Genomic DNA, 72,089 nt, shown 5'->3' on the forward strand with positions numbered 1-72,089 from the left:
CAGTTAGTTCATCTTTAGCAATCCTGCATTCTATCTTTAATTTTTCAAACTCAACAAATTGAGTCTCTAACACATTATTTCTTTCACTCAAAAACAAATTGTTCTCTTTAAGTTTGGTGTTTTCTTTAGTGAGAGACCTGAGTGTAACACGCAGATGGTATAATTCAGTAGATATGTCATTTATGGCATCATTACACTCAGCTTTAGATAAATGTGCTAGATTAGTGGTGATTACCTAATTACTGGATGAACTGACTTCTGTTTCATCTGATTTGGCCATAAGTGCTAGATTGACATAGCTTGTATCATCATCATCTTCTAGTCCATCTACAACCCAGTCATTTTTCAGTGTGATGAAAGCCCTTTCCTTTTTCTTGAGTAACTCAAAGTATTTCTGTTTATAATCAACAGGCTCAAACTTCTTTCTGCCAGAATCATGCTTCCTGCATTCGTTAGCAAAATGACCTGCTAAGCCACACTTGAAACACTTGAATTTAGACTTAACAACCATGTTTCTGTTTGACTTAGCTGTTCATCTCCTGGATAGAAAAGCAAGATGCTCATCTATGTCATCCATGTCATCTTGACTAAGATTGTCTTCATGTTCAGCTACTAGCCCTTTTCCCTTACCTTCACAAACTCTATGGTTTGGTGCAGATTCAACAACTTCAACCTTTGTCTCCTTCTCCTTTTCTTGCTCAACAACCAATATAATGGATCCTCCCTTCTTTCTTCCTTTCTCCATCTTCTCATCTTGCTCTATTTAAAGCTCATAACTCTTTAGAATCCCATATAGTCTATCCAATAAGGTGAATTCCTTGTAATCTTGAGAATTTCTCAATGAGACTATCATAGGCTTCCATTCCTTTGGAAGAGATCTAAGAAATTTGAGGTTTGAATCTTTTGTTTGATAGATCCTTCCATGCAATTTTAGAGCATTCAGTAATTTTTAAAATCTACTGAAAATGTCAGTGAGTGACTCACTTTCTTCACTGTGGAAATGCTCATATTGCTGAATCAAGAGTTGTATTTTGTTTTTCCTTACCTGCTCGGTTCCATCACATATAACTTGTATTATATCCCAGACAACCTTAGCAGTTTTGCAGTTTATGATGTTATCAAACATGTCACCATCAACACCATTGAACAAGATGTTCATGGCCTTTTTATCCTTATTAACTTGTTCAATACTAGGATCAGACCATTCTGCTCTAAGCTTTGGGACATATGGTTCATTTCCTGTAGCAGCTCTCATAGGGACATGTGGACCTTTCTCAATGCAGTCCATATATGCTTCATCTTTAGATAGGAGATGCATGTGTATCTTCACCTTCCAATGGTGATAATTGTCTTTGTCCAGAAATGGAATCTTTACTCCAACATCTTTTCTACTCATCTTGTTAGTGTTGGGTTCCGAAGGCATAAAACGCAGCAGATAAACGTAAATAAAACAAAAATTTCGAAACCCAAAACAGGATCCATGTATAATTATGGGCAGATTATGGAGATAACGAATCATACCTTTCAAGAGATTAACTTTCACGAACTCAACGGAGATCCTAGCTATCACGCTTTGTGTCTACCTCTCGGAGAAACACCACTATGGTATCCACACGAGCACCTTCAAGAACGTCTCATGAACTTGACTACGGAATGGATGTACTAGCCTCCTTCTTGACGATCTGAATGGCCTCTGCCTCTCTTTGCTGCTAGGGTTTTCTTAAAAAACGTAAAAGCCTCTTTAACCTCTCATTATCTATTTATAATGATTGATTAAAAAGGCCCATAATAGCAAAGCCCAATCCTAGTAGGTATTGGATTAAATAATAAAAACGAATTTCTATTATTTAATTAATAACTAAGTCATACTTAATTATTATGGGTAAACACATTCCTTTTAATTTGAATTTATATTATCTCAATTAAGTCTTACTTAATTATAATAAAATTCAAATAATCATCAATTAATTTAAATCCATAATTTAAATTAACTATTCCATTAAGTGCTCTATTTGTGCGACCCTATAGGCTATTATTTAATTGGCAATAATTTTATTCTCTAATAAAATTATAAACAATGAGCGGTTTCTAGTAATACATCATTGTTACCCATTTAAACAATAATTAAATCGTGATTAGATAAAACCTTTCGTGATTAATGTTTTTCGTGTAATATAATCCCTTTAACCATACATATTATAGATTAAACTCGAGGCATGTATTTAGTCATCCTCTTCAACATTTAATCCGGGTTTACTTGATCCATGAGTAGATTATCGAGACAAATCTTTATTTGAGCCTGGCCATGCTTTTATAATCTCACTCAATGAAGAGGCCAATAATATCTCTCCTAATTATAGGAGGGTTAAATCCTTTATCTATCATTCATATTTCTCATACGACTCATGATATACCTGATGTCCACTTTTATCATCACCTAATCAAAAGTAACTTTTAATATAGTCAAAGTATATTAATCCTCGTATAGAAATATAATAATTTCAAGTCAAAGGATCGTTACACCATTATCACTGTGAGTCTTTCTTATGACTTTATTAAACATGAAAAATCTCACTGTGGGTCTGTCCAGTACCATGTACTCTCACATGTACCTATGTATTGACTTTAGTATCCCCATACTTATAACCAATGAGATGTGGTTATCTTGTCAAACAACATACTAGTCTATCTATGTATTATTATTGTCCTATATAATAATACTCGACTAGGGACCTTTAAGAATATGATATATTATATAACATATTATATTAGAAATTAAATTAAATGAAGAGAAGCTATAAATTAAATTAGATGAAGAGAAACTAGTGTTTCGGTTGATAAAGATGAAGACAACAACACCAGTGTGACAAAAGCTTTCAAGGAAAAAAAGATAAAGAGGAGCCAGGACAAAATTGTTGCCCGACAAAAAAGTAGTCTATACTTGTTTTATTGGTAAATTCTATGTTATTAAGTTCATTCTTTGATGATAGATGATGGGATATTCCCTATTTAAATTTTGTAAGAAGTTTTGTTTTAATTATAGTGCTGGTAGTTTTAATTATAGTGTATGTTACTAAATTTGTAGGAAGTTTAGTCTATTAAATTTTATTATTTAGCAAAAAAGAACTTTTTATAAAATATAAAATTTGAATCATGTACCCAAATGAAATAGTAGTGATAAACAAAATATTAAGAAGACTTCTTCATTTTAGTAAAGGAATTTTTATATCCTCACCGCAAGTATATATACAAACTTTATACGAAAATAATGTTATGAACAAATTTTATTAGATTTAAAAGAGTAAAATATTATTTTACAATGATACTATTTTTTAATTTAATAATAAATTTTGAAATTTAGTAACTTACTAAATAATTAAAAAATAAATTAAAGATTTTAAATAATTTTTTTTATTAAATTTGAAATACATGTTAAATACTATAAAAATTAACCTTACTTCTAACCCTTCATCCAAACAGACAAAGGTTCAACCCCTCCATCTCTAACCCCTCTATCCAAACAAGGTAGAGGTTCAACCCAAACGGACCCGGCCTAACCCACCCCCACCCAACCTAACCCAACCCAACCTCTCCATTCATAACCCCCAATCCAAACAAAGCCTTAAGCTTTCCAGGTATATCCACTGTGTTCTTTTTTGTTTTCTAAATATGTGCTTTAATTTTATGTCTCATTTAAATCTTCTGCACTTTATATTTTTATTTTCATACCTGAGTTTGCTCTTTTCTGCATTTTCTAGATGGCAGACAACAAAATAGCTCATTTGGCCAAAATGAATGTAGCCAGTAAGTCAAGCGAGTTTCCCATTCAATCAAGGTATTCCTCCTTGATCGATATGATCAATACTCGGGGGATGAGTATCCATCCAATGCACATTTCGACGCGTTTGACCACGTCAACACGTTTTATGATACGAAGGAGCTAGAGAAAATGAGGCTCAGGTTCAGGGTCAAAGAGCCCTACAAGCTTGTTCTTGCAGGTCCAACAGATAGGGCTAGCCACAGGAAGAAAGATGGTTTGTGCATTTTCAGGTTCCCCTTTCACCATTTTATTCCTGTTTTATTGGAAGATGTCGGGATCAATCCTTGTCAACTTCCTCCGAATGCTTGGAGGTTGATTCTTTGTTTTTTTTACAATGTGCCCCCAACAGATGTTGTCTTCAAAAAGATTTTTCAGTTTAAAAATAGCCCTGATAAGAATCCAGGATGGGTCAGTCTGAATCAACACCCTACAATCTCTCATATAGTTAATGGGAAGTCCATCCCGGGAAAAAAAAGTTTTTGTACTTGGTCTGGGAAGGTGGCGATTGGGGCACACTCTTTCGTTCGTCCTTCGGGCAAGTGGTCGATGGGAGCCCCAACAATATTCTATTTTCTGAAGAAGAGACGACGACATTCAATCTCCTTACCCAGGATAACGAGACATCTCACTCCTGGGACCTTATCAAGGAAACGGTTCTGGTCGAGCGTGGGCTTTCTCCCGTTCCTATGAAATGTAATTTCTAACAATAACTTTCTTGTTTTTGATAATTAGCTTGGCATTTTTCTGGTTTCAACTGATTTTTAACCCTTCATGCAGTGGCTGAAAAGATAGTAGAGGTGACCAATCCTAAGGACCTGGAAATCACGAAAATGAAGAGGGCGGAGAAAGTTTTCAATGACCCGCGCCTAAGTGATCGCTTCCCTGAGTTGTTAGGAATATGTTGTGAACTTGATGATAAGTTAAATAAAACACCTTAGTAGATTTAACTTAGTGTTTTTGTAGCTCTCTACGGATGTTCTAATATTGTCCCGAAGGATGATCTTTATAGTCCCGACGGATGACAACTGAACATGCATTGAGAGTGTAGCTTATGTAATAATAAGTATTGCAGCACATTTCTGTAAACAACAATGTTTTTAGTCTAGTAGATTCTGTAGGATTCTCTAAGTCATGTTGACTATTAGATTGATATACAAAATAGGTTGGCTAATTGTAAATATGAGATGTCTTGTAATTCTGTATATGTGAAATGGAGCCAAGTGACAGAAAGGCTTCCAACAGATGATCTACAAAGACTACCGACGGATAATCAACAAGGCTCCCACCGGATGATCAACATAATCTCGATGGATGATAATATTCAAATTAGCAGTTGAAAGTGACAACATGGTCACATGCATCGGGTGTTTACAAATGGAATGTGGCAGCCTAATTACAGGTTTTAGAGAACAAAGAAGCATTACCATTTCCATGCAAATATGTAGATATTCAAAGATGTTGGAATAGAGTAGTGAAATAGGATGGAGTTAGACTAGATATAGTTTGTCTTATTATCTTGTCTTATTGTCATGTAACTTGGTAATATATAAACGAAGTGTAGCAAGTAGAACAAATAACTGAGTAGACATTATTTTTGGAGAGATAGAAAAAGCTGTATTCGTTAAAAATTTCTCTGTAAGTTTGTAAGTTCTCTTGTAAGCAGCTGTGTGCTATTCAAGCATCACAGAGTTCTCATACTAATATATATCTCTGGTGGATAAGTTCAAATCCACCAGAAAGTTTTAAAGCTTAGTGTTTTATTACTTAGTGTTTTGATTTTAATTCAAGTTTCATTCCGCACTTTTTGCAAAATCAAACACTGTTATATATTAAGTAAAAACAGTCTTAAAATTCAAAAAGGAGCCAGAATTACATTCAAACCCCCTTCTGTAATTCTTGTTACATTGCTTGGGAATAACAATTGGTTGCAGAGCAAGCTTTTGAAGTACAAAGAGTGTAAAGATCACAACAATCAACAAGATGAATAAAAAGGATGTTGGAGTGAAAATTCCATTTCTGGACAAAGACAACTATCAACACTGGAAGGTGAAGATGCACCTACATCTTCTCTCCCAAAATGAAGCTTATGTGGACTCCATTGAAAGAGGTCCTCATGTCCCTATGAGAGCTGCAACAGGGAATGAACCATCAGTTCCAAAGCCTAGGCATGAATGGTCTGATCCAGACTTTGAGCAAGTCAGGAAAGATAAAAAGGCCATAAATATACTGTTTAATGGTGTTGATTGTGATATGTTTGACAACATCATAAACTATAAAACAGCTAAAGAGGTTTGGAACACAATTCAAATTATCTGTGATGGTACTGAGCAAGTCAGGGAGAACAAGTTGCAACTCTTGATTCAGCAATATGAGCATTTTTACTGTGAACAAAGTGAATCTTTCACTGACATTTTCAGTAGATTTTAAAAACTACTGATTGCTCTCAAGTTGCATGGAAATGTCTACCAAACCAAAGAGTCAAACCTCAAGTTCCTTAGATCTCTTCCCAAGGAATGGAAGCCAATGACAGTCTCATTAATAAATTTTCAAGATTACAAGGAGTTCACCTTGAAGAGACTCTATGGTATCCTGAAAACCTATGAGCTTGAAATAGAGCAAGATGAAAGGATGGAGAAATGAAGGAAGAAAGGGGGATCCACTGCACTTGTTAGTGAGCAAGAGAAGGAAAAGGAGATGAAGGTTTAAGCTGCGGAATCTACATCAAACTCAAGGGTCTGTGAGAGCAAGGGTAAAGGGCTGGTAGCTGAAAATGAAGAACAGTTGAGCCAAGATGACATGGATGATATAGATGAGCATCTAGAATTCTTATCCAGAAGATTTTCCAAGCTGAAATTCAGGAAGAATTTTGGAGCAGCTAAGCCAAACAGAAACATGGTGGACAAGTCCAAATTTAAGTGTTTCAAATGTGGCTTAGTAGGTCATTTTTCTAGTGAGTGTAGAAAGTCTGATTCTAGAAAGAAGAAGTTTGAGCATGTTGATTATAAGTAGAAATACTTTGAGTTTCTCAAGCAAAAGGAAAGGGCTTTCATTACATAAGAAAATGACCGGGCTGCAGATGAATTAGATGAAGATTAGGAAACAAATTATGTCAATCTAGCCCTAATGGCCAAATCAGATGAAACAGAGACCAGTTCATCAAACAATCAGGTAATCATAACTAACCTAGCACATTTATCTAAAGCTGAGTGTAATGATGCAATAAATGATATGTCTACTGAACTATATCACCTGCGTGTTACTCTTAAGTCTCTCACCAAAGAAAACAGTAAAATTAAGGAGAATAATGTGTTTTTAAGTGAGAGGAATAATGTGCTAAAGACTCAATTCATTGAGTTTGAAAAATTGAAATTAGAATGTAAGGTTGCTAAGGATAAACTAACAGAATCCTTAAAGAAAGAGGAGATTTTAAGAAAGCAACTTGAACGAGAACAGGAAGTAATTAAGGCATGGAAATCATCTAGAGATGTCCATGCTCAAATCACTAAGGTTCAAGGTATAGAGTCTTTTTGTGATGCAACCTGGAAAAAGAATAAAGTGAAGCTTGATTCCAACTTGCTTGAAGGACTTTCAACAGATGTGGACTCGACGGATGATGAAAATTATCCGTCGTATAATCAAAAGGATTATCTGTCGAAAGACAATGAGCCACATCCGTCGAATGTCAGTAAGCCAGTTAGCAAAGCTAAGCTAGCTAAGTTAAATGATAAATATGGATCAGTTTCTAAAAACTTTGTTCCAGGAGAATCAAGTCAAGCGAGGAAATAAAAGAGAGTTAATGTTGGGAATCTGTCCATCAAGCAATTGAATGACAGATTAGAAATGATTGAGGTTAAAATAGAATCAAAAAGGAAAAACAATAGAAATAGGAAGGTAGGGATTAACAAACATAACAACTACACACCTGATAAATATCCTCCAAGAAAAATATATGTTAAGTGTGGTAGTGTTAATCATTTATCTGTTAATTACAAACTTGCTATGCCTACTCTCATGTGTGCACCTTCTTCTTTTCCCAACATGACTGCCATGTCTGTAATGCCTATGAATGTTTTGCCTGCACAGAATATGAATGCATAGTTTACTAATATGCCATTTGCACCTAATCCCTATTATGCTGCATTTAGTATGCCTCAAATGCCTCTTAGCATGCCTTACTGGAATAACATGTTTGCAAACAACATGCCTTTACATGTAAACCAAAATGTGCATGATAACTCTGCTTCAATGAACAGTTTCAAAGATCCAACTCAAATGACAAAGGATGAATCTGAAATACCTAATTTAAATGAGGTCAAACCTAAGAAACCAAAGAAAAAGGCTAATAAGGCAAGACCCAAGGAAACTTGGGTACCAAAATCAACTTGATTTGATTTTGATGTGTGCAGGGAAATAGAAAGAATCTTTGGTATTTGGATAGTGGGTGCTCAAGGCACATGACTGGAGATTCTACCCTCCTCACTGGGTTCAAGGAAAGAGGTGGCCCAAGAATCACTTTTAGAGATGACAGCAAGGGTTATACTATGGGATATGGCTTGATTTCAAAAGATAATGTCATCATTGAAGAGGTTGCCCTAGTGGATGGACTCAAGCGTAATCTGTTGAGTATCAGCCAATTTTGTGATAAGGGCAACTCAGTCACTTTCAATTCTGAAGCATGTGTTGTGACCAACAAGAAGAGCAACAAAGTGGTTCTCACTGGAGTGAGAAAAGGAAATGTGTACCTAGCTAATTTCAACTCATCAAATACAAAATCAGTAACTTGTCTTCTCACCAAGGCAAGTCAAGATGAAAGTTGGCTATGGCACAAAAAAACTGTCCTATCTAAACTTCAAGACCATGAATGAGCTAGTCAAGAAAGATTTGGTTAGAGGTATATCTCAAGTATAGTTTTTAAAGGATGGATTATGTGATGCCTGCCAAAAAGATAAGTAGATTAAAGCATCATTCAGAAAGAAGCTTGATTCAACAATTGAAGAACCTTTGCAATTATTACACATGGATTTGTTTGGACCAGTCAATGTTTTGTCCATTTCAAAGAAAAAATATTGCCTAGTAATTGTAGATGATTTCTCAAAGTTCTCTTGGACATATTTCCTAAAGTCCAAAGATGAAGCTAGTGAAATCATCATCAATCACATAAGGCAAGTCAACAATCATCCTGATTTCAAAGTAAAAAGAATCAGGAGTGACAATGGAACTGAGTTCAAGAATTCTATGATGATATTGTTTTATGAAGAGAATGGGATCATGCATGAGTTTTCTGCAGCTAGAACTCGATAACAAAATGGAGTGGTGGAAAGAAAGAGTATGTCTCTTATTGAAGCTGCAAGAACAATGCTGGAAGAATCAAAGTTACCAACATATTTTTGGGCTGAAGTAGTAAATACTGCATGCTACACTTAGAATATTTCTTTGGTAAATCAATCTAAATGTATGACTCCCTACCAATTGTTCAAGAACAGGAAGCCAACATTAAACTTTCTACATGTCTTTGGCTGAAAATGCTATCACTACAAGAATAATGTCAATAGACATCACACATTAGACATCGGTTAACTTTGCCACTGATGTTAAAAAAAGTATTGACATCACCCCGTGTTTTTGTGATGTCTTTGTTCTTTGTAGACATTGGTTATAATTAAACCGATGTCTAAAATTCACCAAAAAAAATAAAATTCGCGCCCACCTTTTCTTTCCCCTGTTAGTGAAATTTTCATTCAGATTTTAGTTCTACATTCCCCCCAATCCCAAAATTCTCCCCCTTCTACATTCCCCCCAATCCCAAAATTCTCACCTTCTCCCATCTCTCTCTCCCATCCCTCTCTCTCCCCTTCTCTCTCTCATGAATTTGAATAGATATATAGGTGGTGAAATGGCGCTGGTTTCATCGAATTCAAAAGATTCATCTTCACTTCCTTCTGGATCCAGAGAATCCAATTACTACCACAAACAGAAATCTCTTGGTCTCTTATACTCAAAGTAATCTCTCTCCCACCTCCCTTTGTATACACAACATCCTTAATTTAATTCTATATGCATCTGTTTTTTTAAATTTTATTATAGTTTCTTGATGATGCTATTGCACGTCTAGGTATTCTTCCTGATACCCCATTTCTTTATTTTATTTCTCGATTTAATTTTTATTAAATTAATTTAGAATAATTTTTTTGATTTTTTACTTTAATTGGAGAGGTCTTGTGTGTTGAATTGTGCAATTCTTGTTTATATGTGAATTGTAATGAATATCGTGTTGATTTTTTTTGTAATTGGTTTAATTTTAGGTGTTGAGAAGCGAAGGTCTATGGTATTATTAATGTTCTTGAAAGCATTGGTTTAAGATATATAGTTCCTCGCCTTTTCTTCTATTTATATTATTTGGTGTAGGGGAATTTTCTGATTTTCATATTGATATGCAGCTTCTTACCAACAAGACCAAAAATCGTTATTCATGGAAAGGGTTTGGAATCATTCCAAAAACTCTACAGCTGCTTAAGGTGTTTACTTTATCCAACTTGTGCTTTTATAAAGAACTTGATTATTAAACTTGGTCGAATATCCTTTGATTGTATACTTATATGTAATAACGCGGTTTGTATTTTAGGCGGATGAAGTCTCCAACCCAACCAAAGAGCAACTGGTTGATGTAGTTCAGAGGCATTTCATGATGATGGTAATTTATGCATTTTCTGTAATAATCTTTTTAAATTGCGAACTTGTTAACTGTCATTATATAAATAATATAAATATTGTCCCAAAACTCTCCTCATGTTTAAGAGTGTTGAGATTTAGACCAGTCATAAGATTGTTCCGGCAACTGATATATAGTGTATGCTTGATTTTTCTAACCAAATAATAACTTGTTAGTTACTGCTACTCTTAGTATATTAGTTTTGGCTTTCTGCCTTTTAAAGTTCTAGTAATATACTACATATATGTATTGACTTTAAACAATTTATATGTTGTTGGTGAAGCAATTGGACGAGTTGCAAGTCATACCGGGGTTTGTGCACTCTGCTAAGCGATTGAAGATGGTGTGTAAATGATAACTAATATTGTCTCTTCCAGAAAAAAACTTGGGTTTGTTTACAAGATTTGAATACAGGAAGCTCCAAATATCTTGACGATAGTCCTAAAGAGATTTCAGGTAATTGTTGTCTAAGCAACAAGCGTTAAAATACTCATGTACTGATCCTTAAATCCCTTGTTCTACACGTTGAGTTTGAGGTTTAGCCATAAAGATCCAGATTTTTGTCCACCAAAAAAAGCAGTTTGGTAGGTTTAGCGTGTAATATAAGCAGCTTACTATTTAAGGTGTCCTTAGTGATACCCATTGGCAATTTTTTTTTGGTAAGAGCAGTTCAACATTTTAGTTATTATCTTTATCCATGGTTTAATCAACATGGTAGCCTAAATATATTGTGAAGCCATTAAGGCTAACATTCTATTTAAATTCCCTACTAACTGGTCTAGTTGCAGAGCTATTGCTTCTTTCTGTTTAAATTTGTTGAGTTTCTCTATTCCTTAATAGTCTATTCAGAATCATGATTTTGCTTTCTTAGGAAGGAAATTATGGAAAGATAAACAAGTGTATTACTTTCCCAGAGATGTTGGATTTGATTTCGTTTATGACTGTAGCAGATGATATTACATTACCTATAGATATGCTTAATGCATCTTTCTCCGGGCATTACATTACCTACTTAATGTAAGGTCAATTTTTTTTCCAATACTGTGAATCTTTGACGCAACAGTTCTCCAATATCAGAATCAGAAACTTGTTCAGCAGTTAGACGTGCAGAAGCATAAGTTGCACAATCTTGAAGGCAGAATAAGAGAACTTAAGGACAAACAGTCCACATATGATGAAATATTAATCATAGTGAACCAACAATGGAATCAGGTTGCTTCATCTTTTGCACGTCTCATTATTCTGCTGTCACTATATAATTTATGTTATTATTATTTTAACTATTTTCCTTGCTCTTCTGATGTAGTTGGTTGATGATTTTATTTTTCTTGGCGCACATGTTGGGGCTGGAAAAAGTACAATACAGATGTTGGATCGTGCATAACGTGTGAGAGGTTTTTAACGATATCAGTTTACTTTGCATAATACTGGTGATCCCATAAATGCATTGATTAATTATATCTTATCTGTAATTTAGGTTCAGTTTCATCATGTCCTGCAGAGGAGATGTTTCTTTGTAGAATATTAGAATTGAGTTGTGGAAAGAGACAAAGATGAAAGCATAAGGCAAGTTTTGCATGGGAAGCCATCCGGAGAAGGTCGGGAAACTTGCCTATTATTAAGTAATACTATATATAAACATCGCTTATTATTATTATTCGCTAGATTATGGAACTCCTCTTGTTGCTTTCCGGCTATCTGCTCTATTATAATCTTAGATATTGTTGTTCTTTATAACCATTTAACATTGACAATGTGCTCTGTTACAATCTGGAGTATGCAGATACTGTTGTGCAGTTGTCTAAGATTGACAATATGATGAAAGAGGAGGCTAATAATCTACATGAGGTGATTGAAATTCTACATTTGAAGCATAAAGAATATGCTGAAGATATGCAAGGCAGTTGGTTCAGGATAGATGACACTGAGGTAATGCGTCTCTTCTGAATGGATCATATATTCACAGTATTGGAAAAAAAATTGATCTTATCCCTTGTTTATCATTCATGACTAACTGTTGCAATATTTTTTGATAAAAGTCGGTTATTTTCTATCTTTATACATATAAAGAACATTAATAGATTTTAAAAACATTTAATTTTTAGATTTTTTATTCACAAGTAGGTGGTTGTATCTTCTTCGTGAGTGTAAATTGGGTATAACAATGATAGCATGTCAATAGACAAGTTTATAGGAATGTTTATTAGTTGATACGAAAAGAGTGAATATTGTGAGGATTCAAATCATGTTCCATTTTTTGAACATGTAAGTTTGTGATTTTTTTCTTAATGTAGTGTACTATACATGATTATAAAAGATCATAAAGTAATGTACTTCAGAACTATATTAGAGCTCACTACAGAACAATACATTAGAAGGGTTTACTTGATATTCAATAATCATAATACTGAAATCTCAAGCTGCATAAAATTTCAGTGGTACTTTTTGTTTGGAAAGTAACTCTTAACTGTCACCCAACTCACGTCTTTTAAACTTACTGCTTTTAGGAAAATTAGATTGTAGTGCTGTAAAGTTTATAAATTTCTGTTTCCTCTTACCCTTTTGTTATCGTGCAGGTTGAATCTCCCTTTCCACCTTTTGATAAGATAGGCATCAACTCAGTACAGAGGGTGGTTGAAGATATTATTCTCGATATTTATATTACCAGGGATGACTTAGCAAACATATAACAATAGTTTGGTTTTGAACGATTCTGTAATAAAATTAGATACTTGATATTTATGTTGCTGAATATAAGTATTTAGTTAGTTCATTATTTAAATACTTTCAATGAATAAATACTGATGTCAAAAAAATAATTGTACATCACTTTTAATATATAAATATTGATGTCTCAAATGCAATTGTACATCAGTTTTAGTAAAGAAAAACTGATGTCAAAAAAGTTGATATACATTGCTTTTTCCTAAAAAACCGATGTCAAAGACTAATATGTTCAACTCTAAAAGGAACATAGACATCACTTTGTTTGGGATACAACTGATGTCTAAGTGCCAACATAGACATCACCTTTTACTAAATAAATCGATGTTTAATATCAGATTTTACATCACCTATATGAAAATATTCGATGTCTATGTGGAAAAAAACATAGCCCATTATATGTTTAATTTGTTGTAATAGGTGTAATTTAATTATTAAATTATTTATTTCTAACATTTTTTTGTAAAAAATAATGCATGGACATCACTTTTTTTCCCAGAAATGATGTCTAATTAAGTAAAGACATCGGGTTATGGCCGATATGTAGAATAGACATCACCGACATCAACATCGGTTGCCAAACAATATAGATATCGGCCAAAAACCGATGTCTATGGGCATTTTTCTTGTAGTGTATATCTTAAGGAATCAAACTGATCAACATGGAAAGTTTGATGTCAAAGCAGATGAAAGAATTTTTGTTGGATATGTAGTTGGAAAAGCATATAGAGTCTATTATATAAGAACTAACATTATTATGGAAACTGTACATGTTGTGTTTGATGATAAAAAGATTGAAGGACTGCAAGATGGAGATTTCCATGAGAGCCTCAAATTCGATAATGTGGAGATGATTTATGAAGATAGTGATGATGATAGTGATCAAGAACCAATATCCAAAGACAATGCAGAAAAATCAACAACTAATGAAGCATATAATTCAACAGGCAGAGATCAACATTCGTTGATCCCTCAACAGGAGTTGGAAGTCAAATGAGATCACAGTCAGAAAGAACCCCATCTTCAAGTCAAAGATCCATAAACTCAGGGGAGTTTCTGATAATCAAAACACTACTAATCATCAAGACAACAATGAGGCCTCTTCATCTAGAGCTAATCTAACTTGTTAGGAATATGTTATGAACTTGATGATAAATTAAACAAAACACCTTAAAAGATTTAACTTAGTGAATTTTACAGCACTCGACGGATGATCAAATATAGTCCCGACGGATGATTTAATATAGTCCCGACGGATGACAAATAAGTATTGTAGCACATTTCTGCAAACAACTTTGTGTAGACCCTGTAGGAGCATATGAATCATGTTGACTACTAGTGGATGTGCAGAATAGGTTGATTAATTGTAAATATGAGATGTCTTGTAATTCTGTATAAGTGAAATGGAGTCAAGTGACAAATTGCTACTCGACAGATGATCAACAAAGCTACCTGACGGATGATCAACAAAGCTACCCGACGGATGACAAGCATGTACCTGACAGATGATCAAATTCAAATATCTGTTGACAGTGACAACACAGTCACATGTGTTGGGTGTTTGCAAAAGGAATTTGGCAGCCTGTTAAGCAGGAATTTGAGAACAAAGAAGCATTACCATTTCCATGCTATTATGAAGATATTCAAAGATGCTGGAATAGAGTAGTGAAGCAGCATCGAGTTAGACTAGATATATTTTATTTTATTATATTGTCTTATTTTCAGGTAAACTTGGTGATATATAAACCAAGTGTAGCTAGTAGAACAATTAACTAAGCACACATATTTTCAGAGAAACATTTTCAAGTTGTATTCTGTAGCATTTCTCTGTAAGTTTAGTTGTTCTACTTGTAAGCAGTTGTGAGTTACTCAAGCTTCACAGGGTTCTCATTCGATATATATATATATATATATATATATATATATATATATTTGGTGGATACTTTCAAATCCACCAGAAAAGTTTTAAAAGCTTGTGTTTTTTATTACTTTGTGTTTTGATTTATATATATCTTCACTCTGCAAATCAAACACTTATATACTTATCGAATTAGAACTGTTTTAAAATCTTGAAAAAGTAGCCAGAATTACATTCAACCCCCCTTCTGTAATTCTTGTTGTATTGTTAGGGAATAACATACCTCAACAGAGAAAATGGACTAGAGATCACCCTTTTCAGCTCATTATTGGTGATGCATCTTCTAGAGTTCAAACAAGAAAAGCAACTCAAAAAGAATGTCTATATAGCAGCTTTCCTTCAAAGGAAGAACCAAAGAAGGTAGAAGAAGCTTTGTTGGATCCTGATTGGGTTCTAGCTATGCAAGAAGAGCTAAACCAATTTGAAAGGAACAAGGTATGAAAGCTGGTACCCAATCCTAAAGGAAATAATCCAATTGACACCAAGTGGGTATTGAGAAACAAGATGGATGGAAATGGCATAGTTGTCGAAAACAAAGCTAGATTGGTTGCGTGGAGGAAGCACATGATGTATTTGTGTATTTGTCATTATATTTTATGTTGATAGGGCCATTCTAAATGAACACGAAATTGTTTGTTGGATATACATTTTTTTATGCAATACCTTTGAAGGGGATGCATGATTTTTTTCAATATTATGTATTTTTAAAAATATAAACTAAATTGCAATTTTTAATATGTGAAATATATTTATTCAAAATTTATTATATAATGTGATTTATTATAAACTTAATTGCAACTTTCAATACATATATACATATATTTGCTAAACGATGTAACAGTCCATATTAAATTAATAATAATGGATCATAACTAACAAAAAGTTGGATAATATCTCTCTTATACATATTACATAATAAGTATATAGTTTGATTTTTTTTATTTAATGGCATTTAAATTTGAAAAAATTAATATTACTAATTAAAATATATAATATTATTGTTATTTATATGTGTGTACGAAATATAAATATTTTTTAATTCAAACAATAAGTTTTATCCAAGTTCAATAGTATACAAATCACATTTAGTTTTATCTTAAATATTTTATCCCGGGAACCATTATACTGATCAAAACCAACTAATAATATTTAGTTTGATTTTAATCTTGTTTAAACCCGAATAAATATATACTTTTGTTTAACTTGGATAAATATTATATATTATTTTATTTTAGCGGCTCGAATTTTATTTTGATTTTAATTTTATTTTACCGTGAATTAGTTCCATAATTTTTTTAGGCTAGATAAATAGTATAATTATTTTATTTTAACCCTGTGATATTATTCCGATCGACGAATTACCTGTTTCTTTTTTTACAATAACGAATTACCAGTTCAATAATATAATTTTTTAGCCGAATCAACAGTAGTTATTACTTTGTTTTAGCCCAAAATTCCGCAGTGTACACAGAATAAATTCAACTGATTATACTTAGTTTGTTTTAAATTTATTTTAACCTCGACCAATAGTATAATTTTGTGTTACTCAAGATGAATAGAATATATTATTTTTTTCTCATTACAATGTCATTACACCGACAAACATATTATGTTTATTTAATTTTTGAAAAAAGTATCATGAATAACGTAAATAAAAAAATAATCATGTGTATTATATAAACGCAAGTACTATATAAACCCAAATATGGTCGCCACTAATGACGACCATATTTTTAATTTCGGAAATACAATCCGCAAATATTTTATTTTTTATTTAACAAATATTTATTAATTTAAATTGATAAAAAAATCAAATTAAAGTTAAAACAAAAAAAATTATCGAATTTTATTTATGCTCTATCTTGAGTTCTATAATCAGATTTTGACTATTTTAGAGCTCACGTGAAACTCACGAAGTAATGTTTAATTTAGTGATGGTTTAAAAAAATCCAAAAAAATTACCCAAAATTTGACAAAAATAATATTATTTGATTCAGTTTAGGATACCTATTTCTTTTTGGTTTAAATTATTGAAAGAGTAGGATATTCTGTTAAATTTAGAATGCGTACTTATTGTTGACTAAAAAATATTTTTTATTTTAGATCCAATAGCTATGATCAATTTATTTAAGCATCTAATGGTCTAGATTAAATTGATAGTACAGGGACCATAAGTAAAAAAAATGAATAAGATATAATAAGGATATAATTAATATTGTTCATGGCTTAGGATTTGACCTTAACTATACTTTCAATTTATTGAAGTGCCCATTAATCATAAATTTGAAAGCTGTAACTTAATTTATGAACTAGTTTTTATGCTAAAAATATTTATGTTGTGATTTAAAATTATAACAAGTTTCTTTAAAAGTAATATGAACATTTAACTACAAATATGATTTAAAATGAATAAAGATGATAAGTTAATGAATGTATAAGTGTTTGGATAATTTTATTTATAAGTCAGAATTTTTTTATATAAATGAACTAAAATAAATAATTTTTAAATAAAATTATCTTAATTTTTATATTTTGAGTTATATTAATATTTAAAAATATATATTTTAAAACTAAAATTAATAAATATACTAAAAATTAAATAAGTCAGACAAAAAATAAGTTAATAGTGACCTTCAACTTATCAATACAACTTATAAGTTGGATTGCCGACCTATGTCAAAAGTCAATAAGCTGTTGTTTACTAACAAATTTTACACAGCGTCCAAGGAAGAAAACATGGTAGCTTCAAGTGCTGAACTTCTGGTTGCTGCTGTCTTCTGCAAATATCAAACGTAGATGGTGCTGTAATGTTGGATTAATATCTCAATTACTGGGCTTGTTTTTCTAAAGTTCTTACTTTGGAAGTTGCATATACAGGAAAATGCCCGACTTATGTTTTACAAAAAATATTTCTACGAGTTTATATTATCGATTTCTTTTAAACTGTGTTTGCTGTTCTTTTAAATTTCCTGAATTTTAATATGTTCGTGGCCTATCTTGATTTTAGTGAAATGGGTATGTAATAAATTAGGAGGCCAAGTGTTATTTATTTGACAGGTAAAATATTTAAGCACCTTGTATAGTTAATTCTTTCATCTCAGTAAAAAGTTTGAGACACTCACGTTCGTAGTCATTTTTCTATTTTATTTTTTATGATGATATGAACGCAAATTTCTTCTGAATAAGACACAGTTTTCAGTTAGGCAAACTTTACTCTCAATATATCATTAATCTCAATAACACAGTTTCTAGTCATTTTTCATGCATTGTATGGAGAGTGAACTTCTTAGCACATTAGCATGTGAACTTTTTCAAATCATGTTTTTTTAGATAAAACGCACTTGCATTAGATTAAATCATTAATGAGTACATCCACTACAAGAAACAAGGCTAAATTCGACCGGAAAAAACGGTCGAATTTAGCTTAATTCGACCACGCGCGGTCGAATTTACTTAATTTCGACTAATTTTGAATCGGTTGTAATAAAGGAAGTCGAATTTAGCAGTTCGGTCGTATTTAACTAAATTCGACCGATTAATTACGACCGCATAAATACAACCGCTTAAATTCGACCGGCCAAATTCAACCAAAGACGGTCGAATTTAAATTTTCAATTGAAATTTAAAAACCCCGCCCAAAAGTTTGAATTTTCTGAAAAATTTAAAAGGCCCGCCCAAAAGTTAAATTCGACCATATTTGATCAAAAATAAAATTTTAAATTCGACCGCCTACGATTGAATTAATTAAAAAAGTATTAAAAAAATCTCATCAAAAACCGGAAAATTTCCGGAATCCGATTAGTTTTCCAAGATTTTGGGCATATTCCGGCAACCCAACCCATTATTCAACTCTTATAAACTTGGACCAATTTTGATCACTAAAGTTCAAAGTTTTAAGCACCAACAAATTATTTAACTCGAATTACAAGAAAAGCTACTCACACAACACACAAATATCACAATGTAATTAAAGTGAAGCCAACCAACACTGTGAACTTGAATATACATGCGTTAGCTTTAATCTTTATTGAAGATAATAGTAAAATGAAGGACAAGTATAGCAACAATTTATACTTAGATTGCATATTTCACTAACGGTAATAACTCGCACATTAAAGCACTTTTAACACTTCACCCACAAACACTGCAAAGGTAAAGATGCCTACACAGCAATAACAAAATATCGGAAAACACCGAATTCTCGGTATGTTCACCAGCTTCTTCCACCGGAACATCAAATAAAAACTCATTCTGGCGCCGCCGATGAAGAAACCACCTTGGACCAAGACAATAGTACCATAATCACAACCACAAGCTCAGGCGGTTAACCGGGAAGCTCAAATCGGCGTGTTCGGGTGCGGCCCCCAGGGTCAAAGAACAAACCCAAGCCACCAATCACCGTAACTCGTGACACTCCCAACGCGCTGCGATCTCACGTTCTTGAAATATCGAAAAACGCCTATATAATGGAAAGTATAAGACTCTGCATCTTCTTCAACCGGCCGAGCCTTAGTTGGCGCGTTCAGCTTGTTATTAAAGTGAGATGAGCTGAGGAGAAGGTGGAGGCGGGGTTGTAAGTAGGTGGAGAGAGATAAATGTGACTCGTGAAGGGCTGAGTTGACTCGGTGCAGAAGTATGGGTCGACTCGTTGTAGTGACCATTTTTGGCTTTGTTTCGAGTTCAGGATTACGGGTGATTGAGAGGTGGTGAGGGGGTTCAGAGATATGAGTGAAGATATAGATGCAGGAGGCCCCAACTTAAAGCTTCTGTTTTTTATGGTCTTATATAGAAAATTGTAATTTGGTAGGGTTTTTCTTTTACTGGGCTGGGCCTTGACTTAATTAAGGGCTTACAAATTATAAATTTTTAAATTATTTTTATGATATTTAACTTTTGGTAAATTATTTTAATATTATTATTTTTTATAAGAATTAAAATTTTACAAAAACTTATTTTAACCATTATTTTAATAAGAAAATAGAATCGTGATTTAGATTAATTTTATAATAAATCTCGTCATTATTAGTGTATGGTGGAATTTAGTATTAAGTTTAATTAATCCAGTATTAAGTCAATTGATATATATTATTGATAGAACCAAAGTTTCTCCTCAAAATAATTTTATTTGGTTTTGCCATTTTAAAAGTCAAACATCAGCTTGACTAGTACAACTACATAGTATTTAGTCCTGAATTTATGTTTTGATTTTTTAAAAAATATTTTTCAGCGATCCAACTGTATTGATGTCAATAAATATATATATTAGTGCTATAATCCAAGTTTCAGATCAAGTTAAATTTATTTACTTTGTCATTTCAATAGTCAGACATCAGTTTCACCAGTACAACTAATTATTGTTTAGTCCTTAATTTGTGTTTCGATTTTTTTTAAAAATATTTTTCATTGATCCAACCGTATGGATGTCAATTGATATATATAATAGTGATATAACCAAAGTTTTAGATCAAAATAATTTTATTTTATTTGCCATTTTAAAAGTCAAACATCAGTTTGACTAGTACAACTAACTAGTGTTTGGTCATGAATTGGTATTTCGATTTTTTTAAAAATAATTTTCATGGTTCCAACCGTATGGATGTCAATAGATATATATATTAGTGATATAACCAAAGTTTCAGATGAATTTTTTTTTGCTTTACCTTTTGAAAAGTCAAGCATCAGTTTGACTAGTATAACTCACCAATGTTTAGTCCTGAATTGGTATTTCGATTTTTTTAAAAATATTTTTGCACCGATCCAACCGTACGAATGTCAATATATATATATATATATATAGGTTTGACATTTAAAAGTCAAGCATCAGTTTGACAAATATAACTAACTAGTGTTTAATCCTGAAATGATATTTCGATTTTTTTAAAATATTTTTCATTGATCCAACCATACGGATGTCAATAGATATATATATTAGTGATATAACGAAAATTTCAGATCAAAACAATTTTATTTGGTTTGCCATTTAAAACTCAAGCATCAGTTTGACTATTACAACTACTTAATGTTTAATCCTGAATTGATATTTCAATTTGTTTAAAAAAAATATTTTTGATCGATCCAACCGTAGGTATGTCTGTAGATATATATATATATATATATATATATATAATAGTGATATAACAAAAATTTTAGATCAAAACAATTTTACTTGGTTTGCCATTTTAAAAGTCAAGCATGAGTTTGACTACTACAACTACTATTGTTTAATCCTGAATTGGTATTTCGATTTTTAAAAAAATATTTTTCAACGATCCAACCATACGGATGTCGATAAATATATACATTAATGATATAACAAAAATTTCAAATCAAAACAATTTTATTTGGTTTGCCATTTTAAAAGTCAAGCATCAGTTTGACTTGTACAACTACTTAGTGTTTAATCCTGAATTGGTGTTTCAATTTTTTTAAAAAAATATTTTTGATCAAAATAGATATATATATTAGTGATATAACCAACGTTTCTAATCAAAATAATTTTATTTGGTTTGCCATTTTAACAGTCAAATATCGGTTTGACCAGTACAAATAACTAGTGTTTAGTTCTGAATTTGTGTTTCAATTTTTTAAAAATATTTTTTATCGATCCAACTGTACGGATGTCAATATATATATATTAGTGATATAACCAAAATTTCATATCAAACATATAACTTGTAACTACATATTTAATCTAACTATCTACATTTTTTAACGACTTAAGATTTTTTTTCAGTACCAGCTCACTAATATTTTTATCACAAAATTATAATGCATGTAATTTAAATTATAGACTTTATAATATAAAATTCAACATACTATTATCGTACACATACACATATATATAATATATATAAATATATATTTTATCAAATATATTTGTACATGAAATGAATATTATAAATGCATATTTTTCCTAATAAAGCTAAAATTAAATTAATTACTTTAAGTTTTTAAGTTTTCAAAAAAAATATTTTTTCAACCGAAAACGATCGCATTTATATTAACCGACAATGGTCATTTTTTGTATTTCACTAAATTCAACTAAATTCAGTGCAAATGAAATTTCCCCATTTTGCCCAAAATTTGAAAAAAAGAGGGAAATTACCCACCAAATCCAAAATTAATTTTTGATCGATTGCGGTCGAATTTAGTATACGAAAAAAAATTTATGGAGGGAAAATTCCCGCTCTTTTTTCCCACGTTACAAATTCGACCGAATTTATTTTTTGGTCGAATTTAACTCCTAAATACGACCGTTTTAATTTCTACCATTTTTTTTCGACCGCTACAAGTTGAATTTATCTGTAAATACGACCGATTAAATACGACCGTTTAAATTCGACCGAGGCCAGTCGAATTTAGCCGTGTCCAAAGGTTTCGACCGCCGACGGTCGAATTAAGGCGCAGTCGAATATAAATCAGTTGTATTTAACCTTGTTTTCTAGTAGTGATCGGACAGGAAGTTCGGAGCAACATCCCCTATTCCTGTAAGTCTGTCATAGAATGAGACACTTTTGCTTGCTAACACATGAGCAACTTCATTTGCTGCAGACCTATGCACAAATTGCACTAGCACCCTTTCGAAGTGCTTAAAGAACTCAACACAATCTCTTACAATAGAGTGGAAATAAGATCTTCCTGTATCACCATTACATGTATCAGCAAGGAGTTTTGAATCTGTCTCGAAAATGCATCTTGTATGTCTATGACGTTTCACCCAGGATATGACTTCCTTTAAACTTAATGCTTCTGCTTCTCTGGGTGTCCACGACCCTTCCACCTTCATGTACATAGCTCGTAAAAAGCCTCCATTATCGTCCCTGATTACTCCTCCAACACTGATAGCTGATATATTTTTGTTGAAGCCCATAGTTATGCTCTCTCTATTTAGTCCAGTAGGCCTTAAGCCCATTTATATTTTCTAATTATGTGCACATGATCCCAGGTTGATATGGGTATGTTGCTAGTTGTCTTTGTCTTGTCTTATGTTAGTAGCTGTCTTATGTTGGCAGTTAGCCTTTCAGTTAGCTCAGAGTCTAAGGACAAGTGGTCCAGGTGTTGGGTATCCTATTATAAGGGAGCCTTATCTTTTGTAATGAAATCAGGTTGAATGAAATGAAAGAGAGAGCTGTTTCCTCTAGGAAATAACTTTTAAATCATACTTGTTTTTATGGTATCAGAGCTATGGGTAGTATAGCACCCAGATATTTGCCCAGTTTCTTACTTTATTTTCTATAATCTTAATTCTATATCTAAACTCTTTATTCTTGTAGCTTCCCTTATAGTTACATAGAATAAAGATGGAAACAACACCACCTAAAACAACCATAGAGGTATCAAGTCCTTTGTACCTGCATCCCTCTGATGGAAATAACTTTATGGCCATTGATAAGCTTCAAGGCTCATCTAATTATAGATCGCGGAAGAGATCTATGGAAATTGCTCTTTCTTCAAAAAGAAAGTTAGGGTTTGTCACTGGTACCATCATTAAAGATGCTACTGACCCTATAATGAGTGAGGCATGGGATACATGTAATAACATGATTATCTCTTGGATATTGGGGTCTGATTCAGATTCTATCAAGCATTCTATTATGTTTGTGAGTGATGCTCACCAGACTTGGAATCATCTTGAACAACAATTTGCTCTTACCAATGGGTCCAGAAAGTACAAGCTCAACAAGGAGCTGTATGAATCCAAGCAACACGACAAACACTTCAGTGAGTACTACACTCACATGAGAGCACTTTGGGAGGAGTTGGAATCCTTAACATCTCTTCCAGCAATCGCTAAAACAACCACAGAAATCACAAGTATGCTCAGTGCTCTCACTACACAAAGGGAAGAACAAAAATTGGTCCAGTTCTTGAATGGATTGGATGAAAAATATGGGGCCCAAAGGAGTGAACTCCTTATGATGCCTGCTCTTCCTTCTGTCGAGACGACATGTGGTTATCTGGAACAAGAAGAAGCTCAAAGGGAGGGCCTTGGAGAAGCTAAAGATGAATTAGAGGGTTTGGTGATGTTCAGTAAAGGCATTTTGGGTGCCTTTACAAATGTTCAAACTACTCCATCAACAACATGTGGGGTTTTTGGCAAGCCTAGGCACACTTCAGATAAATGTTGGACTATTGTGGGTTATCCGGCCTGGCATGTACGATCTATGCCACAGAGCTTACCTGCTTTCACTGGTAGAGGCAATAAAGGCAGATGTAGAAGTAATCAACAGCAAAGCTGGAAAAGGGGGAGGTCCAATACTGGTTCTCGAATTGCAGCAAATGCATAGGGTCAGATGCAACATGATGCTCAGTCTGTCTCTAGCAGTACTCCCACCATCACTTCTCAGCAGCTTGAACAACTCTTGCGGATGTTACCAACCTCTTCAAAAGGGGGAGGTGACATAGATGATTAAATTTAATGCAATTATGCAGGTATGGTCTCATGCTACTTTACTGATTCTAGTAAAAATTCTGAATGGATCATAGATTTTGGTGCCTCTGACCATATGACCGGTATGTTTAATGTTCTGAAGTATACTGCTATGTGTAATAATAACTCTCAGATTAACTTACCAACTGGTGAGACATCCCAGATTACACATAGTGGAAATGTGAGTTTAAATAATAGTTTAGAACTGAAGAATGTACTTTATATCCCTACATTTAAGCATAACTTGCTATCTGTGAATAAACTATGCTTGGATGAAAAATGCAGTGTAGTGTTATATGATAAATACTGTATTATTCAGGATAGTGTATCAAACAAGGTTAGAGGAATTGGGAAAGGAGATAATGGCCTCTATTACTTGATTAATGAGCCCATCTTGGAAACTTTGAAAAATATTAGGTCTCAGGCTCTAACTATGACAGATAAGGACAAAACAAAGAAATGTGACACTAAGGTGGCTATATCTATTAATTGTGCTGAGAACTTTCCTGTTGTTGTCAAAGATGTTCCAAAACTGAGTAAGGAGACATTATGGCACCAAAGATTAGGGCACACCCCTATGGATAGAATAATGATGATTGATAAGATCAACATTATGAAGGAAAGTCAAGATATATGCTTAGCTTGTCCATTAGCAAAGTTCACTAAGCTACCTTTTACCAAAAGTGAGTCAAGAGCAAGTAAAATATTTGATCTAGTTCACATTGACACATGGGAGCCTTATAAGGTGCAGTACAGGGGAAATTCACGTACTTTCTCACCTTTGTAGATGATTTTTCGAGAGTAACTTCAGGTGCACTTAATCAAACTCAAATCTGAAGCCTTCAATGCTATTAAGAGTTTTGTAAGAATGACGAGAAACCACTTTGGACGAAAGGTGAAGACCATCAGGTCTGATAATGCTCTTGAGTTTGATGATTATAATTGCAAAGATTTCTTCGACAAACTAGGAATTATACACCAGACTTCATGTCATGACAGGCCACAACAAAATGGAAGGGCTGAAAGAAAACATAGAAATATACTTGAGATGGCTAGAGTTGTAAGATTTCAAGCTGCTTTACCACTCAAGTTTTGGGGAGATTGCATTCTTGCTGCAACACACATCACTAATAGGCTGCCTAGTGTAATTCTGAAAGGTAAAACCCCCTATGAGTTGTTGTATGGGAAACAACCAGGATATGGACATCTGAAATGCTTTGGATGCCTGGCCTTTGCTTATAATCCTAGTAGAATCAAGGATAAATTTCAAGCTAGGGGCATTCCTTGTGTGTTTTTAGGCTACTCTCCATCACAAAAATTACATAGACTGCAAAATTTGCTCATTGTTGTGAATTTCATCTCCAGAGATGTAAGGATTTATGAAGCAATCTATCATTATCATGTTTTTTCATCCACCTCTGCTAAAGGCACAAAGGCACATCAAGGAGAAGTCAGAGATACTCAAGGCATATAGGATGACACCGAGCCTCAGAATTATACAATTGAAGCTGACTCTGAGTATCAGAATCAAGAAATTACCAGCCATTATGAGTTAATATTAGAGACCGAAAACTCTGAAGATCATCCAATTAGTCGAAGGTCTAGCATAGAGCACAGAACACCCTCATGGCATAACGATTATCAGGTGACTGCAAATTGTATAAGAAAAGTCAATGAGACTCAAGTCACTTCTCAGTTTTCTTGCTTTCTGAATTCTGTTTTAAAAGCACCAGATCCAAAATACTTCAAAGAAGCAGTTGTTCACAGCCACTGGTTACAAGCTATGAATGAAGAATTAGATGCATTGGAGAGCAACAATACCTGGGAGATTACTAATTTGCCTGCTGGAAAAACTGTTATAAGAAGTAAGTGGTTGTACACCACCAAATTTGATCCACAAAGGCAAAGCACCAGATACAAGTCAAGACTGGTGATACTTGGAAACAAACAAAAATAAGGGGTTGATTATGACCAGACGTTTGCTCCTGTAGCAAAATTAACTACGGTGAGATCATTATTGGCTGTAGCTGTTATTCAAGGATGGTTTACACATCAAATGGATGTGAAAATGCTTTTTTACTTGGCACATTAGAAGAAGTGGTGTATATGAAATTCCCACCGGGATATGAAGGAGCTAGCTTTAGGTTTGATATTAAAGCTCCAGGAAAATACACTGGTCAGCCTATTCTACAATCAAAAGTTTGTAGATTGCTTAAGACACTTTATGGTCCTAAACAATCACTGAGGTTGTGGTTCGATAAGCTTAGTTCAGCTCTCCTACAGAATGGGTTTTCTCAGTCCAAGGCAAATAACACACTTTTCACTAAACAAGAAGGTGAAAAATTTACAGTTGTCTTAGCCTAGGTTGATGATTTATTAGTTACTGGCAACAATATGTGTTTTATTGAAGAAAGAAAGAAATTTCTCAGTTCTCAATTCAAGATGAAAGATTTAGGAGAGCTCGGGTACTTTTTAGGGATTGAAGTTGACAGAAGTTCTCAGGGCATATTATTATCTCAAAGGAAGTACATCAATGATATTCTTGAGGAGTTCAAAATGATTAAGTGCAAGCCATTGAAATTGCCAATGGACACACATGTGAAGCTGATTGCTACTGCAGGTGAACTTCTTCCACAACCTGATATGTATCAAAAGCTTGTCGGTAAGTTAATATACCTCACAATTACAAGACGAGATATTGCATTCACTATCCATGTTCTCAGTCAGTTTATGCACAACCCTACCTTTGTCCACTTTCAAGCTGCAAAAAGAGTACTAAGGTATTTGGCCAGCTCAAAAGAACAAGGTATCCTTCTTGCCGCCCAATCTGCAGCTGAATTGTAAGCTTATTGTGATAGTGATTAGGCAGGATGCCCAAATTCTAGAAGATCAACAACTGGGTTTTGCATCATGCTGGGCAAATCTCCTATAGCCTGGAAATCTAAAAACAATCATTGGTGGCCAAATGAACAGCAGAAGCGGAATATCAATCATTACCAATGACAGTATGTGAAGTACTTTGGGTGAAGCAGCTGTTAAAAGATTTGGGCCTTACACACTTGGGTTCTACTACTATATTTTGTGACAACAAAGCGGCCTTGGCTATTGCTGCCAACCCGGTTCATCATGAGAAGGCCCAGCACGTAGAGATCGATTATCACTTCATTAGGAAGAAGGCTATTGCAGGTCAAATTAATCTCACCTACATCTCTACCACTGAACAGGTAGCTGATGTGTTCACTAAAGTGTTAACTATAGATCAACACCAGTTCCTACTTAGCAAGCTTGGTGTACATATTCCAGCACACTCAGCTTGAGGGGGAGTGTTAAAGCTCATATTTATGCTCTCTCTATTTAGTCCAGTATGCCTTAAGCCCATTTATATTTTCTAATTATGTGAACATGATCCCAGGTTGATATGGGTATGTTGCTAGCTGTCTTTATCTTGTCTTATGTTGGTAGTTGTCTTATGTTGGCAGTTAGCCTTTCAGTTAGCTCATAGTCTAAGGACAAGTGGTCCAGGTGTTGGGTATCTTATTATAAGGGAGTCTTATCATTTGTAATGAAATCAAGTTGAATGAAATGAAAGAGAGAGTTGTTTCCTCTGGTCAATAAATTTTAAATCATACTTGTTTTTAATTTTCAAAAGTAGTCGCATTAATATTCACCTTGACCCATCCTCGTGGTACCTTCCACCTTCTCAAACTTGAGTTCATCACGGCCTTGCCCCGGGCACCTTCCGTTTGTGCTGTCTTCCAATCTGCTAATAGGTTCATTGTAGAGCTTTGAGTGCCAAGCACAGACACATCAATTTTGTTCCACACCCACTTGTTACGCCGGTTCCAGATGCTCCAACAGATCAAAGCTAATAAAACACACTGTTCCTTCGTTCCACTGGTGAATAGCCGCTTGAATAGAGCTAAACTCGTGTCTCCTGATGTAGGTTGAACCCAGTGACCCATGCTAGTAGCTTCCCATACTTTCTTCGCAAAAATACACTCAAACAAGACATGTATTGTATCTTCATCTCCCACACGACACCAAGCATATTTGCTTTCTATATTTACTCTCTTCTCAAGAAATGCTACAGAAGTTGGTAAGCATGATCTACACGTCCGCCATAAGAAAACTTTAATCTTCCAAGGTACCTTTAAGGACCATAATTTCTTCCATAAGGTTGCATCAGCCGTACTGCATTCCCCCACCAGTTTACGGTAGCAACTTTTAACTGTGAATTCCCCTTTTCTATCAAATAACCAGAACCATCAATCTTGTCTATCCGTTATCGGCACAGGGATTTTTCTAATCAGCTGGGCATCCTTACTATTTAATATATCATCTAAAACTTCATCATCCTATCGCTTTTCATGCATTTCCATTATATTAGAGACTTTTGTGTTTTCCAAATCTGGAGGCATACTTGTTGATATGGACCCATTTCCAGCACATGCACTACAAGAAAAATGTCAATAGACATCACACATTAGATATCGGTTGACGGTGCCACTGATGTTAAAAATTTTAATGACATCACCCCGTGTTTTTTTGATGTCTTTGTTATTTGAAGACATCAGTTATTATTAAACCAATGTCTAAACTTTACAAAAAAAAAAAAAAAATTCGCGCTCACCTTCATTTTCCCCTGTCAGTCAAAATCCCCTCCATATCTGTTCCAAAATTCCCCCCCCAAAATTTCCCCCTTAACCAATTTTTTGTTCCCCCCATTCCTCACTTTACAATTAAAATCTAAAAACTAAAAACAAAAATCTGTCTTTCTCTCTGCTCACTCTCTCTCAACCCATCTCTCTCTCGAACCTCTATCTCTCCGCTCACTCATAATCTCTCTAAACTCCGCTCACTATCTCTCTGTTAAGCTCTGTACTCCGGTAAGTTATCTATGTACTCAAATACTCAAATCGAACTGATCTTCTCTACATGAAGACCAGTTTTATAAATTGAGGGTTTTTGAATTCGAAACCCTAATTTTGTAAAATTGGGGGTTTTTTAATTCTAGTGATACTCCTTCAAGGTTCAGACCCAAAGGAAGCACATACAGACTTATCAGCATTCACGCATTCAAATCGCTGCATAAAGTTAAAAAGGAAAGCTGATTTCATGATTTATTCAATTGGAAATTTAAGTGACTGTTATGATTTATTTAGTGTAAGTTTCTTCTGATTAATTCCGTGATAGTCTTGTTATGAACTCTTTCTTGAGTGATTATAATGCATAAACTTGGTTTACGTGTACCTAAACTCTGTATTTCTTTTTTCTGATATCTGGGGATGAAAATATTTGGTTTTTCGGTACTATGATCTTTGTTAATGAACCTACTCAGACCTAGTGCTTATTTTCAAAACTATATTTTAATGCTTTCGAAGCTGATGTAATTTTTTCTTCAATTTTATCATGTAAAAGAGTTGGAATAGAGGTTCTAATTTTTTGTATCTTTATAACACTGTAGTGAAATTTTAGCTCATTTTGTTTTGAAGGAAAGACTGCACATCTTTGGTGTGGTTGCCATTGTTTTATGTGTAATGGGCTCTATTGGTGTTGTTATCCATGCTCCACAAGAGAGAATTATAAACATCGTGAAGCTATTGTGGCATTTAGCATTACAGCCAGGTAACCAATTGACAAGTTATAGTCTATGCATTTTTTTTATGTTTCTTGGCTATGAATTGCTGCAGATGGTTTCTCATAGATTGTTGCAGTTTGCTTTCCATTGTATGGAAAGTTGAAATTCGTGTTTACATTGCTCTGTCATCCGCAAATGCCCACCTGTAGTTAAATACTAAAAACAAGTCAATGTTTTCATTTTAGTCTGCGTGTCCAGTGCTCAATGATTCAAGAGTCTCCTCCCCATTACAACATTTCTTTTCATTTATCTGCTCTCCTAAATTTACAGCCAGGAGCAGTAAAAAATATCCATGATAGAACAAGTTGCGTTAACTATTATACGTTCATGGTTAGTTGTTTAAAATTTCATATATATTGTGTCCAACTACATTTCAGGCCTGTTACGCTAATAGGGTTTTCGCTTGGAGCACGAGTAATTTTCAAGTGTCTTGAAACTCTGGCTAAAGCTGACTGTGATGGTATCTTCAGGGACATAAACTCTTTTTCCTTTTCATTTATGCTAGCCTGAACTGTTCTAATGCAATTACAATGAATACTTACACCTCAGCTGGTTGAAAGAGTTTTTCTCCTTGGTTCACCTCTTTCTATTAAAGGTGAAAACTGGGAAGAAGCAATGAAGGTAATATCCTACTTTTTTATTTATAAACGATCTGTCTTGGTGATCCATTATGTTTCCCTTTAAATTCATAGATCAGTTCTTTTGCAGGTTTTGTCTGGAAGATTTGTGAATGCATATTCTACAAATGACTGGATGCTTGGAGTCGTCTTTCGTGCTAGGTATATACTATAGCAGCCGTGAACTTATTACTTAATGTTCACAATTCTGCTGGTTCTTCCCATCTACTGGATAATACCATTTCTCGATTTCATTTCTGATTAATTTTAAAAGTATAACATTGGTTCGCCATAACATGTGATTTTATCTTTGTGAGTTTATTCTAAAACGTTGCAACTTGATATTCTCATATATAAACAGTCTCCTCAGCAAAGGATTAGCTGGAATGCAAGAAGTTGATACCCCTGGAATTAAGAATGCAAGTATCTGCTAACCATCATTTTTTGTTGCAGTTAGCAGATATACTTATCATACTTTAATATAAATTTAACATAATTATGAGTAAATGAGTTTTTCTTGGTACAGATCGATGTAACAGAATTCGTGGAGGGTCACTAATTAATTTAAGAAAATGTCTGAAGCTGATGTGGTTTGTATATTAAGTGGCATTGCACTATGTTGCAGGAGATTGTATCATCTCAGATGATTTGTTTTATGTCCAATTCTTTATTTGAGCATTGTTCAAGAAAGATAAATTTATTGCTAGTCTGACTTTAAGTTTCTTTTTGTAGGCTTAGGAGCTCCCTTTGGCTACAATTTAAACCTTATCAGATTGCTGCCGGAGCTGCATATCTTGCTGCAAAGTCTATGAATATAGATCTCACTTCATCGCAGCATGTCTGGCAGGAGTTCCAGACACCGTCCTCTGTACTTAAAGGTATGTGTGCAGAGTGTTGAATGTGCCAATTTATTGTCCAGATATATAACATTTTATAACATGCATTGTAAATTCCATTTTATCTCAAGTTGACCAACATTATCTGTATTTTAAACCGTAATGTTCACTTTTATTATTGACACAGGTTTGGTAACACGACATACTTGCATATATCTGTGGCTTTCATTCAGATGCTTAAAGCCCTGAGTATGTGATTTGAACAAAATTTACACTTGTAAATTGCCTGTAAATTGTATCCAACTCTGTGATGGGGTGATATTTCCTGTAAATTGCCTTTTTTTACTTTTAGAAGAAAGCATTGTTCAGTTCATGAAGCTACCATGTTTCCGTTAGGTAATTTCTATATTGCAATATTTCTCACTTGCAGTTTCACATTTCTGTTTGTACCTTAATTGGTACTTCTTGGAGCAGCCTGGAATGGAAGTCTCTCAGATTAAGTTCAACTTCTGGATTTTTTTTCCAATGCCATTTGTGCGCTAGCATTGAACTTCTCAATTTTCTTAGTGATTGGTCGAACCGAAGCAGTGACCATTCAAGTTGCCGGTATTCTGAAAGATTGGATATTGATTGCTCTTTCAACTGTAATATTTCTGGAGTCTATTATTACTGGACTAAACATTACTGGCTATGCAATAGGTATATAACTTACGATCATTATACTTTTGGATAAACTTTGCTTGTATAAAGTTAATAACATGCAGTGTTTACTTTCCTTGATCATCAGATGTTGTCCAGCAGTTAATGGAGCTCTTTTAGAAGATAATATGAAAGACGAGTACAGAATAACTCAGTGGCATCTGAGTTTTATCTGTAAATGTTAGGCAACTAATCGTTCATATATATCATGTCTTACTTTTATGGTCATTAGTGTTTAGGTGTATGTATAGTAAACCTGCTATGCAGGAGAGAGTTTAAGAGATATTACTACTGATTGAAGAAATTTTCAATATACTGGCTACCCGTTTACATGGTCTTACATAAATCTTGTTTATTTCTTTTCGTGTTAGCAGTGTTTAGCACTTGACATGTATATAAGAAAAGCTGATGCCAAAAAAGATAATGTACATCACTTTAAGGTAAAACACTGATGTCAAAGAAATTCAGGTTCAAGTCTAAATGAAACATAGAAATCACTTTGTTTAAGATAAAACTGATGTCAAGTGACATTATAAGCATCACTTTTAACCAAACAAAACTGATGTCAAAAAACGTAATGTACATCAGTTTCAGACAAATAACTGATGTGAAAGACTAACATGTTCAAGTCTAAATGATACATAGACATCACTTCATTCTAGAAAAAAGTGATGTCTATACGCTAAATTAGACATCACCTTTCATTAAAGAAACAGATGTTTAATATGCCATTTTACATCACCTCTGTCAAAATTATCGATGTTTTTGTGACAAAAAATATAGCTCATGATGTGTTTAACATGTTTAATTAGGTGTAATTTAGTTATTAAATAATTTATTTATAGCATTTTATGTAAATAATCAACACATAAACATCTATTTTTTAACTAAAATCGATGTCTAATCGAGTATAGACATCGGGTATCCACCGATGTCTAGAATAGACATCACCGACATCAACATCGGTTGTGAAACAGCATAGACATCGGTCAAAAAGCGATGTCTATGGACTTTTTTCTTGTAGTGATGACAGCCAAGGGACTTTCCACACAAATGTATCTTCTCTCATACCAATACTTCTTCGGCAACCTTGTTTCACCACATCCTGAGCCGCCATAATACTTCTCCACATATAGCTTGGATTGTTTCCAAGTTTTGCATTTAAAAATATGTACCTGGAAAATATATTGCCTTCATGATGCTGGTAACAAGAGGGTTCATGTTATTTTGTAATCGCCAACTTTGCTTTTCTAACATTGCAAGATTAAACTGCTTAAGGTTTTTAAATCCCAAACCTCCCGCTTCTTTTACAATACAAAGTCTATCCCAGGCCATCCAGCGCACTCCCTTACCATTATTTCCACTTTTACACCAGAAGCCATTCATTTGGCGTTGAATCGTGTTACACACATCAGTTGGAATGAGCATTAAATTCATCCAGAAATTGGGTACGGACTGCGCTGCTGTTTTTAAAAGAAGGCATTTCCCTGCTTTTGATAGTGTTTGATTCTCCCATCCTTGCAATTTCTACCGAACTCAACCACTCAAAAAATTAAATACTTCATTCTTTCGATTACCCACTGCCATCGGTATCCCCAAATAATTTCCTGGGCTCCTACTTTCTTCAACCTCTACAATGCCATAAATGACTTCTCGATTTTGTGTAGATGTATTCGAACTAAAAGTGATCGCAGATTTGTTAAAGTTCACGGCTTGTCCAGATAACTCCTCATATCGCGGTATAATACTTCTCATCACCCTTGCTTCTGATTCAACTGATTTAAAGAAAAAGTAGCAATCATCCGCAAATAATAAGTGTGAAACAGGTGTTGCCCCTCTAGCGATAACACATCCATAAATTAGCCCTACCTCTTCGTGTCGTTTAATGATTGAACTAAGAGCTTCAGCACAAAGAATGTATAGATATGGAGAGATTGGGTCCCCTTGTCGAATCCCTCTTTGAGGTCTCACATCACCAAAAATCTGCCCATATTGAGTAAAACTGTAAGTCACAGTCTTAATACAGGTCATGATTCTATTGATTCATAATTCATGAAATCCAAACTTTATCAGCATTCCTTCAATAAAATCTCATTCAAGTCTGTCATACGCTTTGGATACATCAATCTTTAGCTCAGCCACACCATTTACCCCTTGAGTCCGCTGTTTAATATAATGATTCACTTCGAAAGCAATCAGTGCATTAGCGGTTAATAATCTTCCCTCAATAAATGCACTCTGATTAGTTGATATTAGTGTTGGTAAACACCCCTTCAATCTATTTTCCAGAACCTTAGACAAAATTCTGAATAGGACAATACACAATGAAATCGGGCGCAGTTCAGTCATTTGTTGTGGTTTTTTCACCTTCGAAATCAAGCACACTAAAGTATGGTTGAACTCCACTTGTAATTCTCGTGTTTCAAAAAAATGTTGGCAGAAAGCCACCACATCATTCTCAATTATGTTCCAATAAGCTTGATAAAATCCTGGATTTAACCCATCATACCCTGGTGCCTTTTCTGCATGCATTGAAAATACAGCCTCCTTTACTTCTTCATTGGAAATAGGCTGCAGTAGTTGTGCGTTTTGCTCTTCTGAAACCTGTTGCACCTTTTCTCTATTAGACAAGTATCCTGTTGTCAGCGGCGATGTAAACAACTCTGAGAAATAGTCTGTGATTATCCCCTCTCTCTATCCAATCTCCATTCTTATCTTTAAGCCTGGATATATGATTATTCTTTTTTCACCCTGATACATAATTATGGAAAAATCGGGTATTTTGGTCCCCTTCACGCAGCCAAAACTGTTTTGACCGTTACTTCCAGTAAATTTCTTGGCGTTCCAACAACTTTAAAATTCCCCCTGGCTTCATTATATATTTGCACACCATACTTATCTCGTCGTGAACTGAACTTTCTCATAGACCCCTACAGTTTTTAATACTCCTATGAAGTTATTTCACCTTACCTCCACCCCATTCTTCCAACTTTAAACAACAGTACTCAATTTTCTCTAAGATGCTTCCCTCATCAGGTGTGTTCCAGCTATTCTGTATTAAGTTTAGACATTCGACATCTCGAATCCATATATTTTCAAATTTAAACCTTCTGGACTTAGGCATATAAACCTGTGAATTTAACTGAAGGATTAGAGGTAAATGGTCTGAAGTAGTAACATCAAGCACCATAATCTCGGCGCTTGGGAACAACTGTCTCCATCCCTGATTTGCAAAGCCCCTATCCAATCTCTCTTGTATCCATATCGAAGTCCCTCATGATTTCTCCCATGTATACTCACTCCCATAAAAACCAAGATCCTCAAGCCCGCAGTGTGATGCCTTCAATCTCAGAGTTAGGAAATGAGGACCCACACACCTCTAATCTACTAATTAAATGAGCATATACCCCGATTGCCTACTAACAGGATCAAACAGGATAAAGTATGAGACAAGATTACAACTACCAATCATAAAATATAACTTACAACCCCAAAATAAATTCAAATATACATAGTTGATCCCGGCTTGGAACCGACAGATAACCCATTATATCTTTACAACTCTCTGGCTAAGCGCTTGCTCACTCAAAAACACTACTACCTGCTCTGGCAACCGGAAACCCTCAACACGATAGGGACCGCCAGGTACGCTCTTACGAGAAGTGCGCTTAAGCCTGGCCATCTTCTTGCTTAACTTCCATGGTTAGATTAAAACAAAACATATGAGTATAAAACTCAGCAAGTAACTATAAAGTAGTTCTACGGTATAAAACCCACAATATACTTTATCAATCTCAGGGCATTCTACTTTATCAGATCTATGTGGCAGATTTATATCTTTCAAGTTATGAAAGGGTTATGAAGGAAATTTTTAGCCTTTCAATGAACAAGGCTCAAAGCAGGGGGAAAGCCGACATTCATCACAAATCATTAAAGGATCAAAACAGATCTTTCAAATGGAAAGCGACAATCTTTTCATTATATGGAATCAATTGTATGATCAACAGAATTAAAATTAGGGTTCATGAACTATAAGTCTCACAATATCACAATCAACTCTTATCAAAGCAATATAACCATTTTCATTTTCAAAGAATCAATTACTGAGTAGGAAATTTCAATTCCTTCTTAAAATCAATACGGAACCCTTGATTGGACCACTTTATCTTTCATTTCATTATGATACGGGTGATCAGCCCGTACAGACCTCCATCCGGTCTTTAAGGTACCAAATGGCATAATTTCAGCCTTAAACTGGACTAGCCCCACTAGCCTCTTACTATGACTGGACTAGTCCCACTAGCCTCATACGTCCCAATCCAATCCATCAGGAATTCGTTTGGAAAACCTTGAGTTGGAAAAAAATAGGTTTTCTAAATTCATTTTATCATTACCAAGAATATGAAATCATTCGGACTCTTTCAAGTCAAAACTCATTCTTAGATTCAATTTCAAGAAATCAAAGTTAAGGAAATGAATCAAGGATAAGAAGGTGCAATTCTAGGGGCCTTTGAATCAATGATAATAAGGTACTTAAGTTAGAATAATCAAAATTGTTTCGAGGATCAATAGGGAATATGGTGATCAAGGAGTGTAGCATCATTACAAAGGATTTGTAAAGGTACTTATAGGGTTTATAACAGTTCATGGTATGACAAATAATTTGAACAGGAAGATAGGTTACCAAAGGATTGAATCAATAAGCTTATCAATATCAGTTTTACAAGATCAAAGACAAGGTATCTCAAGTCAATAACAGGGGTTCATTCTTTTAATAGTTCAATACTCTACATAGCATGAACAATATCCTCTCTATAACCATCTACATAAGTAATTAGAGTTACTTGCCTGAATTCGCTTTCCTGAAGGTTGAACTACTGCCACCTAGTATACCTTTCCCTTTCCTAGCCTGAATGCCCTTACGCTCCGAATCTACAATCAAAACCAAACCTTAATCAGATTCTCAACTCTCGTTCCCAGAACGTTCACTCAATACGATAGCTCGACTATACTTTTGACTCGAACTATATGAATATAGCTTATATACACACATGCACATAGCACATAACACATACTTTTCTCGTAGCCTTTATAAATACTCAATAATCAACTTATACTTGCTTTAATCTCGACTATTCTTTAAATCAAATGATTATAACTTATACGGGTACACAATTCATACACCACTACATCTTTACAACCATAACTATCACTTACAGCTTTTAAAATCAATCAACTTAATTCCCTTTTCTTTTATTCCTTACTTCGAACCACATACTATAATTAAACAATCAAATCCATAAACATTTACATATACATACCCAATCATTCTTTCGATTATCAAAAACCAAGTTTTGACTTTTAACTCTTAGGGCCTATTCGGCCTTATTGCAAATACCAACCACAAAATCAACCAAATACTCACTTAGTTCACATAAACACATAACTCATTCAAAAACCTTTAAAGAATCATTTTCCTCTAATCAACAAAATTTGAACCATAACTATACATATATGCTTACATGTAATTCAAGTTCATCTCTTAAATCAAACACTCATTTTAACCACAATTTCCGAATAACACATCAAAACATCACTTAATGATTTAAACCCTAATCAAATTTTCCTAATTAATCATGCATGCATTCACTTAGCATCAAACCAATCTCTTTTAAACTCATTTTTCATTCGGCTATAACCATAAATCACAACTCAAGAACCAAACAATGACATGCATCACTAATTCTTCTTTTAAACCAACATGCAATCTCATTTAAACATAGTTTACACCAAGATCAAGTCACAAAATCCAATTCCCTTTTTATTAGTACAAAGGCCGAACCAAAACCTCAATATGCAACCCTTAAATTTGATTTCTTTAGCATCCAAATCAATTACACAAGTCCAAATACTTTTAAAACAATCATAAAAATCCTTTTATCAATCAACAACTTATTTTCATCATAAAACCAACTTAATAAACAAGAACCATTCGTTTTTCAAGCAAAACAATACATGCAACTTCTATTTTGATTCTCTAAATCCTCAACTAGTCAAATCTTTTATTTACCACTAAGAACATGCATGAACAAGTCATTTCATCAAGAACAATCACATTTATTTTTCAAGAATAACACATGCAATAATCAAAAATGAGTTTTCTGGTATGGTAGAGCTCAGTGATTACATCATCACTCACCACCGGTTCACCGGAGTTCATCACCAGTGGCGGTAGCTTCACGGTGGTGCCCTCATTCGAGTGTATCCAACCACGAAACCTCCGATTACTTCTAAAACTATCAACAACAAACACATGCAAGACATGATCATCATAAATTCACATCATCTTGATTCTATAAAACAAGAACTCGGTACAACCGAACCTACACATACACACACATCCGCATACAAGTACCAAAACACACATGCAAGTGGATCAAAGCTTATATATAGAACAAGGATGAAGTTCTATGGAAGAATCCATAAAAATCAAGTGAAGAAGAGAGATGTACCGAGAGGAACAGAGAGAGAGAGAGAGAGAGAGAGAGAGAGAGACTTCGAGAGTGAGAGAGAGAAGAGGGAGAGAAGAATGAGAAAATGGAAAAAGAAAGAATTGGTTGGGTGGAAAAGAAAGAAAGGGGAAGAGAATGAGTTTATATATAATATGGGGGCATGGGTAATTTGGTAACTCACTAATTCCCCTTTATTTTTGATTTACCTTCTCTTTTTACTCAAATAAGATAGAAATTGAATATTGAATTTATCCCTCTCGAAAAGTAGAAAATTATTGAGAGTGAAAATTTTAAGACGTAGATCTCGAAATTAGCTTTCAAACCATTACTCATAATAAACTTTTGAGCGTACAGTTGATTTTATACGATTTTTACAAGTTTGTGCTAATAATAGCATTTTATCACATAAAAATCAATTTAAAATGCACGATCATCAAAATAAATCCATCAATCATTTTTAGAAAGTTTCTAGGACTATTTCGAAGATAACAAAACAAGTCTCATGCCTTTATCTTACTCAGATAATTTTATAAAAATGTGCGAAGGTTAAATAAACCTTATCTAAATTAAATGATTCCCTTAAATCCATAAAATATTAACAGATCACGTAATCACGCATACAGACAAGCAAGCACATATACTGACACATGACAATTCATGTCTGATCATAAAAAAAATTCCGTTTTTATCATTACTCCTCTTTTTGTGTATCGGGTCACGTTCTGCCTGACGGCCCGACGCTCAGCGTTTCAATTACGCTTCACCATATCATTATCGACCGACACGTCACTAGAACACAATACATCACTTAAACATTTATTTCACATAATAACACATATTTCACATTTTAAATACTTTAATCCCTTTTTAGGACGGGTTCCGTTATACCTGACGGCCCGACTACAGAGCTTAATTCCTAAGCTGACTCTTTAAATTGGAACACGCCTATCTACGCTCCCATATGCTAATATACAATAAGGACAATTAATCATCACATAAATCACATATTTTATAATCACATCACATAAATCATACTTTATTGACTTAATTACGTCGCAAAATTCTCGGTCGTCACACGCAGTCCATAATTGCCTTACCAAATCCTTCTAGCAGATGTTTTGGTTGCGGCCGACCTCCCCACTTCTCAAAACTAAATAGCCTATCATTGAAATCACCTAAAACACACCAAGGTAACAGAAAATTTGATGCAAGATCACGCAATAAATTCCATGATTCTTGGCGTTTGCTTCTTTCTAGGTAGCCGTAAAAGCCCGTATAACGTCATCGACCAATCTGCTCACACATGACCTCAAAATTGATATAGTTATTATACCTTCCTTTTATCTCTACTCCTCCTTTATTCTTCCACAATAGGGCTAAGCCTCCCCCATGCCCTTGAGCATCAATAACAAAACAACCAGCAAAGCTAATAGACTTACACAAAGATTCTATTTTATTTTTTTTACTAATATTTCTGTTTCTGATAGAAAAATTAAAATGGGCCTATGTTTTGAATGATCTCCTTGAGGAGTCTAACTGCTCGTGGATTGCCCATTCCACGGCAGTTCCATGCGAGTAGACTTATGGTACTAGGCGGGCCTGATCCCTAGAGCCCGCCATTTTCAAGTTTTTTGGATCCGTTGTCATTCCAATCTGACCAGTTTGTAAAAGCCCATCTGTTTGCATATCTACTAGCCCATTATCTTCTATTATTAACATTCCTTTGTCTTTGCACATTCGCTTTGGGTCGATGATAAAGTTATCCCCTCCCCTAATTTCTCCCTCAAAATCTATCTCATTTAAAATTTTACCGCCCATATCTTTCACCTCCTGATTTCGTGTTGTGATTGTGATCCTTCCGTTATCTTCCGGATTCTCAGCAACAGATTCCTTGAATTTCGCTGCACTTACTTTCATCTCATTTCCGGTCGCCAACGACCCTGACTTCCCTCTGCTTTTCTCCCAGTTACTTCCGCCTTCAACATTTCTCAGCCATCTTGATCCAGTAACATTTTTAGTATTCCTTCCTGTTGCTCGTAACCACGTACCATGTGCTCGTACCATCTCTTTCCCCGGATTTGCATACACCACATCACAATCTCTCTCTGAATGGCCTAATCTTCCACATACGAAACAAAAGGTACTAAGTCTCTCGTATTTAAAGTTTATCCAGCTCCATTCGCCTCCTTCTCGTTTGATTTTTATTCTCCTCTTTCACAGCTTACGTACATCTATTCGAACTTTGATACAATAATATTATTTCCATAGTCCGTTAAGATTTGACGTGTCAGATTTAACATAACTTCTGATGTAATTTCCAATTCTTTGAAAGATAGTTTCAGAGATGAAACCATTGGGAATATCATATACTTGTACCCATATATCAGCTTCATTCAGTGGTACCTCATTTGGATTCTCCCCTCCTATTATTTGTTTGTAGACCAACATCCCTTGTTCCAACGACCATGGGCCACCTTCGACTACCTTTTGCACATCCATGGGATGGTAGAACACAAAAGAATATCGCATCTCCCCTATATCATGAATCTCAACCCCCTCTTTTGGTCTCCATATGGATGCTAAAATATTTTGCATCGCATTGAAGTTTATGTTCTTCTCTGAAGAAACCTCCCAACTAATACAAAAGATTCTTTCTTCTGTGTAATTGCGTTATTATCAACTATAACCCCTCCTTCTTCTTCATTTTCAATCATTAAGTTTGCATATAAGTCGACCAACGAAGATTTGGAAATTACTCAAGAGAAAACAGAATGATATACTTGTCACATGAACAAGATGATACTCCCAATCAAGGAGAGAGAAAAACTCTCATTCGAGAAAAAAAGTAGAAAGATGCACTTCATAACGGCATAACTTTTTCAAATCATTTTATTAACCTTTTTCGAATCAATAAACAAAAATAATAATTATTATTATTATGGTTTATTTTTCAAGAGATCCGATAATCATATTACTATGGTTGTAGTGTGTATGTTAATGATATACTTCCTCCATCCAATTTTAGTTGTCACATTTCCTTATATAGAAGTCAAATTGACCATTTTTTGACCAAAGATTAAACATTATTCTTATATTATTTCAAAAGAATATCGAGCCTTTCTTTTTCATTATTTTTAAGATCTGTATTGTGGAGTTGCATATTATAAGGCAATGTATTTGAAGTAAACATAACTTATATAAGATGAAAAACTGCAGAGTCTTTGAGCAAAGCTCAGGGGTTTTGTATTTTAAATAAACTGAAAAGAAGAGCCACTCACACTCTACATTGATTCATACAATGCTAGTTAAATAAGTGAATACAATCTAACCTCCTGAAAGTGGTAACTAGAAAATTAAAAGAGTAACAACGTAGCATGTGCTAAATTTTTTTCATTGAATCTAAACTACTTTATTTTTCATAGGTAGCTCTAAGTTTGTTCATTGGACCTATACAATATCTTTTTCATAGGCAGCAATACTAACTTATACAATGCTTTTATTTTTGTACATATACTGGTTGAATACGGCTCGGGGCACGATTTAGTGGCTAGAGGAGAAAGCTGATTATGTATTTATCATTATATTTTACGTTGATGGAAAACTGTACTGTTATTCCTATATTAGTAACTATACTTGCTATGATTATTTAATGAACTTCATTGACCTAACGAACAGGAAATTATTTGTACCAAATATATTATGCACGACTATGATCTTGAAGTGTGCTTTCAATTTATTAAGAAAGTGCTAATTTATCATAAATCTTGAATTTTTTGTGGCTAACTAGATTAGGGAGGAAACGAGCGGGCATTTATGGGTGTGTAGGGATTGCTTTTGCACACTGCAACATCAGCTTTTTGCTGAATAACATCAAAATATCTTTTTGATAAATTTCAAAAACTGTTTTTCTACAAAGTACTTCTGGCCTAATACTGCTTTTAGATAATTAGGACGCCCCCATGCCTTTTAAAAATAGTTTTTCAGCTTTTACGGGAATCATATGCTGATTTCATCATAAAACCTCACCAGCAACATTATTTTTAAAATTTTTACATCAAAATATTTCTCGTCTAAATTTATTGTCAAGTAGTAATCTATTTTTTACAACTCTCTTTTCAAAACCTGCACTTTTTCTGACAGTAAAGCTGATTTAACACCAATTTCAAATAGATCCGAACAAAAAATCTTCTTATTTATTATTTAATGCTGCAGTTTATCAAAAGTGGCGAAGCTACAGACGATCATGGGGAATAGCCTCATATCATGTTCAATTTACTTACAAACATTTTCTTCAAAAAAAATGTTTGAATTCAAGTTCATTTTGAATCATCTCCTTCAATAGAAACGACCAAGCAGTTGGCCCCTTTTGCTTAGTCTCTTATCACCTACTATAATATTCATGATCAAATATAATGAACCAACTTTTTGTGTCTAATTACAACTCAAAATTGGTCGTAAATAATTTTACATTTTTGACCGACCTTTTGCAATCAAAATATAGGTCAGTTAGTTGGTAATATATCCAATATGATTTATGACGTATGGGGCCAATTATCAAGAAGCTCGAATGTTAGAACAACCGACTATGTTTCTCCTCAACGTCAATCATTTGCGACTGTTGGTTCAAAATTAACCCGATTTGAAACGACCTACATTAGTTGGTCGATGGTTGCTTTTGACATCATTCCAATAATCAAAGACTATTAACGACCATTTTATTCCATTATTTGGGACCCATTTTCTTGTAGTTGATGTTGTACATTTGTTTGTCTTGTCATTGCTTATGAGTTTTAACTTAAATACGCTTTGACGCTCATCCATCACTTATTTGTTTTTGGTTTTGTTGACTTAATATAACTTCTTATATCCGCTGATTTTGTATTATATGTTCAGTAGATTAAGGGGCTTCTTTGGCTAAACCAAAAAAGTTGACCTAATTTATAAAATCAAAATAGAGATCTTGTGTGATTATGATGATTGACTAATTGGAGTGGGACAAGGAATTGCTTTAAAAATACAATAATAGCCTACATTGTGCTAAATTTATATACTGGCCCATGACCTATGCATGATGTGAGTGTTTTTAACTTTTTAAAGTAATGAATTTTTATGGATAACTAGTATATAACATGTGTAATGCACTGTTATTTTTATAAATATAAATAGTTAATTATAATTTTTATATATTACTAGTCGTATTCATACCTTACACCTCCCCATTGAAAAAAAATTAGGATTATATTTTACCGTTCTCGTCAATTTGATCTAAAATATTTAATGACTTTGAATTTGAGTGACCGAACAACTACTAATAAATTTTTTAATATTTTTATCTTAATATAATACTACAGATACATATATAAAGATAGATAGATTGCTGAAATAAATTATAACAATAATACAATAGTGTGGTCACAATTCAAATTAAAGTAAAAGATATTAATTTTAATTAATTTTTAAGAAATTAATTTTTAAAATTTTCATATGAACTTTTTATATGTTTTGAGTAATTTTATATATTAATAAATTTTAGTAATATCATTATATATGCTAACATTAATAATAATAAATTAATAATTTTCTTAATATATATATATATTATTGAAGGTTATGTATATGCCATCAAAAAGATCCAAAAAATTTGATATTCGTTCGAAAACTTCGCATTCGTATCCGTAATAAAGCGGATATTATCTGTATCCGAAACAAAGCGGATATTATTCTTATCTGAATTCGATAATTACGGATACAGATACTGATATAGGCATATTCGTATCCGATAATATCGGAATCCAAATAAATATATGTTATATTTTAATATATATATATATATTACAATTTATTCTATCAAATTCATAGTGTATGTCAATAGACACCACACATTAGACATCGGTTGACGGTGCCACTGATGTTAAAAATTTTAATGACATCACCCCGTGTTTTTTTGATGTCTTTGTTATTTGAAGACATCAGTTATTATTAAACCAATGTCTAAACTTTACAAAAAAAAAAAAAAAAATTCGCGCTCACCTTCATTTTCCCCTGTCAGTCAAAATCCCCTCCATATCTATTCCAAAATTCCCCCCTCCCAAAATTTCCCCCCTTAACCAATTTTTTGTTCCCCCCATTCCTCACTTTACAATTAAAATCTAAAAACTAAAATTAAAAACTAAAAACAAAAATCTGTCTTTCTCTCTGCTCACTCTCTCTCAACCCATCTCTCTCTCGAACCTCTCTCTCTCCGCTCACTCATAATCTCTCTAAACTCCGCTCACTATCTCTCTGTTAAGCTCTGTACTCCGGTAAGTTATCTATGTACTCAAATACTCAAATCGAACTGATCTTCTCTACATGAAGACCAGTTTTATAAATTGAGGGTTTTTGAATTCGAAACCCTAATTTTGTAAAATTGGGGGTTTTTTAATTCTAGTGATACTCCTTCAAGGTTCAGACCCAAAGGAAGCACATACAGACTTATCAGCATTCACGCATTCAAATCGCTGTATAAAGTTAAAAAGGAAAGCTGATTTCATGATTTATTCAATTGGAAATTTAAGTGACTGTTATGATTTATTTAGTGTAAGTTTCTTCTGATTAATTCCGTGATAGTCTTGTTATGAACTCTTTCTTGAGTGATTATAATGCATAAACTTGGTTTACGTGTACCTAAACTCTGTATTTCTTTTTTCTGATATCTGGGGATGAAAATATTTGGTTTTTCGGTACTATGATCTTTGTTAATGAACCTACTCAGACCTAGTGCTTATTTTCAAAACTAGATTTTAATGCTTTCGAAGCTGATGTAATTTTTTCTTCAATTTTATCATGTAAAAGAGTTGGAATAGAGGTTCTAATTTTTTGTATCTTTATAACACTGTAGTGAAATTTTAGCTCATTTTGTTTTGAAGGAAAGACTGCACATCTTTGGTGTGGTTGCCATTGTTTTATGTGTAATGGGCTCTATTGGTGTTGTTATCCATGCTCCACAAGAGAGAATTATAAACAGCGTGAAGCTATTATGGCATTTAGCATTACAGCCAGGTAACCAATTGACAAGTTATAGTCTATGCATTTTTTTTATGTTTCTTGGCTATGAATTGCTGCAGATGGTTTCTCATAGATTGTTGCAGTTTGCTTTCCATTGTATGGAAAGTTGAAATTCGTGTTTACATTGCTCTGTCATCCGCAAATGCCCACCTGTAGTTAAATACTAAAAACAAGTCAATGTTTTCATTTTAGTCTGCGTGTCCAGTGCTCAATGATTCAAGAGTCTCCTCCCCATTACAACATTTCTTTTCATTTATCTGCTCTCCTAAATTTACAGCCAGGAGCAGTAAAAAATATCCATGATAGAACAAGTTGCGTTAACTATTATACATTCATGGTTAGTTGTTTAAAATTTCATATATATTGTGTCCAACTACATTTCAGGCCTGTTACGCTAATAGGGTTTTCGCTTGGAGCACGAGTAATTTTCAAGTGTCTTGAAACTCTGGCTAAAGCTGACTGTGATGGTATCTTCAGGGACATAAACTCTTTTTCCTTTTCATTTATGCTAGCCTGAACTGTTCTAATGCAATTACAATGAATACTTACACCTCAGCTGGTTGAAAGAGTTTTTCTCCTTGGTTCACCTCTTTCTATTAAAGGTGAAAACTGGGAAGAAGCAATGAAGGTAATATCCTACTTTTTTATTTATAAACGATCTGTCTTGGTGATCCATTATGTTTCCCTTTAAATTCATAGATCAGTTCTTTTGCAGGTTTTGTCTGGAAGATTTGTGAATGCATATTCTACAAATGACTGGATGCTTGGAGTCGTCTTTCGTGCTAGGTATATACTATAGCAGCCGTGAACTTATTACTTAATGTTCACAATTCTGCTGGTTCTTCCCATCTACTGGATAATACCATTTCTCGATTTCATTTCTGATTAATTTTAAAAGTATAACATTGGTTCGCCATAACATGTGATTTTATCTTTGTGAGTTTATTCTAAAACGTTGCAACTTGATATTCTCATATATAAACAGTCTCCTCAGCAAAGGATTAGCTGGAATGCAAGAAGTTGATACCCCTGGAATTGAGAATGCAAGTATCTGCTAACCATCATTTTTTGTTGCAGTTAGCAGATATACTTATCATACTTTGATATAAATTTAACATAATTATGAGTAAATGAGTTTTTCTTGGTACAGATCGATGTAACAGAATTCGTGGAGGGTCACTAATTAATTTAAGAAAATGTCTGAAGCTGATGTGGTTTGTATATTAAGTGGCATTGCATTATGTTGCAGGAGATTGTATCATCTCAGATGATTTGTTTTATGTCCAATTCTTTATTTGAGCATTGTTCAAGAAAGATAAATTTATTGCTAGTCTGACTTTAAGTTTCTTTTTGTAGGCTTAGGAGCTCCCTTTGGCTACAATTTAAACCTCATCAGATTGCTGCCGGAGCTGCATATCTTGCTGCAAAGTCTATGAATATAGATCTCACTTTATCGCAGCATGTCTGGCAGGAGTTCCAGACACCGTCCTCTGTACTTAAAGGTATGTGTGCAGAGTGTTGAATGTGCCAATTTATTATCCAGATATATAACATTTTATAACATGCATTGTAAATTCCATTTTATCTCAAGTTGACCAACATTATCTGTATTTTAAACCGTAATGTTCACTTTTATTATTGACACAGGTTTGGTAACACGGCATACTTGCATATATCTGTGGCTTTCATTCAGATGCTTAAAGCCCTGAGTATGTGATTTGAACAAAATTTACACTTGTAAATTGCCTGTAAATTGTATCCAACTCTGTGATGGGGTGATATTTCCTGTAAATTGCCTTTTTTTACTTTTAGAAGAAAGCATTGTTCAGTTCATGAAGCTACCATGTTTCCGTTAGGTAACTTCTATATTGCAATATTTCTCACTTGCAGTTTCACATTTCTGTTTGTACCTTAATTGGTACTTCTTGGAGCAGCCTGGAATGGAAGTCTCTCAGATTAAGTTCAACTTCTGGATTTTTTTTCCAATGCCATTTGTGCGCTAGCATTGAACTTCTCAATTTTCTTAGTGATTGGTCGAACCGAAGCAGTGACCATTCAAGTTGCCGGTGTTCTGAAAGATTGGATATTGATTGCTCTTTCAACTGTAATATTTCCGGAGTCTATTATTACTGGACTAAACATTACTGGCTATGCAATAGGTATATAACTTACGATCATTATACTTTTGGATAAACTTTGCTTGTATAAAGTTAATAACATGCAGTGTTTACTTTCCTTGATCATCAGATGTTGTCCAGCAGTTAATGGAGCTCTTTTAGAAGATAATATGAAAGACGAGTATAGAATGACTCAGTGGCATCTGAGTTTTATCTGTAAATGTTAGGCAACTAATCGTTCATATATATCATGTCTTACTTTTATGGTCATTAGTGTTTAGGTGTATGTATAGTAAACCTGCTATGCAGGAGAGAGTTTAAGAGATATTACTACTGATTGAAGAAATTTTCAATATACTGGCTACCCGTTTACATGGTCTTACATAAATCTTGTTTATTTCTTTTTGTGTTAGCAGTGTTTAGCACTTGACATGTATATAAAAAAAGCTGATGCCAAAAAAGATAATGTACATCACTTTAAGGTAAAACACTGATGTCAAAGAAATTCAGGTTCAAGTCTAAATGAAACATAGAAATCACTTTGTTTAAGATAAAACTGATGTCAAGTGACATTATAAGCATCACTTTTAACCAAACAAAACTGATGTCAAAAAACGTAATGTACATCAGTTTCAGACAAATAACTGATGTGAAAGACTAACATGTTCAAGTCTAAATGATACATAGACATCACTTCATTCTAGAAAAAAGTGATGTCTATACGCTAAATTAGACATCACCTTTCATTAAAGAAACAGATGTTTAATATGCCATTTTACATCACCTCTGTCAAAATTATCGATGTTTTTGTGATAAAAAATATAGCTCATGATGTGTTTAACATGTTTAATTAGGTGTAATTTAGTTATTAAATAATTTATTTATTTAACATGTTTATGTAAATAATCAACACATAAACATCTGTTTTTTAACTAAAATCGATGTCTAATCGAGTATAGACATCGGGTATCCACCGATGTCTAGAATAGACATCACCGACATCAACATCGGTTGTGAAACAGCATAGACATCGGTCAAAAAGCGATGTCTATGGACTTTTTTCTTGTAGTGATGACAGCCAAGGGACTTTCCACACAAATGTATCTTCTCTCATACCAATACTTCTTCGGCAACCTTGTTTCACCACATCCTGAGCCGTAATAATACTTCTCCACATATAGCTTGGATTGTTTCCAAGTTTTGCATTTAAAAATATGTACCTGGAAAATATATTGCCTTCATGATGCTGGTAACAAGAGGGTTCATGTTATTTTGTAATCGCCAACTTTGCTTTTCTAACATTGCAAGATTAAACTGCTTAAGGTTTTTAAATCCCAAACCTCCCGCTTCTTTTACAATACAAAGTCTATCCCAGGCCATCCAGCGCACTCCCTTACCATTATTTCCACTTTTACACCAGAAGCCATTCATTTGGCATTGAATCGTGTTACACACATCAGTTGGAATGAGCATTAAATTCATCCAGAAATTGGGTACGGACTGCGCTGATGTTTTTAAAAGAAGGCATTTACCTGCTTTTGATAGTGTTTGATTCTCCCATCCTTGCAATTTCTACCGAACTCAACCACTCAAAAAATTAAATACTTCATTCTTTCGATTACCCACTGCCATCGGTATCCCCAAATAATTTCCTGGGCTCCTACTTTCTTCAACCTCTACAATGCCATAAATGACTTCTCGATTTTGTGTAGATGTATTCGAACTAAAAGTGATCGCAGATTTGTTAAAGTTCACGGCTTGTCCAGATAACTCCTCATATCGCGGTATAATACTTCTCATCACCCTTGCTTCTGATTCAACTGCTTTAAAGAAAAAGTAGCAATCATCCGCAAATAATAAGTGTGAAACAGGTGTTGCCCCTCTAGCGATAACACATCCATAAATTAGCCCTACATCTTCGTGTCGTTTAATGATTGAACTAAGAGCTTCAGCACAAAGAATGTATAGATATGGAGAGATTGGGTCCCCTTGTCGAATCCCTCTTTGAGGTCTCACATCACCAAAAATCTGCCCATATTGAGTAAAACTGTAAGTCACAGTCTTAATACAGGTCATGATTCTATTGATTCATAATTCATGAAATCCAAACTTTATCAGCATTCCTTCAATAAAATCTCATTCAAGTCTGTCATACGCTTTGGATACATCAATCTTTAGCTCAGCCACGCCATTTACCCCTTGAGTCCGCTGTTTAATATAATGATTCACTTCGAAAGCAATCAGTGCATTAGCGGTTAATAATCTTCCCTCAATAAATGCACTCTAATTAGTTGATATTAGTGTTGGTAAACACCCCTTCAATCTATTTGCCAGAACCTTAGACAAAATTCTGAATAGGACAATACACAACGAAATCGGGCGCAGTTCAGTCATTTGTTGTGGTTTTTTCACCTTCGAAATCAAGCACACTAAAGTATGGTTGAACTCCACTTGTAATTCTCGTGTTTCAAAAAACTGTTGGCAGAAAGCCACCACATCATTCTCAATTATGTTCCAATAAGCTTGATAAAATCCTGGATTTAACCCATCATATCCTGGTGCCTTTTCTGCATGCATTGAAAATACAGCCTCCTTTACTTCTTCATTGGAAATAGGCTGCAGTAGTTGTGCATTTTGCTCTTCTGAAACCTGTTGCACCTTTTCTCTATTAGACAAGTATCCTGTTGTCAGCGGCGATGTAAACAACTCTGAGAAATAGTCTGTGATTATCCCCTCTCTCTATCCAATCTCCATTCTTATCTTTAAGCCTGGATATATGATTATTCTTTTTTCACCATGATACATAATTATGGAAAAATTGGGTATTTTGGTCCCCTTCACGCAGCCAAAACTGTTTTGACCGTTACTTTCAGTAAATTTCTTGGCGTTCCAACAACTTTAAAATTCCCCCTGGCTTCATTATATATTTGCACACCATACTTATCTCGTCGTGAACTGAACTTTCTCATAGACCCCTACAGTTTTTAATACTCCTATGAAGTTATTTCACCTTACCTCCACCCCATTCTTCCAACTTTAAACAACAGTACTCAATTTTCTCTAAGATGCTTCCCTCATCAGGTGTGTTCCAGCTATTCTGTATTAAGTTTAGACATTCGACATCTCGAATCCATATATTTTCAAATTTAAACCTTCTGGACTTAGGCATATAAACCTGTGAATTTAACTGAAGGATTAGAGGTAAATGGTCTGAAGTAGTAACATCAAGCACCATAATCTCGGCGCTTGGGAACAACTGTCTCCATCCCTGATTTGCAAAGCCCCTATCCAATCTCTCTTGTATCCATATCGAAGTCCCTCATGATTTCTCCCATGTATACTCACTCCCATAAAAACCAAGATCCTCAAGCCCGCAGTGTGATGCCTTCAATCTCAGAGTTAGGAAATGAGGACCCACACACCTCTAATCTACTAATTAAATGAGCATAAACCCCGATTGCCTACTAACAGGATCAAACAGGATAAAGTATGAGACAAGATTACAACTACCAATCATAAAATATAACTTACAACCCCAAAATAAATTCAAATATACATAGTTGATCCCGGCTTGGAACCGACAGATAACCCATTGTATCTTTACAACTCTCTGGCTAAGCGCTTGCTCACTCAAAAACACTACTACCTGCTCTGGCAACCGGAAGCCCTCAACACGATAGGGACCGCCAGGTACGCTCTTACGAGAAGTGCGCTTAAGCCTGGCCATCTTCTTGCTTAACTTCCATGGTTAGATTAAAACAAAACATATGAGTATAAAACTCAGCAAGTAACTATAAAGTAGTTCTACGGTATAAAACCCACAATATACTTTATCAATCTCAGGGCATTCTACTTTATCAGATCTATGTGGCAGATTTATATCTTTCAAGTTATGAAAGGGTTATGAAGGAAATTTTTAGCCTTTCAATGAACAAGGCTCAAAGCAGGGGGAAAGCCGACATTCATCACAAATCATTAAAGGATCAAAACAGATCTTTCAAATGGAAAGCGACAATCTTTTCATTATATGGAATCAATTGTATGATCAACAGAATTAAAATTAGGGTTCATGAACTATAAGTCTCACAATATCACAATCAACTCTTATCAAAGCAATATAACCATTTTCATTTTCAAAGAATCAATTATTGAGTAGGAAATTTCAATTCCTTCTTAAAATCAATACGGAACCCTTGATTGGACCACTTTATCTTTCATTTCATTATGATATGGGTGATCAGCCCGTACAGACCTCCATCCGGTCTTTAAGGTACCAAATGGCATAATTTCAGCCTTAAATTGTACTAGCCCCACTAGCCTCTTACTATGACTGGACTAGTCCCACTAGCCTCATACGTCCCAATCCAATCCATCAGGAATTCGTTTGGAAAACCTTGAGTTGGAAAAAAATAGGTTTTCTAAATTCATTTTATCATTACCAAGAATATGAAATCATTCGGACTCTTTCAAGTCAAAACTCATTCTTAGATTCAATTTCAAGAAATCAAAGTTAAGGAAATGAATCAAGGATAAGAAGGTGCAATTCTAGGGGCCTTTGAATTAATGATAATAAGGTACTTAAGTTAGAATAATCAAAATTGTTTCGAGGATCAATAGGGAATATGGTGATCAAGGAGTGTAGCATCATTACAAAGGATTTGTAAAGGTACTTATAGGGTTTATAACAGTTCATGGTATGACAAATAATTTGAACAGGAAGATAGGTTACCAAAGGATTGAATCAATAAGCTTATCAATATCAGTTTTACAAGATCAAAGACAAGGTATCTCAAGTCAATAACAGGGGTTCATTCTTTTAATAGTTCAATACTCTACATAGCATGAACAATATCCTCTCTATAACCATTTACATAAGTAATTAGAGTTACTTGCCTGAATTCGCTTTCCTGAAGGTTGAACTACTGCCACCTAGTATACCTTTCCCTTTCCTAGCCTGAATGCCCTTACGCTCCGAATCTACAATCAAAACCAAACCTTAATCAGATTCTCAACTCTCGTTCCCAGAACGTTCACTCAATACGATAGCTCGACTATACTTTTGACTCGAACTATATGAATATAGCTTATATACACACATGCACATAGCACATAACACATACTTTTCTCGTAGCCTTTATAAATACTCAATAATCAACTTATACTTGCTTTAATCTCGACTATTCTTTAAATCAAACGATTATAACTTATACGGGTACACAATTCATACACCACTAAATCTTTACAACCATAACTATCACTTACAGCTTTTAAAATCAATCAACTTAATTCCCTTTTCTTTTATTCCTTACTTCGAACCACATACTATAATCAAACAATCAAATCCATAAACATTTACATATACATACCCAATCATTCTTTCGATTATCAAAAACCAAGTTTTGACTTTTAACTCTTAGGGCCTATTCGGCCTTATTGCAAATACCAACCACAAAATCAACCAAATACTCACTTAGTTCACATAAACACATAACTCATTCAAAAACCTTTAAAGAATCATTTTCCTCTAATCAACAAAATTTGAACCATAACTATACATATATGCTTACATGCAATTCAAGTTCATCTCTTAAATCAAACACTCATTTTAACCACAATTTCCGAATAACACATCAAAACATCACTTAATGATTAAACCCTAATCAAATTTTCCTAATTAATCATACATGCATTCACTTAGCATCAAACCAATCTCTTTTAAACTCATTTTTCATTCGGCTATAACCATAAATCACAACTCAAGAACCAAACAATGACATGCATCACTAATTCTTCTTTTAAACCAACATGCAATCTCATTTAAACATAGTTTACACCAAGATCAAGTCACAAAATCCAATTCCCTTTTTATTAGTACAAAGGACGAACCAAAACCTCAATATGCAACCCTTAAATTTGATTTCTTTAGCATCCAAATCAATTACACAAGTCCAAATACTTTTAAAACAATCATAAAAATCCTTTTATCAATCAACAACTTATTTTCATCATAAAACCAACTTAATAAACAAGAACCATTCGTTTTTCAAGCAAAACAATACATGCAACTTCTATTTTGATTCTCTAAATCCTCAACTAGTCAAATCTTTTATTTACCACTAAGAACATGCATGAACAAGTCATTTCATCAAGAACAATCACATTTATTTTTCAAGAATAACACATGCAATAATCAAAAATGAGTTTTCTGGTGTGGTAGAGCTCAGTGATTACATCATCACTCACCACCGGTTCACCGGAGTTCATCACCGGTGGCGGTAGCTTCACGGTGGTGCCCTCATTCGAGGGTATCCAACCACGAAACCTCCGATTACTTCTAAAACTATCAACAACAAACACATGCAAGACATGATCATCATAAATTCACATCATCTTGATTCTATAAAACAAGAACTCGGTACAACCGAACCTACACATACACACACATCCGCATACAAGTACCAAAACACACATGCAAGTGGATCAAAGCTTATATATAGAACAAGGATGAAGTTCTATGGAAGAATCCATAAAAATCAAGTGAAGAAGAGAGATGTACCGAGAGGAACAGAGAGAGAGAGAGAGAGAGAGAGAGAGAGAGAGAGAGAGAGAGAGAGACTTCGAGAGTGAGAGAGAGAAGAGGGAGAGAAGAATGAGAAAATGGAAAAAGAAAGAATTGGTCGGGTGGAAAAGAAAGAAAGGGGAAGAGAATGAGTTTATATATAATATGGGGGCAGGGGTAATTTGGTAACTCACTAATTCCCCTTTATTTTTGATTTACCTTCTCTTTTTACTCAAATAAGATAGAAATTGAATATTGAATTTATCCCTCTCGAAAAGTAGAAAATTATTGAGAGTGAAAATTTTAAGACGTAGATCTCGAAATTAGCTTTCAAACCATTACTCATAATAAACTTTTGAGCGTACAGTTGATTTTATACGATTTTTACAAGTTTGTGCTAATAATAGCATTTTATCACATAAAAATCAATTTAAAATGCACGATCATCAAAATAAATCCATCAATCATTTTTAGAAAGTTTCTAGGACTATTTCGAAGATAACAAAACAAGTCTCATGCCTTTATCTTACTCAGATAATTTTATAAAAATGTGCGAAGGTTAAATAAACCTTATCTAAATTAAATGATTCCCTTAAATCCATAAAATATTAACAGATCACGTAATCACGCATACAGACAAGCAAGCACATATACTGACACATGACAATTCATGTCTGATCATAAAAAAAATTCCGTTTTTATCATTACTCCTCTTTTTACGTATCGGGTCACGTTCTGCCTGACGGCCCGACGCTCAGCGTTTCAATTACGCTTCACCATATCATTATCGACCGACACGTCACTAGAACGCAATACATCACTTAAACATTCATTTCACATAATAACACATATTTCACATTTTAAATACTTTAATCCCTTTTTAGGACGGGTTCCGTTATACCTGACGGCCCGACTACAGAGCTTAATTCCTAAGCTGACTCTATAAATTGGAACACGTCTATCTACGCTCCCATATGCTAATATACAATAAGGACAATTAATCATCACATAAATCACATATTTTATAATCACATCACATAAATCATACTTTATTGACTTAATTACGTCGCAAAATTCTCAGTCGTCACACGCAGTCCATAATTGCCTTACCAAATCCTTCTAGCAGATGCTTTGGTTGCGGCTGACCTCCCAATTCTCAAAACTAAATAGCCTATCATTGAAATCACCTAAAACACACCAAGGTAACAGAAAATTTGATGCAAGATCACGCAATAAATTCCATGATTCTTGGCGTTTGCTTCTTTCTAGGTAGCCGTAAAAGCCCGTATAACGTCATCGACCAATCTGCTCACACATGACCTCAAAATCGATATAGTTATTATACCTTCCTTTTATCTCTACTCCTCCTTTATTCTTCCACAATAGGGCTAAGCCTCCCCCATGCCCTTGAGCATCAATAACAAAACAACCAGCAAAGCTAATAGACTTACACAAAGATTCTATTTTATTTTTTTTACTAATATTTCTGTTTCTGATAGAAAAATTAAAATGGGCCTATGTTTTGAATGATCTCCTTGAGGAGTCTAACTGCTCGTGGATTGCCCATTCCACGGCAGTTCCATGCGAGTAGACTTATGGTACTAGGCGGGCCTGATCCCTAGAGCCCGCCATTTTCAAGTTTTTTGGATCCGTTGTCATTCCAATCTGACCAGTTTGTAAAAGCCCATCTGTTTGCATATCTACTAGCCCATTATCTTCTATTATTAACATTCCTTTGTCTTTGCACATTCGCTTTGGGTCGATGATAAAGTTATCCCCTCCCCTAATTTCTCCCTCAAAATCTATCTCATTTAAAATTTTACCGCCCATATCTTTCACCTCCTGATTTCGTGTTGTGATTGTGATCCTTCCGTTATCTTCCGGATTCTCAGCAACAGATTCCTTGAATTTCGCTACACTTACTTTCATCTCATTTTCGGTCGCCAACGACCCTGACTTCCCTCTGCTTTTCTCCCAGTTACTTCCGCCTTCAACATTTCTCAGCCATCTTGATCCAGTAACATTTTTAGTATTCCTTCCTGTTGCTCGTAACCACGTACCATGTGCTCGTACCATCTCTTTCCCCGGATTTGCATACACTACATCACAATCTCTCTCTGAATGGCCTAATTTTCCACATACGAAACAAAAGGTACTAAGTCTCTCGTATTTAAAGTTTATCCAGCTCCATTCGCCTCCTTCTCGTTTGATTTTTATTCTCCTCTTTCACAGCTTACGTACATCTATTCGAACTTTGATACAATAATATTATTTCCATAGTCCGTTAAGATTTGACGTGTCAGATTTAACATAACTTCTGATGTAATTTCCAATTCTTTGAAAGATAGTTTCAGAGATGAAACCATTGGGAATATCATATACTTGTACCCATATATCAGCTTCATTCAGTGGTACCTCATTTGGATTCTCCCCTCCTATTATTTGTTTGTAGACCAACATCCCTTGTTCCAACGACCATGGGCCACCTTCGACTACCTTTTGCACATCCATGGGATGGTAGAACACAAAAGAATATCGCATCTCCCCTATATCATGAATCTCAACCCCCTCTTTTGGTCTCCATATGGATGCTAAAATATTTTGCATCGCATTGAAGTTTATGTTCTTCTCTGAAGAAACCTCCCAACTAATACAAAAGATTCTTTCTTCTGTGTAATTGCGTTATTATCAACTATAACCCCTCCTTCTTCTTCATTTTCAATCATTAAGTTTGCATATAAGTCGACCAACGAAGATTTGGAAATTACTCAAGAGAAAACAGAATGATATACTTGTCACATGAACAAGATGATACTCCCAATCAAGGAGAGAGAAAAACTCTCATTCGAGAAAAAAAGTAGAAAGATGCACTTCATAACGGCATAACTTTTTCAAATCATTTTATTAACCTTTTTCGAATCAATAAACAAAAATAATAATTATTATTATTATGGTTTATTTTTCAAGAGATCCGATAATCATATTACTATGGTTGTAGTGTGTATGTTAATGATATACTTCCTCCATCCAATTTTAGTTGTCACATTTCCTTATATAGAAGTCAAATTGACCATTTTTTGACCAAAAATTAAACATTATTCTTATATTATTTCAAAAGAATATCGAGCCTTTCTTTTTCATTATTTTTAAGATCTGTATTGTGGAGTTGCATATTATAAGGCAATGTATTTGAAGTAAACATAACTTATATAAGATGAAAAACTGCAGAGTCTTTGAGCAAAGCTCAGGGGTTTTGTATTTTAAATAAACTGAAAAGAAGAGCCACTCACACTCTACATTGATTCATACAATGCTAGTTAAATAAGTGAATACAATCTAACCTCCTGAAAGTGGTAACTAGAAAATTAAAAGAGTAACAACGTAGCATGTGCTAAATTTTTTTCATTGAATCTAAACTACTTTATTTTTCATAGGTAGCTCTAAGTTTGTTCATTGGACCTATACAATATCTTTTTCATAGGCAGCAATACTAACTTATACAATGCTTTTATTTTTGTACATATACTGGTTGAATACGGCTCGCGGCACGATTTAGTGGCTAGAGGAGAAAGCTGATTATGTATTTATCATTATATTTTACGTTGATGGAAAACTGTACTGTTATTCCTATATTAGTAACTATACTTGCTATGATTATTTAATGAACTTCATTGACCTAACGAACAGGAAATTATTTGTACCAAATATATTATGCACGACTATGATCTTGAAGTGTGCTTTCAATTTATTAAGAAAGTGCTAATTTATCATAAATCTTGAATTTTTTGTGGCTAACTAGATTAGGGAGGAAACGAGCGGGCATTTATGGGTGTGTAGGGATTGCTTTTGCACACTGCAACATCAGCTTTTTGCTGAATAACATCAAAATATCTTTTTGATAAATTTCAAAAACTGTTTTTCTACAAAGTACTTCTGGCCTAATACTGCTTTTAGATAATTAGGACGCCCCCATGCCTTTTAAAAATAGTTTTTCAGCTTTTACGGGAATCATATGCTGATTTCATCATAAAACCTCACCAGCAACATTATTTTTAAAATTTTTACATCAAAATATTTCTCGTCTAAATTTATTGTCAAGTAGTAATCTATTTTTTACAACTCTCTTTTCAAAACCTGCACTTTTTCTGACAGTAAAGCTGATTTAACACCAATTTCAAATAGATCCGAACAAAAAATCTTCTTATTTATTATTTAATGCTGCAGTTTATCAAAAGTGGCGAAGCTACGGACGATCATGAGGAATAGCCTCATATCATGTTCAATTTACTTACAAACATTTTCTTCAAAAAAAATGTTTGAATTCAAGTTCATTTTGAATCATCTCCTTCAATAGAAACGACCAAGCAGTTGGCCCCTTTTGCTTAGTCTCTTATCACCTACTACAATATTCATGATCAAATATAATGAACCAACTTTTTGTGTCTAATTACAACTCAAAATTGGTCGTAAATAATTTTACATTTTTGACCGACCTTTTGCAATCAAAATATAGGTGAGTTAGTTGGTAATATATCCAATATGATTTATGACGTATGGGGCCAAATATCAAGAAGCTCGAATGTTAGAACAACCGACTATGTTTCTCCTCAACGTCAATCATTTGCGACTGTTGGTTCAAAATTAACCCGATTTGAAACGACCTACATTAGTTGGTCGATGGTTGCTTTTGACATCATTCCAATAATCAAAGACTATTAACGACCATTTTATTCCATTATTTGGGACCCATTTTCTTGTAGTTGATGTTGTACATTTGTTTGTCTTGTCATTGCTTATGAGTTTTAACTTAAATACGCTTTGACGCTCATCCATCACTTATTTATTTTTGGTTTTGTTGACTTAATATAACTTCTTATATCCGCTGATTTTGTATTATATGTTCAGTAGATTAAGGGGCTTCTTTGGCTAAACCAAAAAAGTTGACCTAATTTATAAAATCAAAATAGAGATCTTGTGTGATTATGATGATTGACTAATTGGAGTGGGACAAGGAATTGCTTTAAAAATACAATAATAGCCTACATTGTGCTAAATTTATATACTGGCCCATGACCTATGCATGATGTGGGTGTTTTTAACTTTTTAAAGTAATGAATTTTTATGGATAACTAGTATATAACATGTGTAATGCACTGTTATTTTTATAAATATAAATAGTTAATTATAATTTTTATATATTACTAGTCGTATTCATACCTTACACCTCCCTATTGAAAAAAAATTAGGATTATATTTTACCGTTCTCGTCAATTTGATCTAAAATATTTAATGACTTTGAATTTGAGTGACCGGACAACTACTAATAAATTTTTTAATATTTTTATCTTAATATAATACTACAGATACATATATAAAGATAGATAGATTGCTGAAATAAATTATAACAATAATACAATAGTGTGGTCACAATTCAAATTAAAGTAAAAGATATTAATTTTAATTAATTTTTAAGAAATTAATTTTTAAAATTTTCATATGAACTTTTTATATGTTTTGAGTAATTTTATATATTAATAAATTTTAGTAATATCATTATATATGCTAACATTAATAATAATAAATTAATAATTTTCTTAATATATTTATATATATATTATTGAAGGTTATGTATATGCCATCAAAAAGATCCAAAAAATTTGATATTCGTTCGAAAACTTCGCATTCGTATCCGTAATAAAGCGGATATTATCTGTATCCGAAACAAAGCGGATATTATTCTTATCTGAATCCGATAATTACGGATACAGATACTGATATAGGCATATTCGTATCCGATAATATCGGAATCCAAATAAATATATGTTATATTTTAATATATATATATATATATATATATTACAATTTATTCTATCAAATTCATAGTGTATGTCTCTGTGTGTATATATATATATTAAATAATATATTTATACAAATTTTATATAATCGTAAAAATAATATAGACATATATAAAAAAAATCATATGAGTTCAATAATTTAAAGATAACAATTATATTGAACATATAATTTAAATTTTTGAATAAATTAAAATAGGAATAAATCAATTTAACTCTTATCTTAATTTTCAAAAATTACTTCTTAAATTTTTTTATATAAAAATGAAAAATTCTGACTGAAAATCGGATTCGGATTCGGATTCGGATCCGGATATTATCCATACATGCGTCGGATCCGGATTCTGATAATATTCTTTAAATATTTTCGGATTCGGATTCGAATACAGATACAAATTTTCGGATTCGAATTCGGATCCGGGATACAGACGGAGCGGAACCGTATCCGAATTATTCTTTTGACGGTCCTATTTTCGTATCCTTTATGCCTAAATTCTATACGTGTTACGGTAAAGTGGAGGAGAGTTGCAAGGTTGCAATAGTACACATAGGATTACCTAAAGAAGTTTTTTTTAAAAAAAGATATCTAAAGAAGTTTAGCGCCCGTTATTTAGAGAAAGTACACTTATAGTAAAATATATTTTTTAAACATTTTAAAAGGGCGGGGCAGACAGCTAATGGAAATTCTGTCTGCTAAACAAAATTCCAATAGAGCCTCAACGCCCTTCATATACGTACAAATATATATAATGACACATTAGCACCAAGGTTCTTAGGGTTTCTTCGAGGGGTCAAAGGATACAGGTGAGCTCACAATTCTTAGACCATTCATTTCTGTAAAATTTAGTACCATTGTGTACCAAGAATTTTGATGAAAGATTTACTGATCATGTTTTGTCCTTCTGAATTTCTTTATTAGCTGTTAAAATGAGGTTTCTTTTTTGTGAGGAGACTAAATAGATGGTATCTTGAATCTTGATTGTTCTTTTGTACGTTATAGATGATATATATCTTGAATTGTATGTGTATCTTGTTTTATGATCTTGAGCTTATATATATTTGTGTGTTTTTATGATTTTGATTAGCTTTTTATTACTCTTTGGTTAAAAGGGAATATTTTAAGTCATTTTAAAATATCGGTTTTGGATCTGATTTGTCTGTGCCAAGGTGATTTTGTATGTATGATCCTGAGAATTTCAAAAAATGTTTCATTAACCATGATTTAACCTTATGAATTTTACACAGCAATCAAGTATATGAAGAAAGTACAAAGAGATTGTATTGTAATTGTTATTCTCTGTTAGTTGTAGATAATGTAGAATTCGATTTGAATATATAATCTTCTTTTCTAGGATCTTTAGTTTTATATATTTGTGCATTTATGTGATTTTAATTAACTTTTTAACCCACAAATTTGTATTTTTTTTGTTAATCAGGTTGCTTCCTGTGAAGGAAACAAAAAAAATTGTATTTGGATTATTTTTCTGTAAGTTGATTTATATTTTACAGTGTATACATGTCTTGTTTTATGATCTTGACTTATAATCTACCTGTATGTTTGATTTTAATTAGGTTATTGCTTACTTATTTGGTACAAGAGTTGAATTTTGAATTATTTTTTAATTTTGATTTCCAATTTGTATTTTTTTTGCCATATGAATTTGAAAGACTACAAGTACAAATGAACCTTAGAGAATATTCACTGACCTTGATTTTGTTTCTTCTACAGGGAAACTAACATGATCATATCTTGATTGTTTTCCCCTCAGTTGTAAATGAATGATGTAAATTTTGAATTGTAAATTAATCTTATGTTAATGATCTTCAGTTATATCTACTTGTGACGTGCTATAATTAGTTTATTTACTCATTTGATAGACGCGATCAAGTTTGAGCCCTTCCAAATTCTAATTAGTATTTGAACTGAACCTTTTTGTGGCTTCCAAAATGAGGATAAAGATATGGATTGGACATTGGAAGTAGCAAAAAAAGTAAGACTTCAATGTATATGAATGAGGGTCTTAATTCGTGACAATGGGGTGTAAAATAAGCCTTATAATACACACTGCTCCACAGGACACTTAGATATCACTTTCAAGGGAACAGATTTGGGCATTTTTTTACCTTTCCCCTAAGAAGTCTGACGCCAGAACATTTCTGCAAAAAGAAAAAAATGCTTGAATCTGGATCCAACACCAGTGTGTTATTTAAACGATCTCTGACATACAATTGTGAGGGACAAGGACCCTATGAATGTTGAGACACGAAGCTCTTTAGTTATTACATAAATTTATAAAACTTTTGCAATGTTATTACATAAATTTATAAAACTTTTGCAATGTCTTTATGCAACTACTTCTATTGAATAGATATTTGAATTACCTATTTCTAGAAATCAAGTTAGGAATTTTGTGCGGCTATGATGATTGACTGATTGGTACTTGCTTGCTTATGCCTTGCGTGTGTGTATATTGGGAAACTGGAGCTCTAAGTGATTGCTCAACAAATTTAAAAGAGAGTAATAGTGGCTTGTGCTAAATTTGTTTGACCCAATTTTACAACTACGCACTTAATCATAGGCAGCATCATGCTGAAAACTATGCATCATGTCTAACTGTTTTTCTTTTGTACAGATATCATTAGATCATGGGAAGGAGCTATAATAAGTGGAGGTCCGAAGAGGAAGCTGCCATTAGAAATGGCATAGCTAAACACGGTGTTGGGAAATGGCAAAAAATTCTCAGTGACCCGGAGTTCAGCACTGTGTTGGTTCTCCGTAAAAGTAAGGACCTAAAGGTATTATGAACTTTGCATGCTCTCTTTCATTGCTGATACTTACTCTCAGTTTGTATATTTCTTAATTATATCTCAATTTATAATTTAAATGTTATTGGGATTTTCAGGATAAATGGAGACATATTATAATAAAGGGCAAGGCTCAAACTGCTCAACCTAAGGCACCATCCACTGTACACGAGTCATTGGAAGATGGTGATTCTGACAAATCATTATTAAGGTCAGATCAAGTAATAGTAACCCTCAGTTTCACACTTTTAACATGAACTAAGTCGTCACTCAGCAGCAGACTTTTACTTTTTTGGCCATTGGTAACCATATCTAGATTACAATCAGTAAATATTCGTATATTGGCTTTTAGCAATATACGAATCAGTACTGACTTTTAGCACTTCTGAATATTGGCGCTGATAAGAATGCATTAATACTCATCAATGCTAAAATTTCACAACAGTGTTATCCAGTTTTCTTGGGAGAAACTTGTTATATCTATTTCTGGCTCTTAAATTGTTACAAAAGAAAAACGCAGCCAATAATCCATTTTTTTGGTTGAGATGAAACAAATAACAACCTTAGGCAGCTCTTTCGCAAGCCTGGACATCATTTTTCTATTGCTTAAATCTTTACATATTCTGAATATATTGCAGGTTCAGTGATTGCATACAGGATGGTCCAACCAATAATGAATCTGCTGCTCTTACTATCGCCCAAACTGAGGCACGGGCTCTAGTTCACAAGTCAATGGAAGATGGCGTTACTGACAAACCAACTCTGAAGGTTTATATGAGACGTCACAAAATGCATCAACAATCACCACAAACTATAAAGGTTTATACAAGACGTCACAAAAGGGGAAATAAAGCCACTGCAAAGTAAAGAGGTTTTATAGTCTGGGGGGGCTATGAAACAAGTGAAATGTATCTTGTAGTGTTTACTTTGATCAATATTGCAGTATTGGTAGATAACTTGACCTCTTGGAATCAAAGTAGTTATCATATTTTTTCTTTGGATGTTCTCAAGAATTAATCAATGCGTATTTTGCTTGTTTTTAAGACCCGTAGTGTTCTTTGTGGATTGTGTTGTCGTATTGTGAATTAATCATTATTGTAGTGTTCTTTGTGAAGTTATGGTATTGTGTTGTGAAGTTGGACACATTAAACTGTCACAGCTGATATTTGAAACTCATTGTAATTTACCTATATAGGCTATTATGGTAAATTGGATCCAGATCTTGTAATTAATATTTTTTCATGCAACCTGATTGTTCTGCCTTTAAAGAAAGACAGTTTTTTTTTGCTATATACATATGCTAGTGTTGCAATTATCGATAGCATATATCAGGTTTGTAGGTCAAATTTTCTGTCGACTTGAACCTCAAGTTTCTATTTTTTTTTACTCGTTTAGATGTATAAAGCCTAAACGCAGTTGAAGCATTAAAGCATGAAATATTCAGGGGTAATATTTTTGGCCTTGTGGTCAGAACAGAATTGCTTAATAACAGACGCAGACGGCGTTTCAAAACTTATTGTTTTCTAGATATAGGCGGCACCTAATAGAGGAAAATGTGGTCGGGGTGAGTGCTAGAGTAGTCATTATGTTACTGCTGTCTTTTGCCAGCCTATCATAACCTATCATAAGCTCTGGTTTGCATAATACTAATCTGTCTAATTAAGGAAACCCGGAAATTTTAATGCCTCTGATAAAAGCAAAATGATTTTAGCCAAGCCATTATATCATTTATTCAATGATCTAAATTTCGTTGTGTTCTTTTTCTCTATTTTAACAATAAAGTACTCTCTAAATTTAATTATTTAATGATCTAAATTTTGCGAAAATAGCCAACTTATATTTGATGGAGTCTTGTCCGATTTATCCAATGACGCAAAATTCAATTCAACTAGCTAATACCTTATTGTGGGTATCGTATATATGATAAACACTTATATATCACTAATTAATATACTTTTTTCTAACCAAACCAATTCATACATACCAAATATATCTGGCTTAGAGCAGGAATGTAAAATTTATGCGGACCATGCGGACATGCCTCTATTGTAAAAAAGTATGATGATTGTTTACATGAAGACCCCGACTTAATGCACGATAAAATAGTAAGTGACAGATGTTTACATGCAAAGAGATCAAGATCACCAAGAGCATTTTAATTTTAATAATAATAGTAATAAAATTTAAATGTTTAATTTAGCAAAAAAAAATTAATGTTTAAGAAAGCGTATATTTCCTGAAAAATCTAATATATCTATTACCGAATTAACGAAATGAAACAATACCCAATTTCTTTTTGGAGCTAGTAATTGTATAAATTACTTTGATCATTTTTGTTGTGCACGTAACTGATATCCATATATATATCACATTTCACATATAATGTGTTCTGATATAAATTCAAAATTTAACCACAAGTTTTTCGGCCGTAGTTGATCACTAATCTATTTATTGAATTATACTTTCATATTAGAACATGTGATCTAGTTGTTGCAATTGTACTATATTGTGATACAAATTCACACAACAAGTACCAGAGACAAACAAACAAAGTGGTGAGATCCACAGTAATGAAGAAGCGTGTTGTGTGTGTAAGGGAGGTGGATATTGATTGGTCTAAGAAATCATTAAAACTATCCATGAATGAGTAAAATAATAGAATAACAAAATAATTGCTGATGAATATAATTGACTTCAAAAATTCGCACAGACATCAAACTTTGGATAAGCAATATGTATTATTGCTTGATTTTGTAATATGTAATATATTAAAAATACACTAGATCTGCCTCTTTTGCTTCCACATAAATATGATCCCTCTGGGAAACCCCTATTTTCGGCACAAATATGATCCTGAACTTTCAAATCTGTAAAATATTATAAATTAAATGTTCGTATCTCATCCAAATATTTTTCTTGAGATCTTGATTTTTCAACTCAATTGACGAAACACATTCAAAATGCTCTATTTATTGATGACTCAAAAGTGAGTCAAGTATATTCCATGCTAATCTTTCAACTACACTAGTGTGAATCAGAAGTTTCAAATAAACTCTTAGATGCAACTCATGTGCGCCGAAACAAGTGGATAACATAGGTGTGTTTTGCGTAACAAATTATTTCTTAAAGCATATCTCTCTTTCTGTACTTGAACAAAAAATGTTAAAAAAAATTCTTACGTTGTAGCGTTTCGTGAGTGGTGTTATGTCTCATGACGATAAATCAATCTTCCAGAAGATTTGTTACCGAACTATACATGTACTCGAATGTCATTCAAAAGATTGTTACCAAAATACCTGTATTCGGTTGTCACAGGCCAAAATGCCCTTCAAATCCCTAGGATGATGTTATATGTCGATGAGACGCCAGCATCACTTAGGTATATTACAGAGATGCTACAATATAAGAAGTATATGTTGAGCCAATTTTTTGTTCAGGTGCCTATGTTACCCATGTGTTTTGTTGGGCTTTAATCTGAGTTTGTGGGCTTTGCTGTTTGTTTGTCCTTGTTGGTTGGGTCGATCTACAACTCTAGAGTCCATGAGTTGGACGTAGTCAATGTATTAATGGAGTCTTTTTAGGTTTCTATCAGTTACGTTTGAACAATGAGTTGTAATAGGAAGTTAGTTTCCATGTTCTCCTAGTTTGTAGCTAAGTCATTTGTTTCTGTTTATGCTTTTATATATATATGTACGTAGCAGTCATATATTAAAGTTAACACTTAGCATACATTGTGTATTTTTCCAGTTATTTCATTAAACTCTAACAAGTTTGATTGAACTGTATTCAGTTATTCATAACATTCTGGTATCAGAGCTTTGGTAACCTCGTGTATGCCCAAGTTTATGCCCAGAATATCATTGACAGATTCAGGAAAACACAAGGATTGTATGATAAGTCTAAGTTATCCCATGCTGACCCATGAGAACTACACGGTATGGGCTATGAAGATGAGAGTGAACATGCAAGCCCATGGTGTTTGGGTGGCTATTGATCCAGAGGGGTCAAAAGGAATAGTTGCAGACAAGATGGATAAGACAGCAATGGTAGCTATTTATCAGAGTGTCCCTGAGGACATCTTGTTGACACTAGCGGAAAAGAAGACCGCCAAGGAGGCTTGGGAAGCCGTGAAAATGATGTGCCAGGGAGCTGAGCGTGTAAAACAAGCAAGGATTCAAATTCTTAAAGCCGAGTTCGAATCAATGAACATGAAAGACACTGACTCTCTTGATGATTTTTTCTGAAACTAAATGGATTGATAACCAATATTCATATTCCTGGGGAGAGTGTTGCTGATGCTTACGTTGTCAAAAATTAGTACGGGCTGTACCTGGAAAATTCCTTCAGATCGCTTCAACTATAAAACAGTTCGGGAATGTTGAAACCATGACAGTTGAGGAAACTGGTGGCTTTTTAAAGGCACACGAGGAACGTTTGCGAGGACAAAATAAAAGTGGTGGATAACAGCTACTTCTTACTGAAGAAGAGTGGAACAAGAGAGAGAAGGAGGATCGCAAGTTGCTACTAACCAGGGAGGAGTGGCTGAAAAGGTCAAGTAGAAACGAAGGACAATGATCTCGAGGAAGAAACATGAAGTGGGTTAAGGACAAGAGAAAAATAAGATGCTTTAATTACAGTGCCTATGGCCATTTTGTTGTCGAGTGCAAGAAGCCCAGAAAAGACAAAGAAACGAAGGAGGAAGCACTCATTGCACAAGTGCCAGATGAAGAACCTATATTATTAATGATGAAGTATAACGAAGGAAAGGAGGAAAATGTGATGCTCATCAATGAAGAGGGGATAACACCCACACTTAATTCAGAGAAGTATGGAAAATCAGAAGTATCCAATATTTGGTACCTCAACAATGGTGCTAGTAGTCATATGTCGGGACAACGAGGGAAATTTGATGTATTGGATGAGAATGTGACAGGGAAAGTAAAATTTGGAGACAACTCGGTGGTTCAAATATAGGGGAATGGATCAATTACACTTCAATGCAACAACGGTGAAAGCAGAGTACTAAAGAATGTGTACAACATCTCTGCACTACGAAGTAATATAATAAGCTCGGGACAGCTTGCATAGGAGGGACACAAAGTTGTGCTAAGTGGAGACAACCTTTGGGTTCGTGACAAAAAAAGGTGAATTATTGATGAGGGTGAAACGATCAAGGAATAGGGTGTACACAATCAACCTACAATCTGGAGAACATAATTTTTTATTGACAAGGTGTGAGGATAAAAACTGGCTATGGCATGCTAGGATGGGGCACGTAAACTTTAAGGCTCTCACGATAATGTCTGATACAAAAATGGCGTATGGGTTACCGAAAATTGTGTCTCCCATGAAAGTTTGTACGGGGTGTTTGATGTCAAAACAAATGAAGAAGGGCTTCCAACAACAGACTGTGCATCATCCAACCAAAGCACTGGAATTGATTCACGGGGATCTCTATGGCCAATAACTCCATCTACCTCTAGAGGAAACAGGTATATCTTTTTTATTATTGATGATTTTACTCGAGTCATGTAGGCATATCAATTGAAAAACAAAAGTGATGTATTTGACGATTTTAAAAAGTTTTAAGTTTGGTTGAAAGTAATCCAGGAAAGAAAATTGGTACTTTCAGAACAAACAGAGGTGGAGAATTTGGTTCGAAAGAATTCATTTACTACTGCGAGGAAGCAGAGATAAAACATTAGTTTACGGCTCCTTATTTACCACAACAAAATGGTGTGGTTGAACGAAAGAACTGTATGATGATTGAGATGGCTCGTATAGCCTGTTGAATATATTGCCACTTTATTTCTGGGAGAGGCCATTCAATATGCCATATATTTGTTGAATAGATTGCCTACTCGTGCTGTCACAAGAGTCACTCCGTATGAAGTATGGTGTGGAGCTAAACCACAGTTGGATCACTTCCGTATCTTTGGGTGTTTGGCACATATGAAAGTGCCAAATGTGAACTTGGGAAAGTTGGATTCAAGGAGCAAAGAAGTCATTTATCTTGACAAGGAACCAAATACGAAAGCTCATCGAGTTTATGATCCAATGAGCAAGTCAGTAAATGTTACTCGTGACCTGGTATTTGAAAAAGATAAGTCGTGGGATTGGAGCAGAGAGAAGATTGCACATGCGACTCAGACGAATAACTTCATGGTGGTTGGTTCTAATGTGGCATCTAGAGACGAAGTTATAGAAGATAATGAAGGTTTTAGTACACCAAAGACCAACAACAGAAGTGACAGTGATACTACAGGTGCAAGTGAATCAATGGCGAGTTCGAACTCTGGAGCTAGTAATGACTCTAAAAGTCACCCAAGACAATACAGGTCGTTAAATGACATATGTGCTGAGACAGAACCCATCGAATTAGCAGAGGAGGAGTTGATGATTTTGGGAGTTGATGAACATGTTACTTATTCAAAGGCTGCACAAGATGGGAAGTGGTGAAAAGCCATGAAACTCGAGATAGATTCTGTTGAGAAGAACAACACCTGGAGGTTGATAGAGTTGCCACCTGGGAGAAAAGCGATTGATCTTAAGTAGGTTTATAAAACCAAAAGGGATGCCAATGGGGACATTATCAAGCATAAAGCTAGATTGTGGCCAAAGGATACGTTCAGAAACAAGGCGTAGACTTTGAGGAGGTATTTGCACCTATCATACGCCTTGAAACCATATGGTTGCTCTTTGCCTTAGCTGCAAAAAACTCATGGGAAATTCATCACCTAGACGTTAAAACGGCGTTTCTAAATGGTGAAATTATGGAGGAAGTTTATGTTATGCAGCCAGAGGGATTTCTTAAAAGAGGTAAAGTCCACATGGTATACAAGCTTTTGAAGGCCCTGTACGGTCTTAGGCAGGCGCCAAGGGCGTGGTATTCTAAGCTAAACAAAATTATGGAGAAACTTGGGTTCAACAGATGCCCATATGAGCAAGCAGTATACACGAGGGTGACTGGAAATGATGTACTCATAGTGGCTATTTATGTCGATGATATCCTAGTTACGGGATCAAATCTAAGTCACATCAAAGAATTCAAGACACAGATGGGGAATAAATTTGATATGAGTGACATGGGTAAGCTATCTTATTATTTGGGAATTGAGGTGAAACAAGGAGAAGGATATGTTCGTCTTAAGTAGGTTGGTTATGCCAAGAAACTCCTCGAGAAAGCAGGTATACTCGATTATAACTCTACTAAATACCCGATGGACCCAAAGGAAGTAATACACAAAGATACAGATGGAGTTTTGGTGGACGTGACTGAGTACAAGAGTTTGATAGGTGGTTTGTGGTATCTCGTTCATACCAGGCCTGATCTGGCTTACTCAGTTGGTGTGATTAGCAGGTTTATGGAGCGACCCACACTGCTACATCAAAATGCTGCAAAGAGGGTTCTCAGATATGTAAAAGGCATGGTTGATTTTGGGCTAACCTATAAAAGAGACAGAAGAGACATTCGAAATAATGTACTCTCAGGATACTCGGACAGCGATCTAGCTGGTAACGTGGAAGACAGAAAGAGTGCGGGGGGTATGGTGTTCTATTTAAATCAGAGCCTCGTAACTTGGGTGTGATAAAAACAAAGATTTGTTGCTCTTTCATCTTGCGAGGCTGAATTCATGACAGTCACTGCGGCTGCTTGTCAAGCCATATGGTTGAAGAAGCTACTTGGTCAGATGATGGGAAAAGAAACAGGTCCTGTAACTACCTTCATTGACAATAAATCTGTGATTGACTTGGTAAAAAACCCTGTATTTCATGGCAGGAGTAAGTATATCGACATACGGTACCATTTTATAAGGGAATGCATTGAGAAATGAGAGATCATTGTTAAGCATGTTCGCTCAGATGAACAAAGAGTTGACACTCTCACGAAAGCCCTTACCACTGTTAAGTTTGAAAGGATGAGGAAGTTGCTGGGAGTAGACGCGGGAACTCAGATGAACTCAGATTAAGAGAGAGCTTGTTGGGCTTTAATCCGAGTTTGTGGGCTTTGCTGTTTGTTTGTCCTTGTTGGTTGGGTCGATCTGCAACTCTGGAGTCCATGTGTTGGATGTAGTCAATATATTCATGTCGTCTTTTTGGGTGTCTATCAGTTACGTTTGAATAATGAGTTGTCATAGAAAGTTAGTTGCCATGTTCTCCTAGTTTGTAGCTAAGTCATTTGTTCATGTTTATGATTTTCATATATATGTACGTAGCAGTCATATAATAAAGATAACACTTAGCATACATTGTGTATTTTCCCAGTTATTTCATTAAACTCTAAGAAGTTTGATTGAACTGTATTCACTTATTCACAACATGTTTCACATTATAGTGACTTGTATTAATTTGTATTAACATATTACAATGACACACTGGTATAGTTGGAGTATTAGCATAGATTCGTGGAACACGCTACGTTACTTTTGAGTCGTGAATAACTAGGACGTTCTGGATGTGTTTGATCAAGTGAATTTTTAAATCACCAAACTAAACCAAATCAAAATTACCCATTATATCGTGCATAGGGTAGGGTTTGCAGATGATAAGATACATATCCATGTCCATACTCCAAATAGTAAGGAAACTCTTTTCGTGAAATCCCCGATATATTATATGATAAAAAAATAATAATAATGAAAATGATATATTCTAAGACAACCTGAATTACGGATGTTCTTTAGTTGTAGATATAGTTATTTACACGGAGACAATTACACATACACAATACATAAGAAACTCAATGGTCTAATCCGTTGGACACCACTAGACAAAGTCTCGACTACTCTAAATCCCCAAGATGCAC

At 34.1% G+C, this 72,089-nt stretch overlaps 3 protein-coding genes and 1 long non-coding RNA gene across 4 annotated transcripts; 3 read left to right on the forward strand and 1 right to left on the reverse strand.

Annotated features, from left to right (window-relative positions):
* The first annotated feature begins 10,276 nt into the window (after positions 1–10,276).
* LOC141724224 (uncharacterized) lies at positions 10,277–11,190 on the forward strand. Its single transcript, XR_012576558.1, has 3 exons — positions 10,277–10,335; positions 10,443–10,511; positions 10,813–11,190. It is a non-coding gene; the product is annotated as an uncharacterized LOC141724224 (long non-coding RNA).
* Positions 11,191–23,471: 12,281 nt separating this feature from the next.
* LOC141659717 (uncharacterized) lies at positions 23,472–24,458 on the forward strand. The gene has a single exon (XM_074466645.1). It carries the CDS (start codon positions 23,472–23,474, stop codon positions 24,456–24,458), a length of 987 nt encoding a protein of 328 aa, XP_074322746.1.
* Positions 24,459–46,320: 21,862 nt separating this feature from the next.
* LOC141659719 (uncharacterized) lies at positions 46,321–48,229 on the forward strand. The gene is made up of 6 exons (XM_074466646.1): positions 46,321–46,417; positions 46,507–46,578; positions 46,666–46,736; positions 47,307–47,452; positions 47,978–48,109; positions 48,198–48,229. The coding sequence occupies exons 1-6, from the start codon at positions 46,415–46,417 to the stop codon at positions 48,227–48,229; spliced, it is 456 nt and encodes a 151-aa protein (XP_074322747.1). The 5' UTR covers positions 46,321–46,414.
* A 1,419-nt stretch (positions 48,230–49,648) lies between these two features.
* Positions 49,649–51,302, reverse strand: LOC141659720 (uncharacterized). The gene is made up of 4 exons (XM_074466648.1): positions 51,083–51,302; positions 50,480–50,748; positions 50,223–50,275; positions 49,649–50,114 (listed from the first exon to the last, which is right to left on the reverse strand). The coding sequence occupies exons 1-4, from the start codon at positions 51,300–51,302 to the stop codon at positions 49,649–49,651; spliced, it is 1,008 nt and encodes a 335-aa protein (XP_074322749.1).
* Between the last annotated feature and the right edge of the window lie 20,787 nt (positions 51,303–72,089).

The sequence above is a fragment of the Apium graveolens genome, chromosome 5 (genome assembly GCF_009905375.1).
Source record: "Apium graveolens cultivar Ventura chromosome 5, ASM990537v1, whole genome shotgun sequence".
NCBI lineage: Eukaryota > Viridiplantae > Streptophyta > Magnoliopsida > Apiales > Apiaceae > Apium > Apium graveolens.

Coding starts and splice junctions, on each gene's coding strand:
- LOC141659717 (XM_074466645.1), top strand. CDS start 23,472: ATGGAAACAACACCACCTAAAACAACCATAGAGGTATCAAGTCCTTTG.
- LOC141659719 (XM_074466646.1), top strand. Junction 47,453..47,977: donor ACCGTCCTCTGTACTTAAAG/GTATGTGTGCAG, acceptor CAATTTTCTTAG/TGATTGGTCGAACCGAAGCA. Junction 48,110..48,197: donor CATTACTGGCTATGCAATAG/GTATATAACTTA, acceptor CTTGATCATCAG/ATGTTGTCCAGCAGTTAATG.
- LOC141659720 (XM_074466648.1), bottom strand. CDS start 51,302: ATGGTGCTTGATGTTACTACTTCAGACCATTTACCTCTAATCCTTCAG. Junction 50,276..50,479: donor TAGTGTGCTTGATTTCGAAG/GTGAAAAAACCA, acceptor TATATTAAACAG/CGGACTCAAGGGGTAAATGG. Junction 50,115..50,222: donor AAGATTGATGTATCCAAAGC/GTATGACAGACT, acceptor TGTGACTTACAG/TTTTACTCAATATGGGCAGA.